At 42.1% G+C, this 72089-nt stretch overlaps 1 protein-coding gene and 2 pseudogenes across 1 annotated transcript; 2 read left to right on the top strand and 1 right to left on the bottom strand.

The window, feature by feature from the left end:
- The first annotated feature begins 10728 nt into the window (after positions 1 to 10728).
- LOC128591121 (40S ribosomal protein S2-like) lies at positions 10729 to 11544 on the top strand (annotated as a pseudogene).
- Positions 11545 to 15563: 4019 nt separating this feature from the next.
- Positions 15564 to 20178, top strand: LOC128591134 (single-stranded DNA-binding protein, mitochondrial-like; annotated as a pseudogene).
- A 15032-nt stretch (positions 20179 to 35210) lies between these two features.
- SPZ1 (spermatogenic leucine zipper 1) lies at positions 35211 to 36362 on the bottom strand. The gene has a single exon (XM_053582191.1). It carries the CDS (start codon positions 36360 to 36362, stop codon positions 35211 to 35213), a length of 1152 nt encoding a protein of 383 aa, XP_053438166.1.
- Between the last annotated feature and the right edge of the window lie 35727 nt (positions 36363 to 72089).

Here is a 72089-nt window from a genome sequence, read left to right on the forward strand (position 1 = left end):
CGCCTGTGGCTCAGTGAGTAGGGCGCCGGCCTCATATGCTGAGGGTGGTGGGTTCAAACCCGGCCCCGGCCAAACTGCAACCAAAAAATAGCTGGGCGTTGTGACGGGCACCTGTAGTCCCAGCTACTCGGGAGGCTGAGGCAAGAGAATCACGTAAGCCCAAGAGCTGGAGGTTGCTGTGAGCTGTGTGACGCCACGGCACTCTACTGGAGGCAGTAAAGTGAGACTCTGTCTCTACAAAAAAAAAAAAAAAAAAAGAATATGATTTATTTTGCTTAAATTTGCAAGACTTCTCCAATTGTAACTTCATTCTCCCATGCTGTTTTATATTTTACTTAAGAAATACAATGCAAAAAATTTCAAACTGCCATAAAATTTTGGTGGGCTTATGAAGCTAAAAGTATGCAAAATGGGCTATTTCATTAAATATATTTTTTAAAAATGAATAGACTATGTTTTAAAGCAGTTTTATAGTATCTTTGTAGAAGAATTGAGCAAAGAGTACATAGAGTTCCCGTATACTCCTTCTCTCCTAGGCACAGTAATGTTTCGTTTTTAATGGGAATAGTTTGTTAAATTTTTAAAGCCAAGATTACTTTATCTTACCCTTAAATGTTCCCTCCAGAATTATACACGTTCAACATTGCCTAAGAAAATTAGATCCATAATTTTAACAATGATTCATCAACACCATCAATATTATTTCTTTCTGGGGAGTTCTCCTTTAATCGTCTACAGCTCTTATTACCTTTCCCTGCCTACCCCACCCTAAGCTGATATTGTTTATATGAGACAGTAGAGTATAAAGAAGTGATTCTGTCCTTATCTGAAAAGATGATTTCATTATTACAATAGACCATTGGCAGCTGTGACCTCCGATGACCTCTTTTGTTAATTCTATTCAAAGATGCTAAATGGTTTAATGGATCACAATTCTAAGTGAAACATAGATTTAATGCTTAAACAGAGCATGACTGAAATAAATATACTTTTGTTTAATGACAAAAACATAAAAATTGTACTTAATTATTGTTATTAGGGTAATAATAACAATTAACCTTGCCTGTAAGATGCCCCTAATGTATCTGTTCTGATGTTCTTTATGTCACTTTTAGTGTCTGGTTCTTTTCTTTGTTACTTGTGCTCAAAGGCAATCTGGAGAACATCCCGAATTACATCAACTCCTTCTTTACTCTTCTGCAGCAATCCCAACTGTTTGGGGGAGAACATTTACCTAGTATCAGAGACAAACCTAGAACAATTCCTGACCAGATTCTGAGGATGATGAGTGGATGGGGCTCCTGGCTTCTAGCCTCTCCAAGGGCTAAACACTGAGCCTACACTAAGTCTGATTTTTTTGCCTCCCGGATCGTATGTAGTGTGTGGAATAAGAAGTATGATTGGAAGTGTGCCCGTGCAGAACTTGTGCATTTGTGGGGAATTACTTTTCGGTGATTTTGGACTCAAATATTGCTGCGAGAAATCTCTAGTTACTGGTATCTATAGAAATTTTCTCTCAAATGAATCAGTTTCCCCAAAGAGGGCATGTACATCAATCTCTCATGGTTGGGTCAAGGGTTGGGGTGCAAGAAATGAGCAAGTCTTGGCTGTTGACTTTGTCAGAATCAAAGGAAGGAAGAAAGATGGGGTTAAAAGATTGAATGTGTAGACTTTCACTTAATTATTTCACTGGTTTTACCACTATGCCTTCTGAATTATGTAAAAAGTAAAAAAAAATGGCAGTTTTGGCCAGGCACAGTGGCTCATGCCTGTAATCCTAGTGTAAGCAGGTGGATTACCTGAGCTCAGGAGTTTGAGACCAGCCTGAGCAAGAATGAGACCCTATCTCTACTAAAAATAGAAAAACTAGCCTGGTGTTGAGGTGGGCACCTGTCATCCCAACTACTTGGGAGGCTGAGGCAAGAAGATCAAGAGTTTGAGGTTGCTGTGAGACACAATCACACCACGACACTCTACCCAGAGTGACAGAGTGAGACTCTGTCTCAAAAAATAAATAAATAAAAATTATAAATTTTATTTATTTATTCATTCATTCATTCCTGGACCCTGAAGATACTGCTACCTTTCAAATTATAAATGTGATAATAACTAGACTTTTCCCTCTAATGCCCTGCTAATATTTGCTTGCTTTCATATCTACTCTGAAGGTTTGAAATACAATTCTCCATCTTCTATAAAAATGAAATACTTGTAGAATCCTAGTCTAAGTATTTATTTCTCTAGACCAGAAATAGCAGCTTCCATTTGCTTTATCTCAGTGAAGTATTGGCTACAGAACGAGATCCTTCAAATATATTTTCTGGAATCCTCACTATAACCTATACATAGTTACTACTCCCCGTTGATGAGAAGAGAAAACTAAGGCAGCAGCATGCTAAGTAACTAGTAAGTGGAGGTGGGGGACTGCACCCTTGCATCTGTGCACTACAAGTGCTTTCCACTGCCTATTCCACTTTCCTACCACACTCAAAGCCTATCATTACATTAACCAATATTTGCCTATCCTTCGACTTTAATAAGCACATATAAGTTTTATTATATCTTTACATAACAATTTCAGGTCCACATAAAAGATACATGAGTTTACAAACTATTAACTATAAACATCTGGAACTAATTGTGTCTCAGGTCAGTGATTATGCCTGGCTTTAAATGTCATTCCAATTACTATTTGTACACTAGAACCACAGAAACAAAATCCATTTAATAAGCTAATGCTATATTCTAAAACTAATCATACATTGCAGTATCCTTTGAGCACCACAATGAAGTTAAGACAGAAGAGGTACTTCCATTTATTCTAATTAAAAAAATGGAGAACCAAAGCAGTTGTTGCTTTCTGTAATTACTGAACCTCTGTTTTGAATGGAGGAAGCTGCTTCCTGACAGAAGCTGTCACTTAATTTAGCAAAGGAATACATTATAATGGATATAGGTCCCAACAACTGCAAGCTTTAAATCCAAAAAAATCCTAATGCCTGATTTGTCCACAAACCACAAAGGCATGCACACGCAAGTTTGTACATTATTTTTAAGCACCATGTTCAAAGAAACTAGAAAGGAAAGTATAAACCAAAGAAGAGCTGAAGCCAGAATATCAAATGGGAATTAACAATAAATGAGGAGAGAATCAATTTCATGTGAAATAGAAAATAAAACATGAACCTACCTTCCTCTCTTGAACACTGGCATTTGCCTTCAATAGTTACAAATTCTTAGAAGGAATTTGGCCTAATTTCATAGATAACACTTGCATATATACACTTTGTCGATATTTTTGGTGACAAATTAACATTCCACAGTGGTTTCTCCCTGCTGCCTGGCATTTGCTGTTTTCAATACCCTCCAGTATTGGCTGCTATGTGTTAAGAAAAGACAAATAAATTATAGTATATTGTGAACTAAAAACACAAGTACCATGTAAACTCCAGGGTAAAAAAAAATCTGGAAAAAAATCCCACTGGAAAAAAAGTCTCACAGCCCACATTTTTTTTTTTTTTTTTTTGAGACAGACTCTCACGTGGTGCCCTTGATAGAGTGTGGTGGCATCACAGCTCACAGCAACCTCAAACTCTTGGGCTTAAGCAATTCTTTTGCCTCAGGCGCCCGCTGCAACACCCGGCTATTTTTTTGCTGTGGTTGTCATTGTTGTTTAGCAGGCCCAGGCCAGGTTCAAACCCGCCAGCCCCAGTGCATGTGGCTGGCACCCTAACCACTGAGCTACAGGAGCCAAGCCACAACCCACATTTTTAAGGCAAAGAGAAAAGATTTCATGGATAATCTACTGTTCAAAAAGTACCTGTGCCCCAACTCCTTATATTAACAAAGATAATCAGAAGTTACGATTACCCTAATTTGATCACTATACAATGTATACATGTATTGAAACATCACATGGTACCCCATAATATGTACAATTTTTATGTGTCAATTATCAATTAAAAAATTTATTGCTTTGGAGCGGCACCTGTGGCTCAGTCAGTAGGGCGCCGGCCCCATATGCCGAGGGTGGCGGGTTTGAACCCAGCCCCGGCCCGAACTGCAACAAAAAGATAGCCAGGTTTGTGGCGGGCATCTGTGGTCCCAGCTGCTCGGGAGGCTGAGGCAGGAGAATCGCTTGGGCCCAGGAGTTGGAGGTTGCTGTGAGCTGTGTGATGCCATGGCACTCTACCGAGGGCCATAAAGTGAAACTCTGTCCCTACAAAAAAAAAAAAAAAAATTTATTGCTTAAAATTTTTCTAAAAGTTAATTACATACTATTACTTATCCCACTGCAAAGTAAAGGTACATGAAGTTTGGTTCTGATTTACTCACCAAAAACATGTTAAAAATAAAAAATCCTTGATTTAATACTCATTTTAACAGCCAATAATAAATTTTTACTTTCCCAACAAGTTCTGATCTTTATCATTTAATGAGAACATTCTGTTCACCATATTAGGCCATGCCTTTTTAAAGTTTCAAATGCTTTCATGTGGAACTTATTATAACATTGTTTTCTAGACTTCTATGGGCTATAAAATATATTCATTATGAAACAGATGGGCTTATTTTTCTATTCCCTATTTTTAAATACTTCTAGGAAAGACTTTTTCGCAACCTCTCGTGATTAAATGCTGCTTCCAAGAAAATAGCTAATCCTATGTTATCTACCCCAGGACACTTTTTGCTGGCTATTGTGAATAATGCTACTTGAACTTGGGAGTACTGATTATTTTTTCCAGATAGTGGTTTCGATTCCTTTGGATGTATACCCAGTAGTGGAATTGCTAGATCATATGGTAGTTGTATTTTTAGTTTTTTGGAGAACTCTATACCATTTTACTTCTTTACTCTTTTGACAGTTATATAGTACTATATCTTATGACTTTATAACCCATATTTAACCAATTTTTCTGCTTTTCAGTAGTTGTATTTTCCCAGGATTCTTCTCCTAAAAGAATTTGCAATAAAAAACTTCATACTGCTTCATTTCTTATGTGTGATCTACTGTTATATTATACTTAATATAATAAATTCTCAGAAGTGGGATTACTAGATGATAAGGTAAAATGAATTGAAAGTTTTGCCCTCCACAAGGGTTACACTGATTTGAACTCCTGCCAGTAATTTCTGAGAGAACTCACAGACTTGCCAATAGAGTTTATTCACTATACATTTTGTAAATAGAAAATGATTGAATAAGAATATTTTATTTCCATCATTAGAACACAAAGTATAATTTTTCATATTTCAAAAAATTGTTAGAAAGAATAGGACACTATTTTTAAAATTTGAATGTTTAAATACACTCCTATACCATCACACTTATTTACTTTCTTTGAGAAAAAAAATTAGTATCAGAAATGGAGTAACATTTTGTTTATTCTCTTTATTTTGGTTTTTTATTTAATAATTATTAATATTTACTAGTCCAATCTAGAAAGCATGCATAAATACCCACATTTTAAAAATTTAGCTATCCTGTAAGTACCATTATTATTTTTTTTTTGAGACGGAGTCTCACTATGTCACCCTGGGTAGAGTGCTGTGGCATCACAGCTCATAGCCACCTCAAGGTCTTGGGCTTAAGCGATTCTCTTGCCTCAGCCTCCCAAGTAGCTGGGACTACAGGTGCCTGCCACAACACCCGGCTATTTTTTGGTTGCAGTTGTCACTGTTGTTTGGCAGGCTCAGGCTGGATTCGGACCCGCCAGCTCCAGTATATGTCCTAGCTGCTGAGCTACAGGCGTCGAGCCTAAGAACCACTATTTTGAATAAAAATTAATATAAATTTCTAAACTTCTCAAGTTGTTTAGTACCAGTGGCTTAAAAAAATACGTAAAAATAGAAACAGAAAAGAGAAAAGTAATCATTAGCTCACCACTTATGTATGCAACTTAAATTAGAAATGCCTAAGCAGGCGGCGCCTGTGACTCAGTGAGTAGGGCGCCGGCCCCATATGCCAAGGGTGGCGGGTTCAAACCCAGCCCCGGACAAACTGCAACAAAAAAAATAGCCGGGCGTTGTGATGGGCGCCGGTAGTCCCAGCTGCTCGGGAGGCTGAGGCAAGAGGATCACATAAGCCCAAGAGCTGGAGGTTGCTGTGAGCCGTGTGATGCCACGGCACTCTATGGAGGGCAGTAAAGTGAGACTGTCTCTACAAAAAAAAAAAAAAAAAAGAAATGCCTAAGCAATTCTATGGAGCATACTTGTGGAAAATGTTACATTCATCAGTTAAGATTGGCTCTTGATCATCAAAACAGTGGTTGTTACCATCATTTATTAGCTTGAGGCTGTTGGTTCAAGTTGCTATGTAAATTTAAGGCATTAATTGTCTACCAAAAATACATGACCATAAGTATTGGTATAAGACAGTTTGGGTTAAATTCTATTACTTTCTGGTTGTGTGACCTTGAGCAACATAATCTGTCCAAAACTCAGTATTTCTTTTTCTTTTTTTTTTTAATACCTCACCTTTTAATACTAGTTATACGGATTAGATGGTAAGTCCAAAAACAAAATTAAATGTATGGTATGTCACAAACTAGTTCTCAGATTAGATGAGAAGACTATTATTTCAGATTTAGAATTTGTTATTTTATTTATTTATTTATTTTTTGTAGAGACAGAGTCTCGCTTTATGGCCCTTGGTAGAGTGCCGTGGCATCACACAGCTCACAGCAACCTCCAACTCCTGGGCTTAAGCAATTTTCTTGCTTCAGCCTCCCGAGTAGCTGGGACTACAGGCGCCCGCCACAATGCCCAGCTATTTTTTGGTTGCAGTTCAGCAGGGGCCGGGTTTGAACCCACCACCCTCGGTATATGGGGCCGGCGCCTTACTGACTGAGCCACAGGCGCCGCCCAAGAATTTGTTATTTTTTTATTAAGTCATCATTTGTACATAGATCATAAATACATTTATGCCATTATGGGATTCAATGTGTTGATTATTTGTACACATTGGAGTGCTTACATCCTACAAATCAACATAGCTTTCGCCTCATTTACCCAATTACAGCATTAAGACATTTGTGTTCTACACCTGATAGATCCAACTTGTACTTGCAATATCCTCCACAAGTGTGGTCCCCCTTCTAACCCTCCCTCTATCAACCTACCCCCCTTCCCTCCCCTCTCCCTCCCCTTCCCTCCTTCATCCTAGGCCATAGTTGTGTTTCATTTTTCATATGCAAGTGTGAGTGATTTTAAATTGGTTTCACAGTAATACTGAGTACATTGGATTTTTTTTTCCATTCCTGAGATACTTTACTAAGAAGAATATTTTCCAGCTCCATTCATGTAAACATAAAAGAGGTTAAGTCTTCATTTTTTAATGCTGCATAGTATTCCATGGTATACATAAACAACAATTTATTAATCCATTCATGGGTCGATGGGCACTTGGGTTTCTTCCATGACTTGGCAATTATGAATTGAGCTACAATGAACAATCTGGTGCAGATATCTTTATTGCCAAATGATTTTTGGTCCTTTGGATATACACCTAGAGGAGGAATTGCAGGATCAAACGGCGGGTCTACATTTAGATCCCTGACTGTTCTCCAAACTTCCTTCCAAAAGGAACATACTACAAAACTCAGTATTTCTCCCTGTAAAATAGGGCTGCCAGGTATAATGGTTGAAGCCTGTAGTCCCAGCTACTTGGAAAGCTGAAGCAGGAGGGTCACTTTGAGAAGTTCAAAGCTATTGTGTACAATATTCTGCCTATGAATAGCCACTGTACTCCAGCCTAGGCGACACAGCAAAATCCTATTTCTAAAAAATAGATAGATAGATAGATAGATATCCCTGTAATGTTTGCTTCTTGAAAGGTCACATGGAACCTCTTAGCCTTCGCATCTGGAGCTTCAGAGAGGGAAAATTTCAAGTGAAATAGAATTATATGTATACCGTTTCATTGGAATCTTTAGTCCTCAGGATCCCAACATCACGACCTTAGTGTCAACACAATTGTTTTTACTGCTTTTCATGCTGCCTGTTGCTGAAGAAGTAGAAGCTGAAGTGCAATCACACTCTTTCTAGGGACGGTTCTCCGTGTTACAGACATCTGTGCTTGCTTGGGGGTGTATGGAGAGAAGAGAAAGTGACTTTGAAGAACCTCCTAAATCAAACCTTTCCCTGAAAACTTTATGCTATTGAAACTAAACTTGAGCTTTGGTGTCTGAAAGTTTGCAAGAAGCAATTGTTGGGGGCCTAACTCTGCCCCATAGGAACCCACACCCTCCTCCTCTACTCCTCCCCACTCCTCCTAGAACAAAAGGCCGACCTGGCCTCACTCCAAAAGTTCCTCTGGAAAGACCCTAGCCCACCAGAACCTTCCAGCAAGCTATGGAATCTTCTTCCCCCTATGCCCAGTATAAAAGGAGGCCTCCAATCATCCTCGGTACAGACGCCATCTTTATTCTGCCCTGAAAATCTCTGTCCCCTTCCATTAAACTTGATCTGAACCTCTCCTGGTCTCATTTCTAGGTACACCACTGAACCCCTTTCAACAATAAATAGGGGAGTTTCATATTCTGAGCTGTTTCCCTTAAAATGGGAAAAAAATGCTTTCTTCACAAGTAATACATGAGAAATGAAGCCTGTATTTGCTGGTTAGAAAGGGGGTCAAAGAAGTAAGATGCTTGAATTTAACATAAGTAATATTTTATGGTTTTAGAGTTGTCAAAATACATGAAATAGGACAAAGGAAATTCTTGCCTAGAATACTAGGAAATTGTCATTGTTCAGTTTAATCACTGCCTCCTGAATTGTTGAGGAGTCTTTTTTTCTATATTTTTATTAGATTTTTGTTTTATCTCCCAAGTTAATACTTTCTCTTTTCCTTCCTTCCTTCCTTCCCTCCCTCCCTCGCTCCCTTCTTTCTTTCCTTCCACCAGAGTCTCACTCTGTTGCTTTGAGTAGACTGGCATCACAGCTTACAGCAACCTCAAACTCTTGCAATCTTCTTGCCTCAGCCTCCTGAGTAGCTGGGACTATAGGCGCCTACCACTATACCCAGACAGTTTTTTCTATTTTTTAGTAGAGGCAGGGTGTTGCTCTTGCTCAGACTGGTCTCCAACTCCTGAGCTCAGGCAATCCACCAGCAACAGCCTCCCAGAGTGTTAGGATTTTAGTATGAACCATCTTGCCCAGCCAATACTGTATTTAGATATCAAATAATCAGCCAAAAATTAAAGCTTGTATCTCTGGAGAAAAAAACATTTAGAAAAATGTATTTGGAGTATCTAATATTAAAATGGATAAAAGATTTATTATGAAAAAGCTTTACGTTGACATTGAAATGGAAAAGAGATATAATGTTAAAAAGACCCACGTTATGTTAATTGAGTAACATCCTTATGGTGAAAAGTACTATATTAAGCATAAGCCCATTCTGTGGTAAGTTAAAAAAAGAAGAGACTAGGAGTAATTGCTATTCCATGGAGTAGCTCTTCATTGAGAAAATTAAATTAGATAATACTTTAAACCCTGATTAAAACAACCTCTTTGTTCTTGCTGATTGATCAGTTAAAAATAAATGCCATTATTTAATGTTACAAAATAAATTTACACTATAAAACAATTCATTGTAAGATTGTGTCTGGGAAAAAATAAACAATCTCATGGCGAAGAACATGGCTAAATGCTTCTCTTAGACAAATTGTAGAATTGTGTTTAGGACAGCAAAAAAAGAAAGAAAGAGAAAAAGGAAGGAAGGAAGGAAGGAAGGGAAGAAAGGAAGGAGAAAAGAAAGAAGAGAAAAAGAAAGGTAAGTTCAGTATTTCTCATTAAGGAAAAAAGCAAGAAAACAATACTAACAGGAAAATATGAGCTGATAAGATGGAAAATAAGAATTTAATAAAGCTTGCAGTTAGATCATATAGGACAAATGTACAGTCGAAGATCTATGTTAAACATTTACAAATAAAACATGTAGAATGTTAACATTCAGTTCTGTCATATATGAGGTATAAGACTCCTCTGTTTTTAAATTTATTCTGTTCAAATTCTATTTCTACCTGCTAGACATTCATTTACTGTAGGGAGAAATATAGCCTCATGGAAAATAACTGTTGATAAACCAACCCAACGTGTGTGACTAGCTGAGGAAAAAAATTTAATTACTAAAAAGAAATAATTCGGAGCAAAAATAATTATACTTGCTAATACACAGTTTTCTATCACTTTAGAGATAAAATATATGAAACATCTTTTGAAGCCTTAATAAAGACTTTTGTCAGTGTCTTTGATTTAATATCAGACTATCTCAGTTATAAATCTTACAGAATTAGATCAAGAAAATGTAACGTTATATACTCATTTCTCACTCCTACAATATCCTTTATAAAGGCTATGGACAGACAGAGTGCCTCACACCTGTAATACCTGAAATCTGGGAGGCCAAGGCAGGAGGATCACTCGAGCCCAGGAGTTCTAGATCAGCCAGAGCATCAGAGTGAGACCTCATCTCTACGGAAATAGAAAACCTAGCTGGGCGTGGTGGCATGCACCTGTAGTCTCAGCTACTTCAGAAGACTGAGGCAAAAGGGTGTTTGAGCCCAGGAGTTTGAGGTTGCTGTGAGCCATGATGCCTGCCACTGTCTTGTAGCTCAGGCAACAGAGCAAGATTTTGCTTTAAAAAAAAAAAAAAATACTTTTCTGAAGAAAACACCAAATGGCGTTTGGTGCCGCAGGAGGGCCCGGAGGCCCGGGGACCCTGGAATGGGAGACCCTGGCGGTTTCCGCGGAGGCTTTGGCAGCGGCATTCGGGACAGCGGTTGCCGCGGTGGTCTGGACCCGGGCCGAGACCGCGGAGCTCGCAGAGGGGAGGCCGAGGACAGAGCGGATGCCTGTCACCGAGCTGGGCCACTTGCTTAAAGACCTGAAGATCAAATCCCTGGAGGGAGCTATCTCTTCTCCCTGCCCATCCGGGAGTCTGAGATCACTGACTTTTTCCTGGGACCTCATGGATGAGGTTTTGAAGATTATGCCAGTGCAAAAGCGGACCCGCGCTGGCCAGCAGACCAGGTTCAAGGCGTTGGTTGGCACTGGGGACTACAGTGGCTATGTCCGTCTGGGTGGTAAGTGCTCCAAGGAAGCAGCCACCGCCATCCGAGGGCCCGTCACCCTGGCCAAGCTCTCTACTGCCCCAGTGCGGAGAGGCTACTGGGGGAACGAGATCACAGGCCCCACGCTGTTCCTTGCAAGGTGACAGGCCACCGTGGCTCTGTGCTGGTGCGTCTCGCCCCTGCTCCTGGAGGAACGGACGTCGTCTCAGCGCCCGAGCCTAAGAAGCTGCTACTAAAAAAAAAAAAGAAGCTGCTACTGACGGCTGGCATCGATGATTGCTCCGCCCCGGCGGGGCTGCACTGCCGCCCTGGGCAACTTCGCCAAGGCCACGTTTGATGCCATTTCCAAGACGTATAGCTATCTCACTCTTACCTCTGGAAAAGGACAGTGTTCACCAAGTCTCCTAACCAGGAATTCACTGACCATCTTCTCAAGACCCACAACAGAGTCTCTGTGCAGAGGACCTAGGCTCCAGCTGTGGTTACAACATAGGATTTTTATACAAGAATAATAAAGGGAATTAAGTCTGTTAAAAAAGAAAAAAGTCGGGTGGCGCCTGTGGCTCAGTCGGTAAGGCACCGGCCCCATATACCGAGGGCGGCGGGTTCAAACCCAGCCCCGGCTGAACTGCAACCAAAAAATAGCTGGGCGTTGTGGCGGGTGCCTGTAGTCCCAGCTACTCGGGAGGCTGAGGCAAGAGAATCGCTTAAGCCCAGGAGTTGGACGTTGCTGTGAGCTGTGTGATGCCATGGCACTCTACCGAGGGCCATAAAGTGAGACTCTGTCTCTACAAAAAAAATAATAATAATAAAATAAAAAAAGAAAAAAGTCTATGAACTAGGCAAATGATGTCCCTAGTGGGAAAGTAAAAGTTTAATATCATCCCTGACTACGTATTTTTGGTCATGATGAGGTACAAAGGCTTTTTACAAGTAAGTATTGTTCTTAAAAGCTAGATAAGCATGGCTCAGCGCTTGTGGCTCAAGCGGCTAAGGCACCAGCCACATACACCTTGAGCTGGTGGGTTCAAATCCAGCCTGGGCCTGCCAAACAACAATGACGGCTGCAACCAAAAAAATAGCCAGGCATTGTGGCAGGCGCCTGTAGTCCCAGCTACTTGGGAGGCAGAGGCAGGAGAATCGCTTGAGCCCAAGAGTTGGAGGTTGCTGTGAGCTGTGATGCCATATCACTCTACCCAGGGCAACAGCTTGAGGCTCTGTCTCAAAAAAAAAAAAAGCTAAATAAGCAGAAGGGGTAGGGAAATAAAAGGAACAGAATTCCTGGTCAATGAAGCAAAGCAGCTTTATTATGTGGTTTTAGCACACTAAGAATTGCCTGTGGTACTTATGCCAAGAATAGAAATGGACTGCACAGTCAGAACAGCAAAAGAGGAAGGACATAGCTTCAAATACGAATTGTATTTTCTTTCACTTATCTACAAAAAGGAATCTTGAGATTGATTTGGGCTCCAAGCCTTATGACTTAAAGTAAAACATTAAGTTTTTATTAAGCCATCAGAAAAACAGTCAGTAGGCACTGGCCCCATACACCGAGGGTGGCAGATTTGAACCTGGCCCTGGCCAAACTGCAACCAAAAAATAATGATAATAATAACTGGGCATTGTGGCAGGCGCCTGTAGTAACTTGGGAGGCTGAGGCAAGAGAATCGCCTAAGTCCAGGAGTTGGAGGTTGCTGTGATATGTGATGCCACAGCAAGCTACCGAGGGCGACAAAGTGAGACTCTGTCTCTAAAAAAAAAAAAGAAAAAGAGCACACTATCATTTTCTCCCCATGAATATAAAAATATCATGTTCTTTGAGAAAAATTCTACATTGGATTGGCAGCAATTTGTACACTACCAAACTACATATCTTGTAAATCGAAAGTCACTAGATACAAGCGATAAGCCCAGAAGCCAGGGATCATATTAAATTGAAAAGTTCCTAGGAGAAAGGCATGCGCAACAGAAAATCAGTACTAGAAAGGAAATTTTAGAAGAAGAAATATTTAATGCTTCTTAGTCACATTAAACAAGACAACATACAAAAAAATTGTCTTAAAATCTTTACTCATGGAGTTACTTATCTTGGACATATTCCTATAGCAGTGTATTGCCTATGATAAACGCAGGATACAAAATGGGTTGTTCATTTTTACAAACTATACAACAAAAATAATACCTAGACCTCAACTAACAACCTTCATTTGTTCCTGAAAATTCTTCCATTAAATGATAAAAGTACTTCCATTAATTTTAATGGAGAAGGTGGCGCCTGTGGCTCAAGGAGTAGGGCGCCAGTCCCATATGCCAGAGGTGGCAGGTTCAAACCCAGCCCCGGCCAAAAAACCACACACACAAAAAAAAAGATGTATAAAATTTTAATGGAGAAAAATGATACAATCCATTCCATCCCAAGGCACTCAAACAATTCTCACAAATAGAAAAATCTATCAGTAGAACAATAAAAACAAGATGACATAAGTAGTAAAGCGTTTGAAAACAAATAAATACAGTTTACGGGGCAGTGCCTGTGGCTCAGAGGAGTAGGCGCCAGCCCCATATGCCTGAGGTGGCGGGTTCAAACCCAGCCCCGGCCAAAAAAACTACAAAAAAAATAATAATAATAATAAATAAATACAGTTTATACACAAAGTGTAGTAATTGAAAGTGTATTGTATTCACCAAAGGAGGAGCATTACTGTTTTGACGGAAAAGAATGCGAGAGAGTTTTTCTTTGGAAGGTGATAGAAAACCAGACTTAATTTTCAGGCAGGCAACGCCTTGGTGACTAATGGTTATCTTGCGCTCAAACTGCTCACAACCATGAAGAGTTGTTGCCATTATTGCAGGAAGTAGCTTAAAAGTTGGAAAAATATTCAGTTACATAATAAACACAAAACTTACCAGACATGGTTAGTTGTTATTGTTGGACAGGAAACTATTGGCCGCCTTTACTTTCAAATACTGTGTAAGTCATAATATTTTAAATTTACGATGAGCATATATTTTTGTTCAAAGAAAATAAAAGCTGAAGAAAAAATTATTTATTGTAACATAAGACCAAAGATCAATATCTTTGTTATATGTACGAGGGCTGCCAATTAAGTACGAGAACTCATCCTAGAAAAAATGCTACATACCTGCGAGCTAAATGTCACTACAGTCACCTTCAAAATACTCCTCTTGGGAAGCTCTGCACTGGAGCCAGCACCTAGTTCACTCTTCAAAGCCATTTTGGAACTCTTCTCTGGAATGACCATCAGAGAGCTGTGTCATTGTATGAAGGCCTAACAATTAAGTTCGCAAACTTGCCGCTGTTCCCTTACAATTGGCAGCAGTGTACTAACTACCCTGTTTCCCCGAAAATAAGACATCCTCTGAAAATAAGACCTACTTACAGGAAAGATAAGACGTCCCCTGAAAATAAGACCTAGCACATCTTTGGGAGCACACCTTAAAATAAGACACTGTCTTATTTTGGGGAAAACAGGGTACTCGGTAAGGTTTCATTACCTTAGTATAACAATGTCTCACAGCTGTGTCTGTGTCAATGTGTCTTGCTGAGTAGCATTTGTTATTGTTGTTGCATGTTTTTATGTGCCGTACAATGATAGCACACAAAAAGAGTTCCAAAATTGCCTTGAAGGGTGGACCCAAGGGAAGTACTTTGAAAGTGACCATAGTGATATTCAGCAATGCGGTATGTAGCACTTTTTTTAAGATGAGTCCGTGAACGTAATTGTCAGGCCTCACATATAAAGCTAATATATATAAACTGATAGGGATGGCTATGTAATTTGTGTAGCTCCATAATTTGTGGAACCCAGAGCAAAGTGAAATGTGTAGCCTTTTGTCAAAAATCGTTAGCAATTTCAAGATGGTAACAGATGGGCAGTAAATGAAATGTAAGGCCCTTCTAAGATGCAGGCCCCTTGAAGCTGGTTCTGCAAATTGATAAGGAAAACACTAAGGCTGTAGTATAAAATGGACAAAGGATATGAAAACATAATTTACAAAGTGTGAAGTTCAAATAATTAGCAAATCTATAAAATGTTCGATGTCACTAGTTATAGAAATGCAAATTAAAATAACATGACATTTTCCCCTACAAATCAGAAACAATATATTTTAAAAATGAAATGGGTATTTCATACATTTCTGCAGGGTTTGAAACTGAAATAATCCTTCTGGAGAATAATTTGATGCTGTGTTTCAGGAGATCTGAAAATTTTTTATACCCTTTGAATGAGTTCCCCTTTTAGAAGTTTAAGGAAATAACATAATATAAACACAAAAATATATAAAGATATATCAACACATTTGAAGAGTAACATTAAAAACACACAATAGATTTTTAATTCGAGTATTAAAAATGTCTATTATAAGAAAGGAAGGGTACAAGTGCTGTGTATGGGTCTGCCTGGGGTCGATAGGCGGTGGTCTGAAGAGTCTGAAGATTAGATTGTAAGCAAAGAAATAGAAGCCATGTTTCAAGGACCGGTAGTTGAGGTACTTCATCAGTTTGTAAGACATGAGTCTGAAATAGCTACCCTGTTTCCCCGAAAATAAGACATCCTCCGAAAATAAGACCTACTTACAGGAAAGATAAGACGTCCCCTGAAAATAAGACCTAGCGCATCTTTGGGAGCACACCTTAAAATAAGATACTGTCTTATTTTCGGGGAAACAGGGTAGCAGTTTGGTTCTTGAAAGATCCCTGATGTGTGTGCAGTTACTAGGGTAAGTGGGTCAGGACCTGTCACCCTGTCAGGTGGACAGAAAAAATCCAGTCATGATATTCTCTGTAGCAACAAAGGAGATGTGGTGATCAGGGGACAGTGAATGGGTGATGTCACCAAATGGGTGGTGTCAGTCAAAAGAATATGGCACAGAATATCAGTATTCAGGCCAGGCCTCAGAGATGTGGTGTATCAGTATGTGAAAAAGGAGGTCTCAAAGTCATGTGGAAGGGGAAGTAGACTATGAAGAATGCATGGGCGGAAATAACGTGAGGCAATAAGCAACAACAATCACAGCTGATAACGTAAAGAGAAGGAATAGGCTCAGCACCTGTGGCTTAAATGGCTAAGGTGCCAGCCACATACACCTGAGCTGGAGGGTTTAAATCCAGCCCGGGCCCACCAAACAATAATGACGGCTGCAACAAAAAAATAGCCCGGCATTGTGGTGGACGCCTGTGGTCCCAGATACTCGGGAGGCTGAGGCAAGAGAATTGCTTAAGCCCAGGAGTTGGAGGTTGCTGTGAGCAGTGATGCCACAGTACTCTACCCAGGGCGACAGCTTGAGGCTCTGTCTCAAAAAGAAAAAGAGAAGGGACAGAATGGACAATTCACCTTTGGCCATTGTTTAGTACTCTTATTTCCAAATCATGCATAGTCTTTGCAGTTTCTAAAGAGAAGAATTAAAATACTCTTTTATATTTAAAAAGTGTCTATGATGACCAATCTTATAAACCAGAAATACCATTTCTACTTACCTTGAAACATATATTAAAGAATGATTGAAGGTGGCGCCTGTGGCTCAAAGGGGTAGAGCGCCGGTCCTATATGCCAGAGGTGGTGGGTTCAAACCCAGCCCCAGCCAAAAGCTGTGCAAAAAAATAAAAAAATTGTAAGTAAGGTGCCTTTCCAGGCAAAGCTGAATGTGCTCACGTTCTCTTCCTACGTAATACACGTTACATCTGTCAAAGAATGATTGAATGGAAAACAGTGGAAATAACTCAGGCCAATGACTAAACAGTAGTTTTTTCATACTGAGGAATCTTTAAAGTAGGAGGGTGTTCAAAATTTAGTTGATTTATATCCTTACGCCTAAATATTTTAGTATTTGAAAAGAGATATCTTGGCTTGGCACCTGTAGCTCAAGCGTCTAGGCACCAGGTATATACACCAGAGCTGCGGGTTCAAACCCAGCCCGGGCCTGCCAAACAACAATAACAGCTACACCCAAAAAAATAGCTGGGCGTTATGGTGGGCACCTATAGTCCCAGCTACTGGGGAGGCTGAGGCAAGAGAATTGCTTAAGCCCAGGAGTTGGAGGTTGCTGTGAGCTGTGATGCCACAACACTCTACCTAGGGCGGAAGCTTGAGGCTCTGTCTCAAAAAAAAAAAGAAAAGAAATCTTATTCATATATTATGTGCATAATTAAGTCATGTGTTTACATTTTTTTTAAATGGAGAAAGTGTGTATAATATGATGTGTGAGAAAAAAAAAAAAAAAAGGGAACTTAATTATGTGTACATTATGGCTCTGCGCCTGTGACTTAAGCAGCTAAGGCGCCAGCCACCTACACCTGCCCTGGCGGGTTCGAATCCAACCCAGGCCCGCCAAACAACAATGATGGCTGCAACCAAAAAATATCCAGGCATTGTGGTGGGCACCTGTAGTCCCAGCTGCTTGGGAGGCGGAGGCAGGAGAATCGCTTGAGCCCAGGAGTTGGAGGTTGCTGTGAGCTGTAATGCCACGGCTCTATACCCAGGGCTACAGCTTGAGGCTCTGTCTCAAAAAAAAAAAAAAAAGGAAAATTATGTGTACATTATAATGACAGATATGTGCAGAGACACCTGGAAGGACACCACTCAGCACGTTACCAGTAAGGCGTTGTCTCTAGACGGGGGGATTATGGCTTAGTTTCCTTCTGTATACTTTGTTTATTTTGTGCTTTCTAATTTTTTTTTTTTTTTTTTTTTACCATAAGCATGTATTGTAACTGAAGAAACATCTTTTCCTACCCTCCACTCCTCTTCCCCAAATACTGGGCTAAAACATATAGGAATCTTCTGGGTCAAGTCATTAAACCTGACCTTGAGGCATTAGAGATGCACAACTGAGCAAATAGAAGATAAAACAGACGAAGCTAATGCATGTCATTTTTTAATAAAAAAAGGATTGCCATAGGATTATTATATTTGTGAGCCTAGTTTCAAGTGAGACTAACATAAAAATCAACACATTTAATATCTCATCTGTAATAACTGTAAAATTTGTGATTATATAAACAAAAATAAGTAATATAACATTCTGGACATCTTTTACATTTTTTTTTTTTTGCAGTTTTTGGCGGGGCTGGGTTTGAACCCACCACCTCCGGCATATGGGGCTGGCGCTCTATCCCTTTGAGCCACAGGCGTCGCCCCATCTTTTACATTTTTTCCAAAGGGAAGTGGAAAAGAACCTCTCAGGTTTTAACACTAGCACATTAGGTTGGTCTAATGATGAGAAAATACACTGGTGAGCAAATGGGTATTTCAAGGTCATAGAGAGTGATAGCAGCAGAGGCAACAACTCTTAGGAAGGAGGGAGAGAGAGGCCGGGCGCAGTGGCTCATGCCTGTATTCCTAGCACTCTAGGCGTTCAAGGCGGGTGGATTGCTTGAGCTCAGGAGTTCCAGCCTGAGCAAGAACAAGACCCTGTCTGTACTAAAAATAAAGAAACTGAGGCAAGAGGATCACTTGAACCCAGGAGTTGGAGGTTGCTATGAGCTATGACGCCACGGCACTCTACCCAGGGCGACAGCTTGAGATTCTGTCTGAAAAAAAAAGGAATGAGAGAGAAAGAAAGAGACAGATTAGGAGAGTTGAGAGGCTTCTGGAGGAAGGGAAAGTCCAGAAAGAGGTTGTCTAGTTCAGTGTTTTCCAAATGACACAGTGACTATGATAGATCAACATTTTGTACAATGAGGAATAAAAATAAGTAATATAACATTGTAATATATTATAGAATATAATAGTAATATAATATAGAAAATATGAAACATATACTCCCTGATTCTTAAATTTAGTGTCAAAGAACTTCATGATAAGGATTTAATTCTGAAGATAAGCAAATTAGTATAGTTTAGGAGACCTTTAGAAATGCAGTGATGTCTGTTTTATATTTTAAGTGTTATATTTGAATTTTATAAAACATGTAGAATACTGGAAGCAGTGTTTGAAATCAATGGTTATTACCGTAGCCAATTAATGAACTAGTGCTTGAGGAAGAGAAAAGCAGCTGTTGACATCAGGAGCCGGGCTGGCCCTCACAGCTAGGTGTTTTCTTGTTGAACACAAGCAATTTCACAGAACACCAGCATCATGCAAGGGCACTCTGCAACCATGGTGGGTGAAGACAAAAATAAGATGTCCCCAGAATCATGTCTGAACATAGACAAAACATGAGTGTCGTCCAAGTCTCATAACACTCCTGGCTAATGTGCCTGCTGCTTCTTAACCAATTATAGTTTGTTTTTTTTGTTGTTGTGTGTTTTTTGTTTGTTTGTTTGTTTGTTTTGTAGAGACAGGGTCTCACTTTACTGCCCTTGGTAGAATACAGCTCACAGCAACCTCCACTCCTGGGCTTAGGTGATTCTCTTGCCTCAGCCTCCCAAGTAGCTGGGACCACAGGCACCCACCACAATGCCCGGCTAGTTCTTTGTTGCAATTTGGCCAGGACCTGGTTCAAACCCACCACCCTCAGTATTTGGGGCCCGCACCCTACCCACTGAGCCACAGGCACCACCCACCAATTATAGCTTTAGTGTGGGTTTGGTCTTCTCTTATCTTGGATAAGATGTGGAAAGATAATCTAATTTCCTAGAATTCCCCCTACTGACTGAAAGTTTCCAACCCAGCGCAAATTCCACCTTCCTCAAACCCCTCTAACTCACCTAACATAAGCCCGAATCCTAGAAACATTTTTTTTCTAACACCCCTTAACTGCAACATCCTACAGTTCTCTGTGGTATCTGTTCTCTGTCACTGCAGTGAGTAATAAATGCAACTTGTTCAACTGTGAATGTTCCTGGTGGCTTCTGGCTAAAGGCCATTGACATAGTCATATTTGAAACATATTTCTACTAAGCGCTTTGCCTTGGCTTTGACAAAGCAGGCATAAAAAGGTACATTCAGATTTCAGTTTTTAATCCCTGCATAGAAGTAAAAGGATAATCCTATACCAATTCAAATAAGCCTTTCTTCCATTTTAGTTCACTTGAACTTTAACCACAAACTCTGATGGCAAGGTTCCAAAAATGAGTGCTACGGTCTGAATGTTTTTGTCCCCACAGAGTCATATGTTGAAACCTAATCCCTTGTGTTAAGAGTATTATGAAGTAGGGCCTGTGGGAGGTGATTAGGTCATGAGGGCAGAGTACGCAGGAATGGGGTTGGTGCCTTTATAAACTCAGTCCTAAAGGCTAAGCCTGGTGGCTCAAGTGTATAATCCTAACACTTTGGGAACCCGAGGTGGGAATCAGTAGAGGCCAAGAGTTCAAGAGGACCCTGGGCAAAATACTGAGACCCTGTTTCTATGAAAAATAAGGAAAATTAGCTGGGCATTGGTGGCACATGCCTGTAGTACCACCTACTCTGGAGGCCGAGGCAAGAGGATCAGTTGCATTCAGTAAATTGAGGTATGGTCACACCACTGCACACCAGCCTGGGCAACAAAACAATACCCTGCCTCTTGAAAACATTTTTTCAATATGAATTCAATTGTTGCAGAAACACAATTTTATCACACAAATGAACATTTAAAGCCATTGCCAAATCTGGAGGCTCTGAATTTTAGGTATTTCCAGATGTTGGCTGATGTGTAGGAGAAATTGCCTACTTTATTAGAAACTTAATTGAATAATAATAGTTTCTTAGTAATTATTTTTGGGTATTGAAGCATACATCTTATAAAGTATATAACTGAAAAACTTTGTAGTATTTTAAATAGAATTGTTTTTAAATAGAATAATATAGTTATGTCTGGATTTAGCAGGAGATGAATAGAAAAAGACATGTGATTTTTTTTTTTTGAGATAGAGTCCCACTAATCTGATTTCTAGTGGGTGAGAGTGCCTTGGAATCAGCCTAGCTGACAGCAACCTCAAACTCCTGGGTTCAAGTGGTCCTCTTCCTGGTTAGGAATTACTTGGGACAGAGAGTGGAAAAAGTTTGCTGGGAAGAAACACAAGGGAACTTTGTGTGGTAATGAAAATGTTCTATATCTTAAACTATGGTGCTGCTGATTATACAATATCATACATTTTAGATGGGTGTGTCTTACTTTATGTAAATTATAACTCAATAAGGTTGATAAAAATAAACACACAAGTGGCTTGGTGCCCGTAGCTCAGTGGTTAGGGCGCCAGCCACATACATTGGGGCTAGTGGGTTCAAACCTGGCCCGGGGCCTGCTAAACAACAATGACAACTGCAACCAAAAAATAGCTGGGCATTCTGGCGGGTGTAGTCCCAGCTACTTGGGAGGCTGAGGCAAAGAGAATTGCTTAAGCCCAAGAGTTTGAGGTTGCTGTGAACTGTGATGCCACTGCACTCTACTGAGGATAACATAGTAAGACTCTGTCTCAAAAATAAATAAATAAATAAACACACAAGAAATCTCACAAGGGACTATGGGCCTTTATAATATTTGAAAAGTTCAAATAATGGACCTGAAATATTTGAAATTAAGTGGGAAAAAGTATTGAAATCACTAATAAGTAATATCATTTGTTAATTAGAGCTAATACCCGAATTCAGCTTCCAAAATACAACCACCCAGTAGAAACTTTCAAAGAGAAGCCAAACCTCACTTGGCAACAAAAGAAGGGTATAAAAAAAGTGCCTATCACAAGGTAAAGCTGCTATGCTGATAACAAATTGATAACAAATGCATGAACTCAGAAGATTTTCTTTTTTTATTTTTTGAGACAGAATCTCACTTTGTCACCCTTGGTAGAGTGCATGGTATCATAGTTCACAGCAACCTCAAACTCTTGGGCTCAAGTGATTCTCTTGCCTCAGCCTCCCAAGTAGCTGGGACTATAGGCCCCTACCACAACACCCAGCTATTTTTAGAGACGGAGTCTCGTTCTTGCTCAGGCTGGTCTAGAACTCCTGGGCTCAGGCAATCCACCCAATTTGGCCTCCCAGAATGCTAGGATTATAGGCGAGAGCTACCGTACCCAGCAAACTCAAAAGATTTTAAAGCAGATTATAGATCTACTGACTGGAGGTTAGCCAAGAAAAGTAGATTTTTGAATAGTTGCTTTTCATAAATTAAAATTGTACTAGGTAAACAGAAAATATCAAAAAGAAAAGAAAACTAAAGAAAAGAAAAGACCAGTATATCTGTAATGCATCCTAATTTTTATATTAGGAAAATACCCTCATCCTAATATAAAAAAGTCATAGGCACATTTGAGTATATTCTACATTACAGGTACCAATGTATCTTTTTAAAAATTAATTTTCGGGCAGTGCCTGTGGCTCAGTGAGTAGGGTGCCGGCCCCATATGCCGAGGGTGGCGGGTTCAAACCCAGCCCCGGCCAAACTGCAACAAGAAAAATAGCTGGGCGTTGTGGCGGGCACCTGTAGTCCCAGCTGCTCGGGAGGCTGAGGCAAGAGAATCACGTAGGCCCAAGAGTTGGAGGTTGCTGTGAGCCATGTGACGCCCCGGCACTCTACCGAGGGCCATAAAGTGAGACTCTGTCTCTACAAAAAATAAATAATTTTCGGGTGGCATCTGTGGCTTAGTCGGTAAGGCGCCGCCCCCATATACCGAGGGTGGCGGGTTCAAACCCGACCCCGGCTGAACTGTAACCAAAAAAAAAAAAAAAAAATTAATTTTCACCATACACAATTCTTCAAAAGATATTTAAAAAATCACAAGTGTATGAAAATATTGTGACTATCACTAATCATAAGAGAAATAGAGATTAAAACCGTAGTGACACGTCATGTTAATACCTATTAGGATGGCTACTATCAGAAAAACAGAAAATAGTAAGCGTAGGCCAAAGAAGCACTGTTTATGAGAACATAAAAAATTGCAGCTATTATGGAAAGCTGTGTGGAGGATCCTCAAAAAACTTAAATAGAATTACCCATATTATCCAACAATCTTACCTCTGGGTATATATCCAAAATAATTCACAGCAAATTCCTTGGAGCATTATCCATAATAGCCAAAAGGTGGCAGCAACCCAAATGTCCCTTGATGGATGAATTTATAAAGGAAATGTGATATATACATACAGTGGAATATTATTCAGCCTTAAAAGGAAAGGAAATTCTGACACATGCTATGACATGGATGAGCCTAGAGGACACTGTGCCAAGTGAACTAAGCCAGTCACAACAGGACAAATACTGTATGTTTCCACTCACATGAAATATCTAAAGTAGTCAGAATCACAGAAACAGAGTAAAGATGATTCCAAAGAGCTAGGAAGAGGAATTAGTGTCTAATGGGCATAAAGTATGAATTTTGCAAGACAAAAGCATTCCAGAGATCCCTTGCACAGCAGTATGAATAAACTTAACACTGCTGAATTGTACACCTAAACTAATTAAGATTGGCTGGGTATGGTGGCTTATGCCTATAATCCTAGCACTTTGGGAGGCCAAAGTGGGAGGATTTCTTGAGGCCAGGAGTTCAAGACCAGCCTGAGCAATATAGTAAAAAAAATCTTTTTAATGTTATAATTTAAAAAATGTTAAAGTTAAGGAATTTAGCCGGCCATGGCAAAGCAACACTTGAAGTCCTAGCTACATGGGAGGCTAATGCAGGAGGATCACTTAAGCCCAAGAGTTGACATTGCAGGGAGCTATGATTATACCACTGCACACCAGCCTGGATGACCTAAGGAGTCTCTCTCTCTCTTTTTCTTTCTTTTTTTTTTTTGAGACGCAGTCTCACTCCGTTGCCCAGGCTAGAGGGCCTTGGCACCAACCTAGCTCACAGCAATCTCAAAGTTCTGGGTTCAAGTGATTCTCCTGCCTCTGCCTCCAGAGTAGCTGGAGTTACAGGCACTGGCCACCATGCCTGCTAGTTTTTCTATTTTTTGTACAGATCGGGTATCACTCCTGCTCAGGTTGGTCTTGAACTCCTGAGCTCAAGCAATCCCCACACATTGGCCTCCCAGAGTGCCACAATTACAGGTGTGAGCCCTGAGCCCTGAGCCAGGCCGGGAATCCCTGTTGCAAAAAAAAAAAAAGGTTAAGATGGAAAATTTAATGTTGTGTATTTTTTTAGCACACACACACAAAAAAACCTGCAACAAAATTTTTTTTAAAAGGAAATCAAAATAAGAACATTAATCACTGAAATGGAATGCTAAGAATAATAAGGAGGATTAACAAAGCCAACATCCAGGGTTTGGAATAGATTAATAGGATAGATCAAAATAAAGTGAGAAGACACAAATAAACAAAATGGGCTCTTTCCCCAGAAAAGTCTGAGAACCATTAAACAGTACTTTCTGTTAAATTAAAAAGAACCCAAAGCATTTAATCCTTAAAATCAAAACAGAATACATATATTATCTAGTTCCTCATAAACTAAAGTTTCATAGCAGACCATGCAAACCAAAATGATGTATGCTTTCCTATGAGAGAAGATTGAATTAAATATGGATTAGTGGTTAGACGTTTCTCTGTGTAATTGTCAAAAAAGAAAAACACTCAACCGACTATGATACTCATCGATCTTTGCCTGAGACCTTTACTTCTTAAGGTAAGAAATATATTTAAATTATTTTCTACATCAATCAGGTTTGTAGAAGAATGTTATAAAAATAATAAAAATACTGATAATGTGAAATTTGATCTAGGATATCCATCTCGTTTATATAATACTTACTTTTCTTTTTACTTGCAACATATTATATCAATGATCCCAATTTATGGATATCTTGTGTGTCTGGATTATTTCCTAATTGTCCTCTTGCTTTTTGGTCATGCTTGTTTCTGATTAGTTTCTATTTCTCTCTCTCTCTTTTTTTTTTTTTTTTTTTTTGTGGTTTTTTGGCCGGGGCTGGGTTTGAACCCGCCACCTCCGGCATGTGGGACTGGCGCCCTACTCCTTGAGCCACAGGCGCCACCCCTATTTCTCTCTTTTAATCTGTTCTGCTTTCCAGAGAGCACTAGGACCTTGGCTGAGAGAGCAAGAGAGTCTTTGAACCATTTGTCCTTGGTGGAAAAGAAAGTTATTATCTCCACCTTTTCAATGAAACAATTAGGATCAAGACAAGTTAGGGCTTAGCTCTTCTCTCCATTTGTGCAATGCTCCTTCCATTATTCCATCCTTAGTTTAAAATATAAAGTATCTCATACTTCTCTTACTGGAAAGGTTAAAAAGGGCTCAAAGCATAGTAATGCTAAAAGAACTTGAAAACATCCTTATTGCAGAACCGTTGGACTAAATGCAGTTTCTGGATCAATTCAATATAAATTAAATAAATAAATTCAATATAAATTAAAGAAATAACTGTGAAAGACGAGAGATTAAAAGAATTTTAGCAGACTTATATCCATGATGTAGGGAAGAAGTTCTTAAATAAACATAAAAAACATAATTAAAAGGGAAAAGTTTGGCTTGGTGCCTGTAGCACAGTGGTATGTGGCCCCAGCCACATGCACCAAGGTTGGTGGGTTCGAATCCAGCTGGGACCAGCAAAACAACAATGATAACTGCAACCAAAAAAAAGCCGGGTGTTGTGGCAGGCACCTGTGGTCCCAGGTACTCAGGAGGCTGAGGCAAGAGAATTGCTTCAGCCCAAGAGTTTGAGTTTACTGTGAGCTGTGACAGTACAGCACTCTACCGAGGGCAACATAATGAGACTTGGTCTCAAAAAAAGAAAAAAAAAGGAAAAGGTTAATAAATTGGGTTACATTACAATTAAAAACTTCTTGGCCAGGAATGATGGCTTATGTCTGTAATCCTAGCTCTCTGGGGATTCAAGGGTTGGGGATGGTGGTGGATTACTTGAGCTCAGGAGTTTGAGACCAGCCTGAGCAAGAGTGAGACACCACACACACACATACACACACACACACACACCCATCTCTGCTAAAAACAGAAAAACTAGCTGAGCATTGTGGCAGGTGCCTGTAGTCCCAACTACTTGGGAGGTTGAAGCATGGAGATCTCTTAAGCCCAAGAATTTGAGGTTGCTGGGAGCTAGGCTGAGGCCATGGGAATGTAGCCTGAGGCACCAGAGTGAGACTGTCTCAAAAAAAGTTAAATTAAATTAAATTAAAAACTTCTTTACATTATAAGACACCACAAAGAAAATAAAAAATAAAAACTAGCCACAGAGTGGGAGACAAGCTCTTAACCATCATAGAAGTCATGTTGAGCCTATGGCCGATAAACATAAAAAGGTGGTTGAAGGGGCTGGGCATGGTGGCTCACTCCTGTAATCCTAGCACTCTGGGAGGCCGAGGAGGGTGGATTGTCTGTGCTCATGGGTTTAAGACCAGCCTTAGCAAAACTCTCTAGCTACTTGGGAGGCTGAGGCAAGAGCCCAAGAGTTTGAGGTTGCTGTGAGTTATGACCCACAGCACTCTACTGGGGGCGACAAAGTGAGACTTTGTCTCAAAAAAAAAAAACAAGTTGGTTGAACTCAGTAATCAAAGAAATGCAAATTAAAGAGGGACTTTACCTAACAATTGCAATCAGTGTAACTGGCTTATTGTACCCTCAATGAATCCCCAACAATAAAAAAAAAAAAAAAAACATAAAAAAAAAGAAATGCAAATTAAAGCCATCGTGAGGTACTATTATACAACCATCAAATTAAAAAGTCTGACAATACCAAATTTTAGAGAGACTATAGAGCAATATGCTGTAAGAGTATAAAATACTCTTACATTGATGGGTGGCATGTAAATTGGTACAAAATACTGTAGAAAACATCTTAACACGGGCGGTGCCTGTGGCTCAAGGGGTAGGGTGCCGGTCCCATATGCCGGAGGTGGTGGGTTCAAACCCAGCCCTGGCCAAAAACCAAAAAAAAAAAGAAAACATCTTAACATGACCCGAGGAGTAGTTAAAGGGGATTTCAAATTTTTAATTATTTACTTAGCTGTATATATAAAGTGTATGCATTTCCTGTGTATTTATTATATTTCATAATTATTTTAAATTTAAACTAGGCACAGTGGCTCATGCCTGTAGTCCCAGCTACACAGGAGGCTGAAGCAGCAGGATCATTTAAGCCCAGGAGTCCAAAGCCAACCTGAGCAATATAGAGACCTGCTCTCTTAAAAAGAAAAATTAATTCTCTTTTTCTTTCTTTTTTTTTTTTTTGAGACAGAATCTCATTATGTCTCCCTCGGTAGAGTACTGTGGCATCACAGCTCACAGCAACCTCAAACTCTTGGGCTGAAGCGATTCTCTTGCCTCAACCTCTCAAGTAGCTGGGACTACAGGTGCCTGTCCACAACGCCTGGCTATTTGTTGTTGTTGTTTTTGTTGTCATTGTTGTTTTTAGCAGGCCCGAGCCAGATTCGAACCCACCAGCCCCAGTGCATGTGGTCAGCACCCTAACCACTGAGCTACGGGCACTGAGCCTTAATTAATTATCCTAAAGTAAAAAGGTACTAAATATACCTTACTTTGACCTAGCTAGAACCCAAAGTTTTTTGTTGTTGTTTTTTTAAATAACTTTTCTGACTTTTATTTATTTATTTATTTGCAGTTTTTGGCCAGGGCTAGGTTTGAACCCACCACCTCTGGCATATGGGACAGGCGCCCTACTCCTTTGAGCCACAGGTGCCACCATGGAAACCAAAGTTTTAAAAAATACTTTGTTGGAATATATTGTAAAGGAGAAATGAGATGTTTGTTCTTTCTAAAATATTAATAGTATTGAGAACTTATTTTAAATCTGTGGAACTAGAAGGGCTTGATGAGAAAAGTGATCCAAATACTTTGAAATCAAGAATTTCTAGTTTATCTCTATGAAGAATTTACTGGGAAAAATTCATTTGACAAAGAAGTTTGTATGCATTTTCCCTTTTTCCTGGCAGGATTCTCTCTTAAAAATGGCTTTTAATTACTATTATAGGACATGGTGGTGTGTGCCTATAGTCCCAGCTACCTGGGAGGCTGAGGTGGCAAGATTACTCGAGCCTAGGAATTCACGTCCAGCCTGGACAACATAGCAAGACTGTGTCTCAAAAAAGCAAAACGAACAGATAAGCAAATTACTGTTGCTGTTGGACAATAGTGCACTGATGATGGGAATGGACAGCTAAAACCTCCGAAAGTGTAGCTGGGTTTTTCTTGGAATTTGACTCTCAAGTATGAGAAAATACAGTGTTAAAGAATACTGGACTAGGCGGCGCCTGTGGCTCAAAGGAGTAGAGCGCTGGCCCCATATGCTGGAGGTGGTGGGTTCAAACCCAGCCCTGGCCAAAAACTGCAAAAAAAAAAAAGAACACTGGACTAGTATTTGGTCAGTACTGATTCTTATTCCAGGTTTTCAGTGATATGTTCCAAATTTTTACTGATTTTATGCCTTAGCTTTTATTTCACTGCCAACAGTGATGACCTCAAGCTCCTTCCATACCTAAAAAGCTTTTTCCAGTAGCTATACTATTCCAAATTTTACAATAATTGAAAGAATACAATGGATTGTTATCCACTGAAACTCACATGAAACACCTTTAAAAATACTTTGGTTTGTTTGTTTGTTTTGAGACAGAGTTTCACTCTGTTGCCCCAGGTTAGAGTGCCCTGGCAGAGCTCACAGCAACATCAAACTCTTGGGCTGAAAAGATTCCCCTGCCTCAGCCTCCACGTGGCTGGGACTACGGGCATCTGCCACAATGTCTGGCTAATTTTTCTTTTTTCTTTCTCTCTCTCTCTCTCTCTTTTTTTTTTTTTTAGTAGAGATGGGGGTCTCACTCTTGCTCAGGCTGGTCTTGAACTCTTTTTTTTTTTTTTTTTGAGACAGAGTCTCACTTTGTCACCCTTGGTAGATTGCCATGGCGTCACAGCTCACAGCAACCTCCAACTCTTGGGCTTAAGTGACTTTCTTGCCTCAGCCTCTCAAGTAGCTGGGACTACAGGCGCCCACCACAATGCCCAGCTATTTTTTTGTTGCAGTTGTCACTGTAGCTTAGCTGGCCTGGGCAGGGTTCGAACATGCCAGCCTCCATGTATGTGGCTGGCTCCGGAACCACTGTGCTACGGGTGCCAACTCTGGTCTCGAACTCTTTTTTTTTTTTTTTTTTTTTGTGGTTTTTGGCCAGGGCTGGGTTTGAACCTGCCACCTCTGGCATATGGGACCGGCGCCCTACTCCTTGAGCCACAGGCGCCACCCTGGTCTCGAACTCTTAAGCTCAAAAGATCCTCTGGCCTTACCCTCCCAGAGTGCTAAGATTATAGGTGTGACCCACTGTGCCTGGCCAATACTTTGCTTTTAAAAATTCTGTTTGTTGGCGCCTGTAGTTCAAAGGGGTAGGGCGCCAGCCCCATATGCTGGAGGTAGTGGGTTCAAACCCAGCCCTGGCCAGAAACTGAAAAAAAATAAAAATAAATAAAAATAAAAATTCTGTTCTACATGTTTTAGAATTGGATAAAATTACAACTATGACTTTTGGTAGGAAAGAATTTATTACACATTACAGTCAACACCAAATTTAGAGGGTCTGATATAGCAGGGATTGCTTCCTGTTTTAAAGTTTAATTAAAAATAATCTTTAGCATAATTTTGGTAACATGAACTAGATATTCAGTGAAGTGTAAATGAACAACATAATACTTTATTAGTCAAGATGGTTCGAGTGATAGTGTTTCCATTTGAGGGAAAGACAGATGGAAAGAAACCCCCAATACTATTTTAGTGTGGAAATCTCTTTTTCTTTTACTAATGGGTGTTCTAGGAAAATCTCAGCTATTAAATTATTTATAAAGTGATACACATTCCCAACATGGGAAAGAAGTATCAGTTTATGGAGTAAGAGAACTATTTCAGGTTGAATTGTCAGTCCTTCCAACACAGGAAAATTTTATATGTCTTGTACTACATCTATAATAGAACCCATGATGAAGATTGTAATGGTCTTTGTTGGGTTTTCAGTGTTCATCTCTATTTTGTTCTAAAGCGCACAGGAGGTTTTTGTATCAGAGACAGATTATTATGACATCATAATTATTATACTGAATCTTTTTGTCCCAGTTCTAACCCCCAATGAGAAGCATATGTCACCCCATCTTAAATAGTCTTCTTCACTGTAAGAGAGGAATTCTGAGACAATGTTTATATAGAAGAGAAAAGCAGCTGTCCACCTTCCCTTATAAAAAGAGGGAGGAAAAAAATATTCTCTGCTCCTGAAAGGCAAGATGGAAAGGATTCTGGGATCTCACTTCCAGCTCTCACTCACTCCAGTCCTTATAGAATGTAAGTAAATCTCTCCAGGTGCCAGAAAAGCCACGGTTCCCCAGCTTTACAACGCAGAGCTTTCTCCAGGCTTTACTCTAAGTGGAAATGTACATACATCTCTGAAGTTAGGTGCATCTCTTAGTTCCTTCTATCTACACAGACGTAAATTAGTTTCTAGAGCTTGCACTTAGTCCAGGTTCTCGGGTTTTCATAAAATGTCTTCATAAAGCTTTATTTATTTATTTACTTACTTACTTATTTAAGTCAGAGTGTCGGGTGGCCCCTGTGACTCAGTTGGTAAGGCGCCGGCCCCATATACCGAGGGTGGTGGGTTCAAACCCGGCCCCGGCCAAACTGCAACCAAAAAATATCCGGGCGTTGTGGCGGGCGCCTGTAGTCCCAGCTACTCGGGAGGCTGAGGCAAGAGAATCGCTTAAGCCCAGGAGTTGGAGGTTGCTGTGAGCTGTGTGAGGCCACAGCACTCTACCCTGGGCCATAAAGTGAGACTCTGTCTCTACAAAAAAAATTATTAAAAAAAAAAAAAAAAGACAGAGTGTCCCTGTGTTGCCCCTGGGAGAGTGCCGTGTAGTAAAACTTTAAACATACAGAAATACAAAAATATTTTCTGTACTTCCTCACAGTCTTCCAAAGTTAATTCTTCCTTCTGCACAAGCACGTGGTTGTCCAGCAAAAGCCCGATTTCCCAATCATTTTCAGATGCAACCGTAAGACTGAGTTCTCACCAATGGAAAATTTTACTTTTGGTATGGTGCTGTGTGCAATCTAATGTTGAAACCACGAACTACCTCGAGTTTCTATGGCATGTAACTGATGTTGCCCACTGTTGGGCTTCTCCCCAAACTTTATTTATTTATTTTGGTGGGGGGGGGGGCGGAATGCAACAACTTTATTGAAAGAAAAGTGCAATGAAATTTGTTGAAAGCTTAGAACGGGAAACTTAGACACCTCCCCTCAAGCGCAGGACCAAGTGCAGGGTGGACTCCTTCTGGATGTTGCAGTCAAGACAGGGTGCGCCCATCTTCCAGCTGCTTCCCAGCAAAGATCAGCCTCTGCTGGTCAGGAGGGATGCCTTCTTTATCTTGGATCTTTGCCTTGACATTCTCAATGGTGTTGCTGGGCTCAGCCTGGAGGGTGATGGTCTTGCCAATCAGGGTCTTCACAAAGATCTGCATTGTCAAATAGCGATGTCAGCAGCTGACACTGAGAAACAGCAACTCAGCTCCCGGCCTCGGCAGAACTCCACTCTCCCCAAACCTTAAACATCCTTCAGTTCCCTTGGGAGTTTGCGATGGCACAGGGCGGGGGAAGTGCCTCTGTTTAAGAATTGGAAAATTATAACCACTTAGCATTTGACAGGTAAGAGATACTGACAGAATTTGTTCAGGGAATGCATATGAACAAGCTAAAGAAGTGATTGTTTAGGTAAGCACATTGCAGTTTCTCATTTCACCTCCTATGTGAAATTTCTGTTGGGAAATGGAACAGAACAAAGTCTGAAGCTAAAGAGATCTCTCATTTTATTTATTTATATATATATATATTTTTTTTTTTTTTTTGAGACAGAGTCTCACTGTGTCACAGCTCACAGCAACCTCTAACTCTTCGGCTCAAGTGATTCTCTGGCCTCAGCTTCTCAAGTAGCTGGGACTACAGGAATCCACCACAATGCCTTGGCTATTTTGTTGTTGCAGTTGTCATTGTTGTTTAGCAGGCCCTGGTGGGGTTCAAACCCACCAGCCCCAGTGTATGTGGCCGGCACCCTAACCACTGAGCTATGGGCACCATGCCAGATCACTCATTTTAATGAGAAAAAGTTAGCTATGTGGCTAAATGGGCTTTTCCAGCAGATGGTGACAAATTATTTTGACTTTCTCCCATTAATTTCACTTTTGTTTCTGAGTGATAGTCTCGCTGGATAAAATAATTCTGGGTTGACATTTCTTCAGTTTTTTTTTTTTTTTTTAAGAGACATAGTCTCACTTTATCACCCATGGTAGAGTGCTGTTGCATCACAGCTCACAGTAACCTCCAACTCCTGGGCTTAGGTGATTCTCTTGCCTCAGCCTCCCGAGTAGCTTGAACTACAGATGCCCGCCAGAACGCCTGGCTATTTTTTTGTTGCAGTTTGGCCGGGGCCAGGTTTGAACCCGCCACCCTTGGTATATGGAGCCGGTGCCCTACCCACAGGCACCGACTTAGTTCTTGAAAAATATTTACTTCCTTCTGGCTTTCATGGTTTATAATGAAAAATTCACTGCTAGTCGGAATATTGTTCCTTATCTCTGCTAAGTCTTTTCTCCTTAGCTGCTTTCAAGAATTTTTACTGTGTGCTGGGCATGGTGGCTCACGTGTGTCATCCTAACACTCTTGAAGGCCCAGGCAGATTTATCACTTGAGCTCAGTAGTTCAACATCAGCCTGAGCAAGAACAAGACCCACTCCCCATCTCCACTAAAAAGAAGAAAAAAGAAAAACTAGCTGGATGTTGTGGCAGGCACCTATAGTCCCAGCTACTTGGGAAGCTGAGGCAGGAGGATTGCTCAAGCCTAAGGGCTTGAAGTTGCTGTGAGCTATCCATGGCACTCTACCCAAGGCAACAGAGAGACACTGTGTCTCACAAAAAAAAAGAATTTTTTTTACTTTGTCTTTACTTTTCAGAAATTTGATTATGAGTGTCTTGAACTTCTTTGAGTATATACTATTTGAAGCTCACTCAGCTTCTTGAATCTCTAGGTTTATGCCTTTCATTAAATTCAGGATATTTTCAGCCATTATTTCTTTGAATACTCCCACACTCTATTCCTTTTATTTTGGGGACTCTGATGACATCAATGTTTTTGTTACAAGAATCCTTGAGACTTTTATCCAGCCTATTTTCCCTGTTGTTCAGAATGGGTAATTTCCATGGTTCTATCTTTCCTCTGACATCAACATTCTGCTATTGAGCCCATCCAGCTGGTTTATATAATTTTTTTTTTCAGTTTTATACTTTCCTTTTATATCTTCTGTTTCTTTGCGAATACTTTTAAATTCTTTCCAAATTTCAAGTGTTTGTAATTGCTCATTGAAGTGTTTTTATAGTGACTGCTTTTCAATCCTTGTCAGGTAATTCCAGTGTCCGTGTCATCCCATTGGTGGCATCTATTAATTATCTTTTCTCATCTAAGTTTAGATATTTATTGTTCTTGATACAATGAGTGATTTTTCTGTTGTATCCTGGACATTTATGGCATTGTTTTGAGACCCTAGATCCTATCAAATCTTCTTTTTTATTATAGTAGGCCTCTGTTGATCCTGCCAACAGAAGAAAGGGACAAAAATCCAGGCTTTTTTTGAAAAGACATTCCACTGTACTGGGAGTGGAAGACAGGGAAGAGTAGCCTGTTACTCTCAGGTGGAAGATGCAATTTCAGGCTCCCCACTGCCTCCTCTGTACCATCCCAGAAGAATAAGGGAGAAGGGCCTCTTTACCACCAGTCAAGAATGAATGTCTGGTCTCTCAAACTCAGTATTTACTGATGGAGAACTGTATGGGGTGGGGGGAGATGTGAGGTTTTCTACACAGTTTGGCTGTATTAGAACCAGTTTTTATCAAAATGTTTCTGTCTTGCCAGTCTGTCCCTTCCCTAAATTTTTGGCAAAAGAAATCAGGCTTTATGAGAAGCATGTTTGTCTACATGCATGGACACTTCTGGGTATGGGCTTCTCCAGGATATGTGAGAGGCAGAAAGAAGACCCAGGGAGCTCAATGCCATGTTTCTTAAGTTTCAGGGTCCCTGGCCAGTGCCCCTACTTCTCTCTACCTTGCGGAATCTTCTTATATGTGTTTTATACATAATCTCTAGGGTTTTTGGCTTACTTAATGGGAATAAAAAGAAATGCACCTGCTCCATTTTTTCTGGAACCAGAAGTTCCGCTCCCTTAATGAAACATATTGCTTTTTCCCTTGGTAACTCAACTGCCCCCACCTGGAGGAATGGGAGGAATTTTTTCAGCAAAGAACAAAATCTAGATATATCTCTATTCTTCTGAACAAGGTACTTCCCAAGGTCCCCCTAATATGCCCACAGTTCGCTAGTTGGAAAAGCAAGAGAGGAACATTAGGAAAAGTAGAGCCAGTGGGTGGGGAGATTTATAAAAGGAAAAACTATTTATTCTAGGGTGGTTTATTAGCATTTTTTCTTACCCCATCATATCCTATACCTTGATATATAATAGGGGAAAAAACACACACACTTAGAAAGTGAGCTTTTTCTTTTTTGAGACAGAGTCTCACTTTGTCACCCTCAGTAGAGTGCCATGGCATCATAACTCACAGTAACCTCAAACTCCTGGGATCAAGCAATTCTTTTGCCCCAGCCTCCCACAAGCAGCTGAGACTACAGGTGAACTGCCACAAAGCCCGACTATATATTTTTGTTTGTTTGTTTAGCAGGCCCAGGCTGGGTTTGAACCCACCAGCCCTGAAGCATGAGGCCAGCGCCCTAACCACTGACCTACAGGCGCTCAGAAAGTGAGCTTTAAAAGGTCAAAATTAAAGCATTACATACTTCCCCCCCCAGAAATTCCCCCTCCCCAGCAATGATTAAAGAAAGAAAAAAATGCTCTCTTTGTATTCTGGTTTTTATTTAGATCTTTATTTAATTCTCACTTTTGGTCATAGGCTCTCTAAAAATTACCAAGGGAAAAAAATTAAAAAGCACACACACACAAAAGAGACACAGCAGTTTGCAAAGGTGAAAAGTTATAAACTTGGCACGGCACAGAATGGTTGTTAAAAACCAAACTTACATAATTACTGAGGTAATGAGTCAAATGTTGATCTTCTTATTCTATAGTTCTTTCTTGGTTGAACCAAGTTGGATGATCAATCACGCCTAAAGTTGGCTGTATTAGATGTAGTTTTTTGAAGATTCACTTTTCCCCCCTGCGTTAGATATTTTCTATCTTAGGCTGCTGGATGGCCTCTTTATTCCCAGAAAACATCTTGCGATTTGAGTATTGAACCGGTTGTTGGAAGCTTTCTTACTACGACAAACATCCAGTCTTCTATGGGATCTGCCTTTTCTCAGAAATTCGTGCTCCGTTTTTTGCATACTCTGCTTATACATTTCTATTTTCTCTGCTTCTGATGGGTTCTGATATTTCTTGCGCTGTTCATAGTTGATCTGAATTGGCTCCTCTTGCAGAATTCCCTCTTGCTGCTGCTGCTGCAGCCACTTGAGGATCTCTATTCTCTGCTGTAAGATTTGGCACTCATTCTCCAGCAAGGCTGCGAGCATGTGCACCGAGTGGGAGTCGTGGTTCAGCTGCCTCACGTGCTCCTCCAGCCTACGCTGAGCAGCAGCGTCATTATCTGGCTGGGCATGGGAACGGACTCCACCTTTCTCAAGAGTTTCTTTTATATCTTCCTGCGATTTCTGATAGGATCTTATCAATTCACTGAGCTCAGTGTGTTGTTGACTCCAATGTTCTGTTTCCTGTAGCAATTGCTCCATGTTGTTCCTAAATTTCTGATTTTCTTCTTGCATATTAAGGAATCCGCATTCTGCTTTGCTGTTACTTTGTTGAGTTCCCTTGAAGGCTTTTTCTCCTTCTGAATGATTTATTGAATCCCTTGCAAAAGCTTGTGCCATGTGGTTGGAGTTCAGGTTTTCCAGTATCATCTCCTCTTTCTTTGCATTGTGTTCTTTCTCTGGGTCTAAACTAACGAGCAGTTTTCTCAATAGCATTTTATTCCTTTGGCCAAGTCCTCTGACTTTGTATTCAAGTTCTGAGACATCCTCGGAGATGCTGCTTTCCTCACAAGATTCTTTTGCTTCTGTGCTACTCTCTTCAGAACTTGCCACATTTTTAAGAATATCTTTAACTCCTTTTAAGAGATTTTGAACCTTCTGTTCAGTCTGGTGGTCTGTTACTTCATGGCTACTATTATTTGAGGAAGGGAGGGAGCCCCAGAAGGAAGGGGGAAATGATCCAATTCCAAATAAGGCAATGATAATCCTAGCGTCCAAAGATTCTCGAGGAAGATCAGTAGAGGGGTTAAGGGTTTCAGAGGGGGTAGGCATCTTGTCTGACTTGTCAGAGGTGGCCATCAGGGCACAAGGAACGCAGAAACCCTTAGAGATTCCAGGAGGGACAGGTGATGGTCCTCTGTGCAAATGGATGGAAAATGTGAGACCAAGCAGAAGTCAGAGGCCAGAGAAAGAACAAAAACTGGGGAGATGATGTTTAGGTTAAAGGTGACATCTTAGATAGCCTTGGGGGAGGGAGGGGAGGGAGAAGGGACCAGGAGCTGGGGCTCCATCTCTCTTCCTCTAGGCTCCTGGTGTTTATTCCCTGACCCTAGCAACCAGGTCTTTATTTTGTCACTGCACCACTGTGGCCTGTCTCCAGCTTCTGTCTCCTTTGTGTCACAATGGAAACCTCTTAAACTCCTGCCCGGTGACTCATGCATCAAAATCAACCTTGAGCCGTCCCTACTCTTCAGCCCAGAAGGACACACAACACACCTCTTCCTTCTCCAGGTTGCTTTTCATCTCACTCTAACTGCATCTTGATTTTCCTGCCTCACCTGTCAGCCCCACAACCTCAACCTCACAGCACTGTATTTCTGTATACTCTAAGTGCACGGCCCGCACAGCCTTCCCTGGTGAGGTCCCCATTCTTCCATAGCACCTGGAAACCATATGGCTGCCGCTCTAGAAGAGATGCTACTGTAAAAGAAAGCTATCCATAAGAAATAGAATCCAAAGAGGGCAGCACCTTCTGTGATTTTAGGAACATAATGTTAGGAATCCCTCCATCAAAAATACTCTACAGCAAGGCTGGGGCTGGTGGCTCACTCCTATAATCCTAGCACTGTGGCAGGCTGAGGGGTAAGGATTGCTCAAGCTCAGGAGTTCAAGACCAACCTAAGCAAGAGTGAGACACCACCTTTATTTAAAAATAATTTAGCCAGGCATTGTGGCAGGTGCTTGTAGTCCTAGATACTTGGGAGACTGAGGCAGAAGGAATCTGCTTTCCTCACCAGATTCTTTTGCTGAGGAAAGAATTTTTCTTTTGCTGAGAAAGATTTTTCTTGGCTTTGAACACAGGCATCCTTTAAGACAGGCTTAGCAGTCTGAGTACGTTGTAGCTTATGCCTATAATCCTAACACTTTGGGAGGCCTAGCTGGGAGGATTTCTTGAGCAGAAATTCCAGACCAGCTTGAGCAAGAGACCCTGTCTGTACTGAAAATAGAAAAATGAGCCAGGTGTGCTGGGTGCCTGTAGTCCCAGTGATATGGGAGGCAGAGGCAGGAGCATCACTTGAGCCCAGGAGTTTGAATTTGCTGTGAGTTAGGCTGACACCAGGACATTGTAGCCTAGGCAACAAAGGGAGAGTCTGTCTCAAAAAAAAAAAAAACAAAAACCAAACACAAACAGAAACAAAATAAAAATACACAGGCTTAGCAAAGTTTCTCCTGGGTCACATCAGATGACAGGAAACTTCAATCATGGCTCAGCACCCATAGCTCAGTGGTTAGGGCACTGGCCCCATGAACCAGGACTGGTGGGTTCCAACCCTACCAGGGCCTGCTAAACAACAATGACAACAATAACAAAAAAATAGCCAGGCGTTGTTGTGGGCACCTGTAGTCCCAGCTACTTGGGAGGCTGAGGCAAGAGAATTGTGTAAGCCCAAGAGTTTGAGGTTGCTGTGAGCTGTGACGCCACAGCACTCTACCAAGGGAGACACAGTGAGACTATGTCTCAAAAACAAAAAAAGAAAGAAAGAAAAGAAAAGAAAACTTTAATCATTACTTTTCACAGTAACTTCTTAAAATGATAATTTATCTAAAGCATTGAAACAGCTATAGTGGTAATAGAAAAGTAACTGAATTTTATTCAATCCAGTACACTCTTTTTTGTCCTTAAGAGTCAGGTCCTTGAGAATATAAAATTCAAAGAAATCATTCTTTGTATGTGACTTTTTCTTGGTTTTCAAAATCTTAATAGTGAAAACTTTACTACAGGTTTCCTTTGAATCTTAAGAGAAAACTTCATTTTTCCCCCATAGGGAAGAGAAACCTATGTGTTTTTTTCTTCCACACCTACCAACTTACTTTGGCTGTAATTTCCTTGAGCCTCATGCTCATCTTTCAGCCGCTGGGCTCAGGGCCATGGTCCCTGACTGCCCACAGGTATGGCAGTGTTGGTCTTTCATATTACTTAAAAGAGGAGCACCTTTTCTAATTCACACAAAGATGCCGTAGGCACTAACAAATTGCCTTTATGCTTTAATTCTATGTCATAAGATTAAAGTTTTGGTTGATATTTCCCCTTTAATTCAAACATCATTTAAGATAAATTTTTAATCTCCAGGACAAGGGAGTTTTTCCTGCTAATTTCTAGCTTTATTGCATTGTACTCAGAAAATATTTGTAGGGCGGTGCCTGTGGCTCAGTGAGCAGGGCGCCGGCCCCATATACGGAGGGTGGCGGGTTCAAACCCAGCCCCGGCCAAACTGCAATAAAAAAATAGCCAGGCATTATGGCGGGTGCCTGTAGTCCCAGCTACTCAGGAGGCTGAGGCAGGAGAATCGCCTAAGCCGAGGAGTTGGAGGTTGCTGTGAGCTGTGTGTGGCCACGGCACTCTACCAAGGGCCATAAAGTGAGACTCTGTCTCTACAAAAAAAAAAAAAAAAAGAAAATATTTGTAATATTTCTACCTTTTGAAGTTGATTGATATTTTCTTCATGGCTTTATAGATTATCAATCTTCATGTATATTCCATTGATACTTAAAGAGAAAATATATACTGTTCATTTTTCATATGCTTGCAAATTTTTGATACTGTTGAACAGAAATCTAATAATACCCATGTCTTGATTTTTTTAATGAAAGAGTGAGACCCTGTCTTTACCAAAAAGAGAAAAACTAGCCAGGGCTCAGCGCCTGTAGCACAGTGGTTATGGTGCCAGCCACATGCACCGAGGGTGGCAGGTTTGAACCTGGCCCGGGCCAGCTAAACAACAATGGCAACTTCAAGAAAAGAATAGCTGGGCGTTGTGGTGGGCACCTCTAGTCCCAGCTACTTGGGAGGCTGAGGCAAGAGAATTGTTTAAGCCCAGGAGTTTGAGGTTGCTGTGAGGTGTGAAGCCATGGCACTCTACCGAAGACAACAAAGTGAGACTGTCTCAAAAAAAAATAAAAAATAAAAGTCATGCATGGTGACACACACCAATGAGTCCCAGCTACTTGGGAGGCTGAGGCAGGAGAATCACTTAAGCCCAGGAGTTGGAGGTTGCTGTGAGCTGTGATGCCATAGCACTCTACCGAGCTTGAGGCTCTGTCTCAAAAAAAAAAAAATGTATATATATATATATATTTGCATACAATAAAAATATTTTTACTATGACAAAAATCTTCCATCACATTAAAATTATTCATACATATTTTTGAGCAAGAAAATAAATTATAGTGTTTGATTATAACCTAAAGAATAGGGCAGCGCCTGTGGCTCAGTGAGCAGGGCGCCAGCCCCATATGCCGAGGGTGGCAGGTTCAAACCCAGCCCCGGCCAAACTGCAACCAAAAAATAGCTGGGCGTTGTGGCGGGCGCCTGTAGTCCAGCTACTTGGGAGGCTGAGGCAGGAGAATCACCTAAGCCCAGGAGTTGGAGGTTGCCGTGAGCTGTGTGACGCCACAGCACTCTACCGAGGGCAATAAAGTGAAACTCTGTCTCTACAAAAAAAAAAAAAAGAATAAAATAAATTTCTATGAACCCATGCTTTTATAAACACATAGTGAATAAATAAATTAAGGAAAAGAGACCTTCTTTACCAAATAATTTCAATTAGTAAATATAAAAGGAATGAGGAAAACAGAATACCACCACTAGAACAACATGTAACAACTATTACAGGCAAGATCCACCTATGGGTACTAAAATTAGAGAACTAACAGGATATTTGTATAGTCTCAAAGTATCTCCCCAAGATATTTCTTAATTACAAAGGGAAAGATAGTAACTTTATAGGGGATATATCCAGTAGATAACCTATTAATGGAGTGATCAAGGTTAACATCACCAGAAATAAGACCTATGGACATCACGTGTACCCTTTGATACCCTGAGAAAGACATATTACTTACTTCTATTGGCATTCTTGCCCCAAATAGATAACCTCAACCTAACAATAATTAGAAATTAGCTAAACACAGGTCTGGGCACAGTCATACATGTAATCCTAGCACTTGGGAGGATTGCTTGAGCAAGAAAGAGATCCCATCTCTACTAAAAATAGAAAAATTAGCTGGGGGTGGGCGCCGTGGCTCATGCCTATAATCCCAGCAGTCTAGGAGGCCCAGGCGGGTGGATTGCCTGAGCTCACAAGTTTGAGACCAGCTTGAGCAAGAGCGAGACTCCATCTCTAAAAATAGCCAGGTGTTGTGGCAGGTGCCTATAGTCCCAGCTACTTGGGAGGCTGAAGCAAAAGAATCACTTGAGCCCAAGAGTTTGAGGTTGCTGTGAGCTATAAGACAATGATGCCACTGCGCTCTACCCAGGAAGACTGTGTCTCAATAGAAAAAAAAAAAAAAAAGATTGGGCGGCACCTGTGGCTCAAAGGAGTAGGGCACCAGCCCCATATACTGGAGGTGGTGGGTTCAAACCCGGCCCCGGCCAAAAAGAAAAAAAACTGAAAAAAATAAATTTAAAAATAGATAAACACAAACTGAGACAACTTCTACCATTCTGTTTTAGGCACAATGTAGGAAGCATCTATTGGTTTTGCCTGACATACACTGACTCCACAAATGAATAATTTTAATATGATGGAAACTTTTGGTATAATAAAACATTTTTATTTTATGTAATTATTTAATACTTTTTTAACCAAAGAATAATAGCTGAAGGCATGTATTCACAAAGAATTCTACAAAACATGTGATTTTAAAAACTGTTATCTGTATGTTGCTTTTAGATATAGTAGTGCCCTTATATGTAGCCAGTTTAAAGTGGAAATGGGCGGCACCTGTGGCTCAGTGAGTAGGGCGCTGACCCCATATGCCGAGGGTGGTGGGTTCGAACCCAGCCCCCGCCAAACTGCAACAAAAAAATAGCCGGGCGTTGTGGCGGGCGCCTGTAGTCCCAGCTACTCGGGAGGCTGAGGCAAGAGAATCACGTAAGCCCAAGAGTTAGAGGTTGCTGTGAGCCATGTGATGCCACGGCACTCTACTGAGGGCAGTAAAGTGAGACTCTGTCTCTACAAAAAAATAAATAAATAAAAATAAAGTGGAAATGGTCTGAAAATTGTTATTTGTATTCAAAGAATCAAAACATAGAATCTTTTTCTCAGTTGTGCTCTTCTCTTTGACCACCAGGTGGTGGTATGAGCTTTAAAAATCTCTATGCAAATGTTCACATTTGCGTGAGCGGAACCCGAGAGATACTCTCATCCACAGTCTTATTTATTTTTTTTTTTTTTCCAGAGTTTGGGAGTATGGATTCTAAGAGACTTGCCCAAAGTTACATCTAGTTATAGGATGAGAGCTGGGATTAGAGCTCAAGTTAAAAGTTGAAGGAGACGCAGGTTCTGCAGATCAGGAGGCAGTGGAAGAATTGTTAAACACACCTGCTAAGTGTTACAAGAAAAGGAGTACGTGGAAGAGCAGATTTTCAACATTAATGGAACTGGCATGTTTTACAAGCACATTGACAAACTTGTATGTAGTATAATACAAATGGCATTTCAACTGACAAAAATGTTGAGATTGGAGGCTCACAATAACCCAACCCTGAATTCTCCCTAGAAACAACAGTTCAGTATTCAAGGTGACTTTATAGAATACACCTACTGCAAATGATGAGAATCAACTATATAGGAAGGGAATAAATTTAACAGAAGAAGTGGCCAGGAGTGGTGACTCACACCAGTAATGCTAGCACTCTGGGTGTTCAAGGCAGGTGGATTGCTTGAGCTCACAGAGTTCAAGACCAGCATGAGCAAGAGTGAGACCCTGACTCTAAAAAATAGACAGGCCTTGTGGCAGGGGCCTGTAGTCCCAGTTACTCAGGAGGTTGAAACAAGAGGATCCCTTGGCCCCGGAGTTTGAGGTTGCTGTGAGATATGATGCCACATCACTCTACTGAGGGTGACAAGACTCTGCCTCCAAAAGAAAGAAAGAAGGAAAAAAGATATTGAAGTTTTAACTGAATGTGGAACATCTTATGTTCATGGGTTTGAAGACTTAAAATTGCTAAGATGGCAATATTCCCATTGATTTACAGATTCTATACAGTCCTTGTTAAAAATCCCAGCTGCCAGGGGCAGCGCCTGTGGCTCCAAGGGGTAGGGCACCGGCCTCATATGCTGGAGGTGGGGGGTTCAAACCTAGCCCTGGCCAAAAACTGCAAAAAAAAAAAAAAAAAATCCCAGCTGCCTCTTGCAGAAATTAACAAGCTGATCCTAAATTTCAGATGGAAATTTAAGGAATACAGGGTAATCAAAACAATCTTAGAAAAGAAGAATAAAGTAGAAAGACTCATATTACCTGATTTCCAGACTTATTATAAAGCCACAGTAATCAAGACAGTATGGTATTAGTAAAAGGATAGATATATAAATTAATGGAACAAAATAGAGAGATCAGAAATAGACCCCACAAATAAAGTCAACTGATTTTTATCAAGGAAACTGTTGCGTGACCAGAGACGCAAACGAACAGCAGCTTTGCTATGAGTGTAAACTCGCTCCTGTAATTAATTATTAAGTCAAGAAACAGACTGCATGGGATGGGATGGCGTGTAGCGAAATTCTTTATTCAGGGTTTTGATTTTATACCTTTCTAGTCACGTACACACTTAATCTATTATCTGTTAGTTTCACCATTACCTCATTTTACCTATCTGAAATTAACTTGAAAGGAAATATACTGTTACCATATCAACACTATCACTTTTGCAGTAAACATCTTCTTCTAGACAGTGACTAATCTCTGGGCAGGTATCTAAATAAAGATCACAAAGAAGAAAGTAGCCACAGGGGAACAGAGTTAATGGAAGAGTATCTTCAAGAGTTCACTCAGTTTACTCAGTATGAAGTAACAACTATGTCTTTTCCTCAGGGCAGAGCACCTATAGACCTCTGACAATATGTTGTTAACATACGTCAACCCTCTGGCCCTCTGGCCCGTATCTCTGAGGAAGGGAAGCACGCCCTTTGATTTCAGGCTTCACAGGGCGCACAGCTTCAGAGAATGGGCTTGTGGAATTTTTAACTCCAGGCAAGTCAACTCTATGTGTGTCCCAGGGGGTCCCAGGTCCCTTAAGCCTCTGGAAAAAAAGCAAGCCATTTTAAACTCACACTGAGTTCACTTTGTGTGCTTGATGTAGGATATGTTTATTTCTAAATATTATCCAATGGAAAAGATAGTCTTTTCAACAAATGTTGCTAAACAAATTGGACATCTACATGCAAAAACAATTAACTGTGTTACATAAGTAGATCATAAATAGATCATAGACTTAAATGTAAAATACAAAACTATAGGCAGGCGTGGTGGCTCATGCCTATAATCCTAGCACTCTGGGAGGCCAAGGCAGGTGGATTGCTTTGAGCCCATGAGTTTAAGACCAGCTTGAGCAAAAGCAAGACTCCATCTCTACTAAAAATAGAGAAACTGAGGCAAGAGAATCACTTGAGCCTGAGTTGGAGATTGCTGTGAGTGATGACACCACAGTACTCTACCGAGGGTGAAAGTTGCAACTCTGTCTCAAAAATAAAAAGAAAACATATACAAAACTATAAAATTTCTAGAAAAGTCCAGGTGTGGTGGCTTACATCCATTAATTTCAGTACTTTTGGAGGCCAAGGCAAGAGGATCACTTGAAGCCAGGAGTTTGAGAACAGCCTGCACAACATAGAGAGATTCTGTATCTATCTTTTTTTAATTTCAGATCAATATAGGGTTACTTATGATTTGGTTGCATAGCTTGCTTTTGTAAGGTTAAAGTCTAGGTTGTAGGTGTGCCTTCACCCAGGAAGTGTGGATGAGAATTTACCCAACCCCTTCCTCTTGTCCCTTACTTGAAATTAATTAAGGCGGTGCCCATGGCTCAGTGGGTTGGGTGCTGGCCACATACACAGAGGCTGGCTGTTCAACCCCAGGCCAGCTAAAACAACAATGACAACTGCAACAACAACAAAAATAGCTGGGCATTGTGGTGGGCACCTGTAGTCCCAGCTACTTGGGAGACTGAGGCAAGAGAGTTGCTTAAGCCCAAGAGTCTGAGGTTGATGTGAGCTATGATGGCACAGCACCCTACCCAGGATGATGGCTTAAGACTCTGTCTCAAAAAAAAAAAAAAAAGAAAAGAAATTGAGTTTTTCTCTCACGTGAGCATGTATGTAGTTGTTTATCTACTGGTTTTAATTAAGTATGGAGTCTACTGTATCTTCTTAAAGTTTCTAGAAGAAAACATAGGAGAAAGTGTATGTTACCCTGAACTTGGCAATAAGTTTTTTATTTTTTTATAGACAGAGTCTCACTTTGTCGCCCTCAGTAGAGTACCATAGCATCACAGCTCACAGCAACCTCTAGCTCTTGGGCTTAGGCGATTCTCTTGCCTCAGCCTCCTGAGTAGCTGGGACCACAAGCGCCCGCCACAAACGCCCAGCTAGCAATAAGTTTTTATTCTAGATTTAATACCAAAAGCATAATGAAGACAAAATTTTGGTAAATTGGATTTTTCCAAAATTAAAAACTTTTACTTGTGAAAGATACTGTGAAGTGAACAAAATGACAAGCCACAGATTGGGAGAAAACATTTGCAAATCACACATGTGATAAAAGACATATTTAAAATACATAAAGTGGCAGGGCATGGTGGCTCACGCCTGTATTCCTAGCACTTGGGAGGCTGAGGTGGGTGGATTGCCTGAGCTCACAATTTCAAGACTAGCCTGAGCCAGAGTGAGACCTTGTCTCGAAAAATAGCCGGGTAATGTAGCATGTGCCTGTAGTACCAGCTATTTGGGAGGCTGAGGCTTAAGCCCAAGAGTTTGAGGTTGCTTGTGAGCTGTGACGCCACTACACTCTACCCAGGGCGACAAAGTGAGACTCTGTCCCAAAAAAAACAAAAGACATTGCTGTAGTAATCAAAATTTGAACACAGTGTATAGATCGAAACCCAGGCATGAGGCTTTGAAAGGTACTCACCCATCCCACTAGTAGCCAGGCAGGAGTACCCTTTAAAGCTCTCAGTCGATTTCATGTGCAGCCTGGGGTCAGAACCATAGAGCTCCTCCCCTGGTCTTCACTATTGGCCCAATGAGACCAGGCAGCTTCTAACTCCCACAATAAAGTGTCTCAGGATCGTTAGGAAGCTCTGAAGACAGATTATGAAGATACCATGCTATGTAAACCTAATATTGGTGACTTGTAGTCCCAGCTACTTGGGAGGCTGAGCTGGAAAGACCCTTCAGATCTTCAGTATTGAGATGACAAATAAGATGAAGGCTCACACCATGGCAGAAGAGGTGGTTTTCTGGAAATGGGTTTCTGTGCACACAGTTGCCTTAGTGACTGAGACCACAGTCTACCACTGAAGCATGGAGGGCGACACCCAGCCTGTGAAGATGTTTGCCAGCCTGGCCGGGTGCCAGGTAATCAACTACTGGACTGAAGAGAGGCACAAGTGGCTGCTGCTCATGGGCCTCTCCGCGCAGGGTCTTGCCTTGTTGCCCCAACTAGAGTACAGTGGCATCATAATAGCTCACAACAACCTCAAACTCCTAAATTCAAGTGATCTTCCTGCCTGAGCCTCCCTACTAGCTAGGATTACAGGCATGCACCACCATGCCCGGCTAATTTTTTCTGTTTTTTGGTAGAGAAGGGTCTCAGGCTGTTCTCAAACTTCTGATCTTAAGTAGTCCTCACACCTCAGCCTCCTAAGTACTAGAATTACAGTTGTGAGTCAGCACCAGGCCCAAGGTTACATTTAAAGACTTTAAATCAGCTGTTTAAAGTATGTTCAAAGAACTAATGGAAACCACGTCTAACGAAGAGAAATATGAGTGGTATCTCTCAACAAACAGGTAATATCAATAAATATATAGGAAATATTAGAAGAATAGCAGCCTCAGAGATGTATGGGACACTGTGTACAACAAGCTCAAACAGGGGGAAGGCACAGAAAGAACAGTTGAAGAAATAATGGCCCCAATTTCCAAATTTGATGAAAAATATTAATCTGCACAACCGAGAATCTCAAAGAGATCCACACCTAGACAGTACTATGACCAAACTATCAAAGGACAATCCTGAAAGCAGTGACAAGCGACTCAATATGTAAAAGAGACCCTAAGTAAGCTCCCTGATGTCTCCTCAGAAGGCAGTGAGATGCATGTTCACACTGAGAAGCAACTGATGATGTGAGAGACCCTCAGTAAGCTCCCTGATGTCTCCTCAGAAGGCAGTGAGATGCATATTCACAGTGAGAAGCAACTGATGACGTGAGAGACCCTCAGTAAGCTCCCTGAAGTCTCCTCAGAAGGCAGTGAGATGCATATTCACAGTGAGAAGAAACTGATGACGTGAGAGACCCTCAGTAAGCTCCCTGATGTCTCCTCAGAAGGCACTGAGATGCATATTCACAGTGAGAAGCAACTGATGACGTGAGAGACCCTCAGTAAGCTCCCTGAAGTCTCCTCAGAAGGCAGTGAGATGCATATTCACAGTGAGAAGCAACTGATGACGTGAGAGACCCTCAGTAAGCTCCCTGATGTCTCCTCAGAAGGCACTGAGATGCATATTCACAGTGAGAAGCAACTGATGACGTGAGAGACCCTCAGTAAGCTCCCTGAAGTCTCCTCTGAAGGCAGTGAGATGCATATTCACAGTGAGAAGCAACTGATGACGTGAGAGACCCTCAGTAAGCTCCCTGATGTCTCCTCAGAAGGCAGTGAGATGCATATTCACACTGAGAAGCAACTGATGACATGAGAGACCCTCAGTAAGCTCCCTGAAGTCTCCTCTGAAGGCAGTGAGATGCATATTCACACTGAGAAGCAACTGATGACGTGAGAGACCCTCAGTAAGCTCCCTGATGTCTCCTCAGAAGGCAGTGAGATGCATATTCACACTGAGAAGCAACTGATGACGTGAGAGACCCTCAGTAAGCTCCCTGAAGTCTCCTCAGAAGGCAGTGAGATGCATATTCACACTGAGAAGCAACTGATGACGTGAGAGACCCTCAGTAAGCTCCCTGATGTCTCCTCAGAAGGCAGTGAGATGCATATTCATAGTGACAAGTAACTGATGATGTGAGAGACCCTCAGTAAGCTCCCTGAAGTCTCCTCAGAAGGCAGTGAGATGCATATTCACAGTGACAAGCAACTATGATGTGAGAGACCCTCAGTAAGCTCCCTGAAGTCTCCTCAGAAGGCAGTGAGATGCATATTCACAGTGAGAAGCAACTGATGATGTGAGAGACCCTCAGTAAGCTCCCTGAAGTCTCCTCAGAAGGCAGTGAGATGCATATTCATAGTGACAAGCAACTGATGATGTGAGAGACCCTCAGTAAGCTCCCTGAAGTCTCCTCAGAAGGCAGTGAGATGCATATTCATAGTGACAAGCAACTGATGATGTGAGAGACCCTCAGTAAGCTCCCTGAAGTCTCCTCAGAAGGCAGTGAGATGCATATTCATAGTGACAAGCAACTGATGATGTGAGAGACCCTCAGTAAGCTCCCTGAAGTCTCCTCAGAAGGCAGTGAGATGCATATTCATAGTGACAAGCAACTGATGATGTGAGAGACCCTCAGTAAGCTCCCTGAAGTCTCCTCAGAAGGCAGTGAGATGCATATTCACAGTGAGAAGCAACTGATGATGTGAGAGACCCTCAGTAAGCTCCCTGAAGTCTCCTCAGAAGGCAGTGAGATGCATATTCATAGTGACAAGCAACTGATGATGTGAGAGACCCTCAGTAAGCTCCCTGAAGTCTCCTCAGAAGGCAGTGAGATGCATATTCACAGTGACAAGCAACTGATGATGTGAGAGACCCTCAGTAAGCTCCCTGATGTCTCCTCAGAAGGCAGTGAGATGCATATTCACAGTGACAAGCAACTGATGACGTGAGAGACCCTCAGTAAGCTCCCTGATGTCTCCTCAGAAGGCAGTGAGATGCATATTCACAGTGACAAGCAACTGATGACGTGAGAGACCCTCCAGTAAGCTCCCTGAAGTCTCCTCAGAAGGCAGTGAGATGCATATTCATAGTGAGAAGCAACTGATGACGTGAGAGACCCTCAGTAAGCTCCCTGAAGTCTCCTCAGAAGGCAGTGAGATGCATATTCACAGTGACAAGCAACTGATGATGTGAGAGACCCTCAGTAAGCTCCCTGATGTCTCCTCAGAAGGCAGTGAGATGCATATTCACAGTGACAAGCAACTGATGACATGAGAGACCCTCAGTAAGCTCCCTGATGTCTCCTCGGAAGGCAGTGAGATGCATATTCACAGTGAGAAGCAACTGATGATGTGAGAGACCCTCAGTAAGCTCCCTGATGTCTCCTCAGAAGGCAGTGAGATGCATATTCACAGTGACAAGCAACTGATGACGTGAGAGACCCTCCAGTAAGCTCCCTGAAGTCTCCTCAGAAGACAGTGAGATGCTTCACAGTGCTGAATGAAAAATAATTAGGAACTTTACCCTAAAACCACCAAAAGAATCCTTCAAAAAATACCGTTTTTCATTAAAGCATTCCAAAAAAAAAAAAACCTAGTATTGGCATGCTTTTATGGTAATTGATAAGACTAATGATAATGTAACTACATGAAAACGACTGCAGAGGACTTGAATGAAGTAATCTTCCTTCCTAATGACAATGATGTTTCTTGTTCATCAATTGTGCCTTGTTTCTCAATTTCTAAAGACAAGCTTTAATGCTAAAGTAAAAAGGGCACACAATGAAATCAATACAATAATAAGGTTAAGAACCAAAGTAGTTTGTCTCTAGGTATCAGATTTCAGTTCTCTTGACTGTCAGGCCTTGGAGCCCTTTCATCCTTTATCTCCTCTGGGCCCAGGAGGTGGACCTTTTCACCTCCTCAAAGATGTTTCACTGTTTACAAAGGCTGAAACACCTAAGAAATAAAAACCAAACGCAGTGGCTCTTTTTGCTCAGAACTTCACAAAATTCCTACTAAAGACTTCCTTGCTGGTAAATCCAAAGGACAATAGTCCATCTTTATTGACTGTCCTCAGCAGTGTTTCACACTCCTGACCATTCCAGATAAGCACACCCAGAACAAGTTTTGAAGTCAGATAGCCTGAGTTCAAATCCTTTACCTGATCTCACGGAGCTTCAGTTTCCTTAAGTGTTGCATGGGGATTATGACAATAAGTACTTTATGAGACTATTTAAGTGCTAAGCACAGTGTCTGACATTTAATAAGCACTCAATGAATTATGACTTTAAAAAAATTTTTTCTCAGGCGGTGCCTGTGGCTCAAAGGAATTGGGTGCCAGCCCCATATACCAGAGGTGGTGGGTTCAAACCTGGCCCCGGCCAAAAACTGCAAAAAAAAAAAATTTTTTTTTCTCGGGCTGGGTGTGGTGGGTCATGCCTGTAATTCTTGCACTAAGGGAGGGTGAAGCCGGAGGATCACTTCAGCTCAGGAGTTGAAGATCAGCCTGAGCAAGAACGAGACCCCATCTCTACTAAAAATGAAAAACTGAGGCAAGAGGATCACTTGAGCCCTGAAGTTTGAGGTTGCTGTGAGCTGTGATGCTATGGCACTCTACCCAGGGTGACAGAGTGAGATTCTGTCTCTCAAAAAAAAAAAAAAAGCGTTTATCATTTTAGTTCTTATATATTTAGGTCTTCAGTCTACTGTAAGTTAATTTTTGTACATGGTATGAAGGGAAAGTCCAAATTCATTCTTTTGCGTGTGCATGATCAGTTGTCCTAGTACCTTTTGTTTAAGGTTTAAGTACCTTTTGTTTGTTGTTCATCCATTGAATGGTCTTAGCACTCTTTTTTTTTTTTTTTTTTTTTTTTTTTTGTAGAGACAGAGTCTCACTTTATGGCCCTCTGTAGAGTGCCGTGGCCTCACACAGCTCACAGCAACCTCCAACTCCTGGGCTTAAGCAACTCTCTTGCCTCAGCCTCCCGAGCAGCTGGGACCACAGGCGCCTGCCACAATGCCCAGCTATTTTGTTGTTGTTGTTGTTGCAGTTTGGCTGGGGCTGGGTTTGAACCCGCCACCCTCGGCATATGGGGCCGGCACCCTACTCACTGAGCCACAGGCGCCGCCCAGGTCTTAGCACTCTTATAGGTATCAACTGACCACAGACCTGGGGTCTATTTTATTCTCTTCCTTTGGTCTATATGGCATTCCTTACATCCTTAACACACTGTCTTTTTTTTTTTTCTTTGAGACAGAATCTTAAGCTGTCGCCCTGGGTAGAGTGCTGTGGTGTCACAGCTCACAGCAACCTCAAACTCCTGGGTTCAAGAAATCCTGCCTCTGCCTCCCAAGTAGGTGGGACCACAGGCACCCACCACAGCACTCAGCTAATTTTTCTATTTTTAGTATAGACAGGATCTCATTCTTGCTCAGGCTTATCTCAAACTCAGCTCCTCAGAGTGCTGGGATTACAGGTGTGAGCCACCACATGGGGCCAGTATTACATGGTTTGTTTTTTTTTTGAGACAGTCTCAAACTGTCACTGGGGGTAGAGTGCAATGGTGTCACAGCTCACAGCAACCTCAAACTCTTGGGCTTAAGCGAGTCTCTTGCCTCAGCCTCCCAAGTAGCTGGGACTACAGGCACCGGCCACAATGCACAGCTATTTTTTTTTTTTTTTTGGTTGTGGTTGTCATTGTTGTTTGGTGGGCCCAGGCTGAATTCAAACCGGACAGCTCTGGTATATGTGGCTGGCGCCCTAGCCGCTTGAGCCACAGGTGCTGAGCCAGCAGTACATGGTTTTTTGATGAGAAGTTAACTGTTAATCTTATTGAGGATCCTATATGTTCAGTCATTTTTATGTTGTGGCTTTCAAGATTCTGTCTTTGTTTTTGTCTTTCAGCAGTTTGATTATGATGAGTCTAGATATGGATCTCTTTATCCTACATGAAGTATATTGAGCTTCTTGGACATGTAGATTAATATTTTTCATCACATTTGGGAAGTTTTGACCCTAAGTTCTTCGAATATTCTTTGTACCCCCTTTTCTCTGTCCTCTATTCAGGGCTTTTATTATGTATATTTTAGTATGAAGATAATGTCTCACAGGCGTCTTAGTTTCTGCTCATTTTCCTTCATTCCTTTTTTTGTTCTGTTCCTTGAATTAGATCAGTGATTTTCTTTTCTCTCTCTCTCTCTTTTTTTTTTTTGAGACAGTCTCACTTTGTTGTCCTCTGTAGAGTGCTGTAGCATCACAGCTCACAGCAACCTCCAACTCTTGGGTTTAGGAGATTCTCTTGCCCCAGCCTCCCGAGTAGCTGAGACTACAGGCACCTGCCACAAGGCCCAGCTATTTTTTGCTGCAGTTGTCACTGCTGTTTTAGCTGGCCGGGGCCGAGTTTGAACCTGCTACCTTTGGGGTATATTAGGCCAGCGCCCTACCTACTGAGCCACAGGCACTGCCCTCGATCAGTGATTTTCTTTTCTTTTTTTTTTTTTTTGTAGAGACAGAGTCTCACTGTACCGCCCTCGGTAGAGTGCCGTGGCGTCACACGGCTCACAGCAACCTCTAACTCTTGGGCTTACGCAATTCTCCTGCCTCAGCCTCCCGAGCAGCTGGGACTACAGGCGCCCGCCACAACGCCCGGCTATTTTTCTGTTGCAGTTTGGCTGGGGCCAGGTTTGAACCCGCCACCCTCGGTATATGGGGCTGGTGCCCTACTCACTGAGCCACAGGCGTCGCCCTTTTTTTTTTTTTTTTTTTAATTTATTTTTTTTTTATAGTTTTTTTTTGTAGAGACAGAGTTTCACTTTATCTCCCTCGGTAGAGTGCCGTGGCGTCACACAGCTCACAGCAACCTCCAACTCCTGGACCTAGGCGATTCTCCTGCCTCAGCCTCCCGAGTAGCTGGGACTACAGGCACTCGATCAGTGATTTTCAACCAGTGTGCTGCTGCATACTGGTGTGTTATGAGAGGATCTTAGGTATGCATGAAATTTTTTTTTTTTTTTTTTTTTTTTTTTTTGTAGAGACAGAGTCTCACTTTATGGCTCTCGGTAGAGTGCCATGGCATCACACAGCTCACAGAAACCTCCAACTCCTGGGCTTAAGCGATTCTCTTGCCTCAGCCTCTCGAGCAGCTGGGACTACAGGTGCCCGCCACAACGCCCAGCTATTTTTTGGTTGCAGTTCAGCCGGGGCCGGGTTTGAACCCGCCACCCTCAGTATATGGGGCGGGCGCCTTACCGACTGAGCCACAGGTGCCGCCCATGCATGAAAATTTTTAAAGATTAGTAATTAAATTATTTTCAAAAGAAGTTCAAAGCACAGTAAGTATTTTTTTATTCTTTTTTTGATCAACATAATTTAAGTGTGCCATGGAAGTTTAACTATAGGGCCAAGTGTCCCATGAGATAAATAAGGTTGAAATACACTGGATTAGATACTCTCAATTATCTTCAAATTCTCTGATCCTTTTTTCTGCCTTTCTCTATTACTTGTCTGTTTCCCCTATTAGAATGTAAGTTCTAAAAAGACAAGAGTTCTGTCTTTTTTGTTTCCTGTTATATCTCTGACACTTAACAAAACCCACAAGTCATGAAGGATACTTCATAACTTTTTGGGGAATAAATGAATATAAAAAAGAAGTTGTGACTTTCCCTGATAAGGTTTACTGATGAAGCTATCCCAAGATAGCAAATAGGGGCAGCACCTGTGGCTCAAAGGAGTAGGGTGCCAGCCCCATATGCCGGAGGTGGTGGGTTCAAACCCAGCCCTAGCCAAAAACTGCAAAAAAAAAAAACCAAGATGCAAATAAAAGATTGATACAGTTTTAGATAGTTGCAGTGACCACTTAGGACTGGTAATAGGACCATCTACAGACACAAATTCACTTCAACACATCAATTCCATCAAGACATCAGATGGGGATGGCACCTGTGGCTCAAAGGGGTAGGGCGCCGGCCCCATATGCCGGAGATAGTGGGTTCAAACCCAGCCCCAGCCAGAAACTGCAAAAAAAAAAAAAAAAAGACATCAGGTGGGTAGAAAATCAGTAACAGTAAAGGCTTTCACCAGTGGGAAATGTTGGGCCCAAAGCAATCTGAGACTACTAAACCTTTCTCTGAAAGGTTTTGTCATTTTGGTCTTTCTGGAGTTTGTTGGAATTTCCTGTTTTTGTTTTTTTTAATTATTTCATATTATCTTTTGAGCAGCAGCTTGCGTCATCTCACCCATTACAGCATATGCTGGAGTATGGCAAACAGCTAGTTGAGTTGTGACCTTCCTCATCCTGAAGAGAAATCTAGGTGAGAACATTGTTTCTATACTTCATTCTCTACTCCTTGAATTCTCTACTTTAAGAATTTTACCTACTCTACAGTGAGTATTTAGTTTTTCTTTTCTTTCCTTTGTTGTTGTTGTTGTTGTTGTTTTGAGACAGAGTCCCACTCTGTCACCCTAGGTCTAACTCTTGGGCTTAAGAAATCCTCTGGACTTATCCTCCCAAGTAGCTGGGACTACAGGTATATGCCACCACACCTGGCTAGTTCTTCTATTTGTTTAGTAGAGATGGGGGTCTCACTCTTGCTCCAGTTGTTCTCCAACTCCTGAGCTCAAGCAATCTACTCTCCTTGGCTTCCCAGAGTGCTAGGATTACAGACTTGAGCCACCACGCCTGGCCTTTGCTAGCTAGTATTTCTTTCTATTCCCAATCTTACTCTTCCTGAAACAGCTTCATTGGAATAACACTAGTTTTCTGCTGTAGAGGTTATTAAAGGTATCAACTTTCTTTCTTTTTTTCTTTCTTGAGACAGTCTCACTATGTCGCCCTGGGCAGAGTGCCATGGCGTCACAGCTCACAGAAACCTCAAACTCTGGGCTCAAGTGGTTCTCTTGCCTCAGCCTCCCAAGTGGCTGGGACCACAGGCACTCACCACAATGTCCGGCTATTTCTTGGTTGGAGTTGTCATTGTTGTCCAGCAGGCCTAGGCCAGGCTCTAAACTGCCAGCTCCAGTGTATGTGGCTGGCGCCCTAGCCTCCAAGCTACAGGCGCTGAGCCAGGTATCAGCTTTCTGATGTAAAGTTTATATTCATTTTCCAGTACAGCTATGCCTCAGTGCTGTGAGCAAGAATTGTGACCCAGTTTCTCTGCCAAGCTATAACTCAGCACTAAGTTTGAATCAAAAATGGCCTTTATCTTTTTCAACTATTGTTAAAAAGGTTTCTTTTGTGAGACATCCATCGATCAAGTACGTTTCATCCCAGGGATGCAAGGGAGGTTTAACATATGCAAGTCCATAACATAATTCATCATATCAGAAGCAAAAACAAAGACCATATGATCCTCTCAATAGATGCAGAAAAAGCATTCAATAAAATCCAGCATCCTTTTCTAATTAGAACACTGAAGAATATAGGCATAGGTGGTACATTTCTGAATCTGATTGAATCCATCTATGACAAACCCAGAGCTAATATTATACTAATTGGAGTAAAACTAAAAGTTTTCCACTTAGAACTGGAACCAGACAAGGTTTTTCTCTATCGCCACTACTGTTCAATATAGTGCTGGAAGTTCTAGCCAATACAATCAGGCAAAAGAAGGAAATAAAGGGCATTGAAATGCGGGCAGAGGAGGTTGAGCTCTCACTCGTAACCAATGATATGATCTTATACTTAGAGAACCCCCAACACTCCTGGAAGTGATCAAAAAATACAGTAATGTCTCAGGATATAAAATCCTATTATAAGGATTACTATAGTAAGACTACTACGAGACTACTATAAGACTACTACAAATCAGTAGTCTTCATATATGCCAATAACAGCCAAGTTAAGAAGCTAATCAAGGACACAATCCCCTTCACAGTGGCTTCAAATAAATGAAATATCTAGGAATATACATAACAAAAGAGATGAAGGCATTCTACAAAGAAAATCATGAAACCCTAAGAAAAGAAATAGCAGAAGATATTAACAAATGGAAGAACATATCATGCTCAGGGCTGGGAAGAATCAACATTGTTAAAATGTCTGCACTACCCAAAGCAATCTACAGATTCAATGCCATCCCCATTAAAATACCATCATCATGGCTCGGCGCCTACGGCTCAAGCGGCTAAAGTGCCAGCCACATACACCTGAGCTGGCAGGTTCGAATCTAGCCCGGGCCTGCCAAACAACAATGACGGCTGCAACCAAAAAATAGCCAGGCATTGTGGTAGGCACCTGTAGTCTCAGCTACTTGGGAGGCAGAGGCAGGAGAATTGCTTGAGCCCAGGAGCTGGAGGTTGCTGTGAGCTGTGATTTCACAGCACTCTACCCAGGGCAACAGCTTGAGGCTCTGTCTCAAAAAAAACAAAAAACAAAAAACCATCATCATACTTCTTTTTGTTTTGTTTTGTTTTGTTTTCTTTTGTTCGAACAAGGCCTGGGCCATGTTCGAACCTACCAGCCCTGGAGCATGTGGCCAGTGCCCTAACCACTGAGCTATGGGCACCCCTGGCTATTTTTAGAGATAGGGACTCCCTCTAGCTCAGGCTGGTCTGGAACTCATGAGCTCAAGCAATCCATCCACCTTCCCTCCCAGAGTGCTAGGATTACAGGCATGAGCCACCATGCCTGGCCCCACTGAGTTCTTGTTTGGTTTATCACAGATCAGTTGGCTTGAAGATGTTAGTTTCATCTGATGGTTTTCTATTCAGTTCAGAATGTCAATGTCTCTATTTTTGTGTCAATACCGTGCTGTTTTGATCACTATGGGCTTGTAGTATAGCCTAAAGTCTGGTAGGGTGATGCCCCTGGCTTTGTTTTTATTACTAAGAATTGCATTAGCTATATGAGTTTTTTTCTGGTTCTATACAAAATGAAGAATTGTTTTTTCCAAATCTTAAAAATTATGTTGATGATGGCTCGGTACCCATAGCACAGTGGTTACTGTGCCAGCCACATTCACTGTGGCTGGAGGGTTCAAACCCAGCCCGGGCCAGCTAAACAATGACAATTGCAACAGAAAAATAGCCAGGTGTTATGGCAGGCGCCTGTAGTCCCAGCTACTTGGGAGGCTGAGGCAAGAGAATTGCTTAATCCCAAGAGTTTGGGGTTGCTGTGAGCTGTGATGCCATGGCACCCTACCCAGGGCTACATAGTGAGACTCTGCTTCAATAAAAATAAATAAATAAATAAATAAAAATAGCCAGGCGTTGTGGCCGGCGCCTGTAGTCTCAGCTACTCAGGAGGCTAAGTCAAGAGAATAAGTTGAACCCAAGAGTTTGAGGAGGTTTCTGTGAGCTATGACACCATAGCACTCTACTCGGAGTGACAAAGTGAGACTCTGTTTCAAAAAAAAAAAAAAAAAAAAAAGGGGGAAGGGCAGCGCCTGTGGCTCAAGGAGTAGGGCGCAGGTCCCATATGCCGGAGGTGGCGAGTTCAAACCCAGCCCCGGCCAAAAAAAAAAAAATGGGGGAAAAGAATCCCTATTCAGGGGGTGGCGCCTGTGGCTCAGTTGGTAGGGCGCCGGCCCCATGTACCGAGGGTGGCGGGTTCAAACCCAGCCCCGGCTGAACTGCAAACCAAAAAAAAAAAAAATAGCTGGGCGTTGTGGCTGGCGCCTGTAGTCCCAGCTACTCAGGAGGCTGAGGCAAGAGAATCGCTTAAGCCCAGGAGTTGGAGGTTGCTGTGAGCTGTGTGAGGCCACGGCACTCTACCGAGGGCCATAAAGTGAGACTCTGTCTCTACAAAAAAAAAAAAAAAAAGAATCCCTATTCAACAAATGATGTTGGGAGAAGTAGATAACCTCATCCAAAAGACTGAAACTGGACCCCCACTTCTCACCACTTACGAAAACTGATTCAAGATGGATAAGAGATTTAAATATAAGGCATGAAACAATAAAAATCCTTGAAGAAAGGGCAGGATCTGTGGCTCAAAGGAGTAGGGCACAGGCCCCATATGCCGGAGGTGGTGGGTTCAAACCCAGCCCTGGCCAAAAACTGCAAAAATAAATAAATAAAATCCTTGAAGAAAGTCGGGGGAAAACTTGAGGTTGCTGTGAACTGTGACGCCTGGGGAGAGATTTTATGGAGAAGACTTCCGTGGCAATTGCAACAACAACAACAAAAAATAAACAAATGGGACTTAATTAAACTGAAATGCTCTGTACAGCTAAGGAAGCAATAATCAAAGCAAATAGCCTTCAAAATGGAAAAAGATATTTGCATATTATGAATGGAACAAAAGCTTGATAACTAGGGTCTATAAAGAACTCAAATTAATCAACAAAAAAAGACCCAACAATCCCATTTATCACTGAGCAAGAGACATGAATAGAACCTTCTCTAAAGAAGACAGAGGAATGGCTAAGAAACATAAGAAAAAATGCTCATTGTCCCTAATTATCAGAGAAATACAAATCAAAACCACTTTGAGATATTACCTAACCCCAGTGAGAATGGCCCACATCACAAAGTCTCAAAGCTGCAGATGCTGGCGTGGATGTGGAGAGAAGGGAACACTTTTACACTGCTGGTGGGACTGCAAACTAGTACAACCTTTTTGGAAGGAAGTATGAACTCAAAGAACTCAAATTAGACCTCCCATTTGATCCTGTGATCCCATTACTGGACATCTACTCAGAAGAAAAAAAATTATTTTATCATAAGGACATTTGTGCTAGACTGTTTATCGCAGCTCAGTTTATAGTCTAAATGCCCACCAACCCAGGAATGGATTAACAAGGTGTAGTATATGTATACCACAGAATACTATTCAGCCACTAAAAAAGATGGAGACTTTCCATCTTTTGTATTAGCCAGGATGGAGGTGGAACATATTCTTCTTAGTAAAGCATCACAAGAAGCATCAAGAAGCCAATGTATTCAATTCTAATATGAAGGCAGTAGATGAGCTAACACAGGCTAGGGAGGTAGGGTATGAGCAAGTGGGGAGAGGGGAGGAGAGAGGGGAATGGGGTCATTTGTATGGCACACATCTGGGAGGCGGGACACAATTATAAGAGGGACTTTATCTAACAAATGCAACCAGAGTAACCTAATTCTTTGTACCCTCAATGAATCCCAAAGAATAAAAAAAGTAAAAAATTAAAAATTTATATTTAATTAATCATATACAAGGTATACAATGTGATGATATACATTTTGTGATGATTATCACAATCAAATCAAGGTAATTATTGCCACCCTTACTATACATGAGGTCCTCAGAAATTGTTCATTTTATAATTGAGAGTTTGCATCCTGTGATGAACATCTCTCCATTCCCCCCAACCCCTACACTTTGGCAACCACCATTCTACTCTCTGTTTCTATGAGTTTAACTCATAAAAACATGTGAGAACATGTAGTATTTGTCTTTCTGTGTCTGGATTATTTCACTTAGCATAATGCTGCCCAGATTCATCAATGTTGTTGCATATTGCAAAATTTCCTTGTTTTTATAACTGAATAATATGTGTGTTGTTCCTTCAAGCCCTTTGTTCACATACTTAAGCCTACTTCCTTAAAAAAATTCTTATGATTCTGGGCGGCGCCTGTGGCTCAGTGAGCAGGGCACCGGCCCCATATGCCGAGGGTGGCGAGTTCAAACCCGGCCCCGGCCAAACTGCAACAACAAAAAAATAGCCGGGCGTTGTGGCGGGCGCCTGTAGTCCCAGCTACTCGGGAGGCTGAGGCAAGAGAATCGCCTAAGCCCAGGAGTTGGAGGTTGCTGTGAGATGTGTGATGCCACAGCACTCTACAGAGGGCGATAAAGTGAAACTCTGTCTCTACAAAAAAAAAAAAAAAAAAATTCTTATGATTCTTATTTGTATCTTGGGTTCCACAAAAAGATTTCTTCATAGCTTTGATGATCTGTGAAAATCTGACAAGTTTCCAACAATTTCTTTTTATCTTCAAGAGGTTTTTTAATTTCTGCACAGTGTGCTACCAGTCACTGCCTTTCTTTTCTCTCTCTCTTTCTCTGTCTTTCTTTTTGCAACAGTCACTCTGTTGCCCTAGGCTAGAGTGCCTTGGCACCACAGCTCATAGCAATGTCCAACTCCTGGGCTCAAGCAATCCTCTTGCCTCAGCTTCCCAAGTAGCTGGGACTACAGGCATGGGCCACCACACTTGGCTAATTTTTTCTATTTTTAGTAGAGACGGGGTCTCACTCTTGCTCAATCTTGTCTCAAACTCAAGAGCTCAGGGATCCACCAGCCTGGGCCTCCCAAAGTGCTGGGATTACAGGCATGAGCCACTCCCCACTCCCCCCCAACTTTTTTTAATGGAGAGAAGCATTCTCCACAAAGAAAATGGAACAGTAATTTCTATTAAGGCAGTTACAGTTAGCATTCCTAAGGCTCTTATTACAAATCAGTCAATGGACACCGGAGTGAGGGATGGGGTGAGGCAGAGAAGAGAGAGAAGACTGAGGCCACAGGCCCCGGAGGTAAGAGCCTGAGCCCAGGAGCACCAGCTGAAGCAGACTCCCAGCAAAGCTGAAGTGAAAAGAAGAGCGCAGGAAAAGGACACAGAGCTCCGAATCTATTTCTCTCTCCAAAAATCCCTGCTGTGTAGTGTCTGGCCCTGGCACCCAGGTCTTATTTCCAGAACCAGGCAAGGCAGGCCCATCCCCGGTCTTATTTCAGCCCCCAAACAGTCAGACCCTCTCCTTGGCAGTACAGCTGGTGCCAGTGGTACCTTCTCAGGATGTTTGTTTTCCGGGATGCTTTGCTGTCAACAATGCTTTTTGCCCAGCGCGGTGGTTCAGGCCTAGTAATCCTAGCATTCTGAGAGGCCGAGGTGGGTAGATAGCTTGAGTTCACAAGTTTGAGACCAGCCTGAGGAAGAGCGAGACCCTGATTCTAAAAAAGTAGCCATGCGTTGTGGCAGGCACCTATAGTCTCAGGTACTTGGGAGGATGAGGCAAGAGGATCGCTTGAGTCCAAGACTTTGAGATTAGGGCGGCGCCTCTGGCTCAGTTGGTAAGGCCCCAGCCCCATATACCAAGGGTGGCGGGTTCAAAACCCGGCCCCGGCTGAACTGCAACCAAAAAATAGCTGGGCGTTGTGGCGGGCGCCTGTAGTCCCAGCTGCTCGGGAGGCTGAGGCAAGAGAATCGCTTCAGCCCAGGAGTTGGAGGTTGCTGTGAGCTGTGTGAGGCCACGGCACTCTACCGAGGGCGATAAAGTGAGACTCTGTCTCTACAAAAAAAAAAAAAAAATAGACTTTGAGATTACTGTGAGCTATGATGCCATAGCACTCTACTGGGGGCGAGAAAGTGAGACTCTGTCTCAAAAACAAACACACACACCCCAATGCTTTTGGCCCCAGGACTACTGTAGTGAATGTACAAGCCTATGAGTATAATGTTACTGGCGTCCCTTGAAGTTTGCCATCCACAACCCACATGATTGTACACAATGGCTTGTCCTTCCTACCTCCTGTGACCAGCCCCCTTCACCTAAAACCTCCCTGGGCTTCCCTAGCTTCCTACCCTAAATTGATTCTAAAAATATGCATTCTCACTTCTGAGAAAGTCTGCAACTCTGGTTCACTTCATCCCACCTGCCTTCTCTCTCCCTTGCCCCTCTCCTGGTACTGCCCCTCAAGACAGAGGGGACCCCCTGAGGTTATGAGCATTTATAGAAGCCCAGGGCGTTGAAAGGAGATAGTAAAGCTGCATGAGAAATTGAGAAGAATTTGGCTTTGCTCATGAGAAGGAAATGTAAAAAGCAGGGACTGGTGTCAGGAGGCCCAGATCCCAATCCCAGGTCAGGTGCTCCATTAGCTGAATTGGGTATTTTACTTGGGATGTTTTATACTGGGCTTCAGGAATGTCACCTATAAGATAAGTGGTTTGAGCTGGATCATCATAATAGCTGCTTCTATGTGTGTCCAGTGGTCAGAGGTGAGTGATCAGACTTTGAAGGAACAGTGACAAACCTCGTAATAAGTAACCCGCTCTTCTGGGAAGAGCTGACTTGTGGAAATTGCTTGTTAAGGAGAAATGTATCATGAAACATTACCTAGACCTACAGCAGCAAGCTGATACTTTCCTTTTGCTGTTTCCTCATCAAATTCAGGGCCACTTCTAGCTTTTAATTATGGAGATGTTGATCACAGTGTGAAGGAGTGTTGAAGGTCTAAGCAGGAGTCCATTTACTGGGTTACGGCAGTTTCCCTCTAATTTGTCGCAAATGAAGTTTGACTTCTATCAAGTATGTTTTCTGTGTCTGTTAGTAGGTTGTCTCATCTACTGAATGGATCAACTGACTTTTTTCTTTTCTTTTTTTTTTTTTTTTTTTGTAGAGACAGAGTCTCACTTTATGGCCCTCGGTAGAGTGCTGTGGCCTCACACAGATCACAGCAACCTCCAACTCCTGGGCTTAAGCGATTCTCTTGCCTCAGCCTCCCGAGCAGCTGGGACTACAGGCGCCTGCCACAACGCCCGGCTATTTTTTGGTTGCAGTTCGGCCGGGGCTGGGTTTGAACCCACCACCCTCGGTATATGGGGCCGGCGCCCTACCGACTGAGCCACAGGCGCCGCCCGACTTTTTTCTTAAATTAAATCTGTTAATCTGATAAATTACATTGATAGATTTTGTGATGTTAAACCATCATTGGGAGGGGGAGCTATGGGTCAAAAGATGTAAAATAGCAGATGGACAAACAAATCCAGAGATCTAAAGTACAACAAGAATACTACAGTTAATAATATCGTATTATGGGCGGCGCCTGTGGCTCAGTGAGTAGGGCACCGGCCCCATATGCCGAGGGTGGCGGGTTCAAACCCAGCCCCGGCCAAATTGCAACCAAAAAATAGCCGGGCGTTGTGGCAGGCGCCTGTAGTCCCAGCTGCTCGGGAGGCTGAGGCAAGAGAATCGCGTAAACCCAAGAGTTAGAGGTTGCTGTGAGCTGTGTGATGCCACGGCACTCTACCTGAGGGTGGTATGTGAGGCTCTGTCTCTACAAAAAAAAAAAAATAATAATATCGTATTATGTTACAGATTTTGGTCAAATAAATAGATTTTAGCTGTACACACAAAAAAGTAACTGTATGATATGACAGACATGTTAATTTGTTTCACTATGGTAATCATTTTAGTATCTACTTTTATCCAATAATATGTCATAAATGTCAAATATACACAATAAAATGTATTCGGAAAAAAAAAAATCAAACCAAAAATCTCATCATGGAATTATTTAGGAATCATGCTCTTTTAAAAATGTACGATAGAATTAGATTTGCTTGCATGTTATTTAAGACTTTTTTTTTGTTGTTGTTGTTGCAGTTTGGCCGGGGCTGGGTTTGAACCCACCACCCTCGGCATATGGGGCCAGCGCCCTACTCACTGAGCCACAGGCACCACCCCATTATTTAAGACTTTTACTCTATGCTTATGAGCAATGCTTTTGCTTTCACAAAAGAGTTTGTTGTCTCATTTAACCAGAGAATCCATTTATATTTTCATCTATGTTGTAAATGAGAATGATTTAATTTTCTTTTTTGTGTTGACTTTGTCTGATTTTGAGTGTCAGTGTTAAACAAGTCTTGCAAAGTGACTTATGCAATGTTCCTTCTTTTTATTCTCAGAAATAATGTAAAAGGAAGATTAGCTGTTCTTTGAAATTTTTTTTTTTTTGTAGAGACAGAGTTTCACTTTATGGCCCTCGGTAGAGTGCCATGGCATCATACAGCTCACAGCAACCTCCAACTCCTGGGCTTAAGCAATTCTCTTGCCTCAGCCTCCCGAGCAGCTGGGACTACAGGCACCTGCCACAACACCCGGCTATTTTTTTGTTGCAGTTCAGCCAGGCCCAGGTTTGAACCTGCCACCCTCGGTATATGGGGCCGGCGCCTTACCGACTGAGCCACAGGTGCCGCCCCTTTGAAATTTTTTTACAACATCTAAAAATATGGATGAACTTCTAGTTGGGCAGGATGGTGTCCAGATACCATGGGCAATCTTCTCAGTAAAACTACTATGTGTGCCAGAGTGAATATTTTAAAAAAGTAATGGGATTGCTGAGCTAGCCAAAAAAAAGGCAGGAATTCAGAGAAAGCAAGAAATAAGATTCTTCCACCAGGGCATCTTCAAATCCTTGTGACCTTGAATTATGGTTTTGATGGCTGAGTCTAATACAGAAGAGTGGGTGACAAAATCTATCTCAGAGTCTTATAGTGTTAAGCCCAGGAGTTTCACAAAGACCACAATGCTAAACAAGCTGAATTCACAGGAGTCCCTTTATTGAAGAACCGGCTGGCGACTGCCTCACACCCAACACTGGGGTTCGGAGAGAAGCCCCAAGTGCTTAAGGGGTTGGGTTTTTAAGGCTTGGTCTGCATCCTGGTTGGCACACGGGCTGCCCAGGTGCATCCAGGTGGGTTAGCAAGTATTATACAGAAGCAGAATTTTGCAGTTAGTTAGTCATACATGTTTGTTTTGGTACTTTCCCCACCTGCTATTTCTTAAGGTCAGTCTGGGGACAGTTGGTACCTCCCGGTCTGTTTCTCAGGGAGTTAGCCAAGTAAGAAATTGGGAGTGAAGTAAAAGCAAGAAATCAATTAGTACTTTACCATCTATCTTGGGAGTGAACTAGACCTACTCCATTTTGCTAAAAGCTTGCAGCCTGGACATTTGTCAGGAGTTAACTGGTATTTTTCCACCTTAGCCTAGGCCTAACAATAGAAGATTCCCCTATAAAGCTGGGTCTGCAAAAGGGTAAACTAAAAATGAATGCACACACAAGGGAAGGGGAGAATAAGGAAATTTGTTTATCTCAACCTTGTTGCTGAGTGTACAGAGGGGGAAATGACTTCCATGAAAATTTAAAACCAGTTGTTATTTGCTTTCAAGGTTGTTTAAAGTAATTTTCCAGTTGTCTTTGCCACTAGATGTAGTCTTGACTGCATGTTCTGCCCAATGGAATGTAAGGGAAAGTGATTTTTGTATTTCATTTAGGATTTTTCCATGTATATTCAAAATGAGATTTTTAATGTTCTTTCCTTGTGCTGACCTTGTCCAGTTTGAGAATTCTTAGAAAGGAAGAAAGGTATGGAGCTAGAGAGCTGGTAGTCTCTACCACAGTGTTGCAAAAGGTGAATGACCCTGCCTGCTTAACAACAACAACAAAAATCCTGTTGCCAGGCGGTGCCTGTGGCTCAGTCGGTAAGGCGCCGGCCCCATATACCGAGGGTGGTGGGTTCAAACCCAGCCCCGGCCAAACTGCAACCAAAAAATAGCCGGGCAGGGTGGCGCCTGTGGCTCAAGGGGTAGGGCGCCAGTCCCATATGCCGGAGGTGGCGGGTTCAAACCCAGCCCCGGCCAAAAAAAAAAAAAAATAGCCGGGCGTTGTGGCAGGCGCCTGTAGTCCCAGCTGCTCGGGAGGCTGAGGCAAGAGAATCACTTAAGCCCAGGAGTTGGAGGTTGCTTTTAGCTGTGTGAGGCCACAGCACTCTACAGAGGGCCATAAAGTGAGACTCTGTCTCTACAAAAAAAAAAAAAAATCCTGTTGCTAGCCAGCCGGTCACAGTGGCTCACACCTGTAATCCTAGCACCCTGGGAGGTTGAGGCAAGTGGATCCCTTGAGCTGAGGAGTTTGAGACCAGCCTGAGCAAGGGTGAGACCCCCGTCACTACTAAAAATGAAAAATTGCAGCTAAAAGATTGATTGAGCCCAAGAGTTTGAGGTTGCTGTGAGCTATGATGCCACAGCACTCTACCAAGAGCAACAAAGTGAGACTCTGTCTCACAAAACAAAACACAACTGGCTTGGCACTGTAGCTCAGTGGTTATGGTGCCAGCCACATACACGGGGCTGACGGGTTTGAGCCCAGCCCAGGCCTGCTAAACAACAATGACAACAATAACAACAAAATAGTTGGGCATTGTGGTGGGTGTCTGTAGTCCCAGCTACTTGGGAGGCTGAGGCAAGAGAATCACTTGAGCTCAAGAGTTTGAGGTTGCTGTGAGCTGTGACACAACAGCACTCTACTGAGGGCGATATAGTAAGACTCTGTCTCAAAAAACAAACAAAGGTGAATGAAACACAGAAAGCAGTGTCAAAGGAGTGTCTCAGAAATAGAATTTTCACATGAGCAAGAGCAATTCTAATTTCCGCCTTTTTTTTAGAGAGATTGGATCTTCCTCTGTCACCCAAACTACTGGAGAAATTCCTGGGCTCAAGTGATCCTCAGGCTTCCACCTCCTGGGTAGGCAGGATTATAGCCATGTGTCACCATACCCGACTATTTTCTTTCTTTCTTTCTTTTAAAGATTTGTTTGGGTAGAAATGGGGTCTTGCTATGTTGTCTGGGTTGAATTCAAACTCCTAGGCTCAAGCCATCCTCCTGCCAGGATTATAGGCATGAGCCATCATGCTTGGCCTGATTCTAATTCCTAAAAGAAGATCCCACTCCTAAGTTTGTGCCAAGATAACTGTTTTACAAAAGAAGTCATAATTAGTGATGGAATGTAGAGGAAGGCGAAGTGAATTATTTTTGTCTGTGTTCCAAAGTAATCTAGAGCAATCTGTAGGCTAGAAATGGGGGAGAGTTTGGGTTTAAATTACTCAGAAAGGGAGGGGAGGAAATTTTGTGTGGTGTGTGTGTGTCTAAATTCATCAGAGAGTATTTATCTAATGGAATTTAAATATTTCTTGAATGATCCCTTTCCTGGATTGCTTGAGCGAGCTCCATGGTTTTCTGCGTTCCTCAGCTCCTCCTCTTCTCTGCTCCAACCTACCTTCCTCTGCTCCCCAAAGGAATCTCATCTTACCTTCAAACAAGGCTTGGCCTTGAGCTGTCCTCCCCTATTCCTACCAGTTGGTGGGAGTTTGGGCTCCAAGCCACTGTGCCTGTGTCTGAGCCAGAGATAGAAGAGCTGGTTAAGCAGTTGATTTGGGATGTAACTGCTGATGTAAGAACCTTATTCCAGTCACAGTAAAAAGCAAAAGATACAATATCTGTAAAGTCCTTCCAGTCCCACTTTATTGCACAGATCCGGCTATGTCCCCTTTTTTCCTGTCCGGGGCTGAATCCTACATGCACCTGTATGCTGTCAACATTTTCTACTAGTGGGCTTCATAGCTTTCTGTTAATATACTCCATCTAAAAGTTTTGAAAAACTGTATACCCCTTCACCCCTTTTTGCTTTGATGTCTAGTATTTCTCATCACATTTCTTTCTTTCTTTCTTTTTTTTTTTTAGAGACAGAGTCTCACTTTGTCGCCCTTGGTAGAGTGCTGTGGTCTTACAGCTCACAGCAACCTCCAGCTCTTGGGCTTAGGTGATTCTCTTGTCTCAGCCTCCTGAGTAGCTGGGACTACAGGCGCTCGCCACAATGTCCGGCTATTTTTTTTTGTTGCAATTTGGCCAAGCCTGCGTTCAAACCTGCCACCCTCAGTATATAGGGCTAGCACCCTACTTGCGGAGCCACAGGCCCCACCCCTCATTACCTTTCTTTTTGGTACATAATTCCCATGTTAACATTTTTTTTTTTTAAAACTACAGGCATCCGCCACAATGCCCGGCTATTTTTTTGGTGCAGTTTGGCTGGGGCCAGGTTTGAACCCACCACCCTTGGTATATGGGGCTGGCGCCCTACTCACTGAGCCACAGGCACCACCCCATGTTAACATTTTGACAAAAATGTAATTATTCATCTTTCTTTTACAGTATCCCATGGAATAAAAATGCTTTAGTGATTTAATACCCACCACCATTCATTTAAAAATGTATGAATGGGGCAGTGCCCATAGCTCAGTGGGTAGGGCGCCGGCGATATATACCCAGGCTGGTGGGTTCAAACCCAGCCCAGGCCAGCTAAACAACAGCAGCAACTGCAACAAAAAATAGCTGGGCATTGTTGTGGGTGCCTGTAGTCCCAGCTACTTGGGAGGCTGAGGCAAGAGAATTGCTTCAGCCCAAGAGTTTGAGGTTCTGTGAGCTGTGACTCCATAGCACTCTACTGACTCTGTCTGAAAAACATAAATAAATAAAATAAAAAATAAAAACGCATGAATGAGTTCTTCTTTAACAGTGAGAAATGTCTCTCTCTCTTTTTTTTTTTTGGAGACTGTTACCCTTAGTAGAGTCCCAAGGAGTCATCATAGCTCACAGCAACTTCAAACTCTTAACTCAAGAGATCTTGTCTCAGCCTCCTGAGTAGCTGTAACTACATGTGTGCACCATGATGACTGGCTAGTTTTTCTTTCTTTCTTTCTTTCTTTCTTTCTTTCTTTCTTTCTTTCTTTCTTTCTTTCTTTCTTTCTTTCTTTCTTTCTTTCTTTCTTTCTTTCTTTCTTTCTTTCTTTCTTTCTTTCTTTTTAGTAGAGACTGGGTCTCACTCTTGTTTAGGCTGGAGAAACTTCTCCTTCAATTTATACTTCCATTTCACTTCCCTCCCTCCCAAGATTTCTCTTTCTTTTTTATGGGGCCGGTGCCCTACTCACTGAACCACAGGCGCCGCCCTTCATTTTTTTTTTTTTTTTTTGCAGTTTTGGGCCAGGGCCGGGTTTGAACCCACCACCTCTGGTATATGAGTCCGGCGCCCTATTCCTTGAGCCACAGGTGCCGCCCCCCACCCAGGATTTCATCCTAATGTAATATCTATTTATGCTTGAAAGTCTTTTTTATATCACCTTCCAGAATTCTCTAGACAAAATGTGTTAACTAACATTTTAAATTTTGTTTAACCGCCTGAGACCATAACATTTGGTCTTATAAATTGTAATTATTGGGCGGTGCCTGTGGCTCAGTGAGTAGGGCACTGGCCCCATATACCGAGGGTGGCACGTTCAAACCCGGCCCCAGCCAAACTGCAACAAAAACAACAAAATTGTGGTGGGCGTTGTGGTGGGCGCCTGTAGTCTCAGCTACTTGGGAGGCTGAGGCAAGAGAATCGCCTAAGTCCAGGAACTGGAGGTTGCTGTGAGCTGTGTGATGACCTGGTACTCCACCAAGGGTGATAAAGTGAGACTCTGTCTCTACAAAAACAAAAACAAAAATTGTAATTACTAGTAATATCAAGTTGATAAAAAATGTAAAGGGGGGGCAGCGCCTGTGGCTCAGCGGGTAGGGCGCCGGCCCCATATGCCGAGGGTGGCAGGTTCAAACCCAGCCCCGGCCAAACTGCAACAAAAAAATAGCCGGGCGTTGTGGCAGGCGCCTGTAGTCCCAGCTACTCGGGAGGCTGAGGCAAGAGAATCGCGTAAGCCCAAGGATTTGGAGGTTGCTGTGAGCTGTGTGAGGCCACGGCACTCTACCAAGGGCGATAAGGTGAGACTCTGTCTCTACAAAAAAAAAAAAAAAATGTAAAGGGATCCCTGGTTGGGTAGTGCCTGTGGCTCAGTCGGTAAGGCGCCGGCCCCATATACCGAGGGTGGTGGGTTCAAACCCGGGGGGCTGAACTGCAACCAAAAAATAGCTGGGTGTTGTGGCGGGCGCCTGTAGTCCCAGCTACTCGGGAGGCTGAGGCAAGAGAATCGCTTAAGCCCAGGAGTTGGAGGTTGCTGTGAGCTGTGTGAGGCCACAGCACTCTACCAAGGGCCATAAAGTAAAACTCTGTCTCTACAAAAAAAAAAAGTGAGACTCTGTCTCTACAAAAAAAAAAAAAAGATTAGCCTTAAAAAAAAAAAAAAAGGGATCCCTGGTAGTCTAGAGGTTGGGGGAAAAAAAGAAAAGAAAGAAAAAAATGTAATGCAAATACATTATAAATTTTGTTAAGTAACTATTAAACCAAAAACTTTTTCTTTTTTCTAAAAGATGCATAGCTCCTTTTTTTTTTTTTTTTTTTTTAGACAGAGTCTCAAGCTGTCACCCTGAGTAGAGTGCCATAGTGTCATAACTCACAGCAACCTCCACCTCTTGGGCTCAAACAATCCTCTTGCCTCAGTTTTTCTTTTCTTTCTTTCTTTTCTTTTTTTTTTTGCAGTTTTGGCCAGGGCCAGGGTTAAACCCGCCACCCCCTGGTATATGGGGCCAGCACCTTACTCCTTGAGCCACAGGTGCTGCCCAGTTTTTCTATTTTTAGTGGAGACGGGGTCTCACCTTTGCTCAGGCTGGTCTTGAACTCATGAGCTCAAGCGATCCACCCACCTCAGCCTCCCAGAGTGCTAGGATTATAGGCATGAGCTACTGCGCCCAACCAAAAATTTTTTCATCAGAAACCATCTTCATAAAAATGAATGGGGCTGATTTTTTCAATTAATTCAGAAATCTACAGGTATAAAAAAAAAAGAAGAAGAAATCTGCAGGTGAGTATTTATCAGAGGGTTCAGCATTGCTGGTCGTTATGCAGGGTTCTCACAGAAAGGAGATGGGAATAGCACTTCCTTTTTAAAATTCCTTTTATTGGGGATTCATTGAGGGTACAAGAAACCAGGTTACACTGATTTCATTTGTTAGGTAAAGTCCCTCTTATAATTGTGTCTTGCCCCCAAAAGGTGCGTCACACACCAAGACCCCCCCCCCCTTCCCTCTCTCTGCTCATCCCTTCTGTTAGGTAATTGCCCCAGAGAAAGTCCCTCCCCCAGAAAGCCCCTTCCTGCTTTTCTCCTGCTTTCTACAAAGTTACAGCTCCATTACCCACTGAAAATTTCAAACTTATGGCCTCCCCCTACCAGCTTTATCCCACCAGAGCAGTAACTCCTTATTAGCTATTCAACGATATCGTCACCATTCTAAGACTTCCCCTAACCGAACTTATATAAGGGTGCACTTTTCTTTGCTCTCTCTCTCTTCCCCACTCCTCCGTGGTGTTGTCCTGCAACATCCCCCCCTCACCTTTCGTGCAAGCCTTTGTGGTCTATGAGATCTCTGCCGGTCGAATGTGTTGCGTTCCCCCATTTCACCTTCTCCCGCTCCCCACTGTGTACTAGGTCAGTAACTGTCCCCATATCAAAATTGAGTACATAGGATTCATGCTTCTCCATTCTTGTGATGCTTTACTGAGAATAATGCATTCTACTTCCATCCAGGTTAACACAAGGATGTAGAGTCTCCATCCTTTTTAATGGCTGAATAGTATTCCATGCTATACATATAACACAGCTTGTTAATCCATTCCTGGGTTGGTGGGTATTTAGTCTATTTCCACTTGTTTTTTTTTGTTTTGTTTTGTTTTGGAGACAGAGCCTCAAGCTGTCACCCTGGGTAGAATGCCATGGCATTACAGCTCACAGCAACCGCCAACTCCTTGGCTTAAGCAATTCTCTTGCCTCAGCCTCCCCAGGAGCTGGGACTACGGATGCCTGCCACAACGCCAGGCTATTTTTTGGTTGCAGCCGTCATTGTTGTCTGGGGGGGGTCTGGGCTGGATTCGAACCCTCCAGCTCAGGTGTATGTGGAGGCGCTGAGCCTCCACATTTTGATGATTTTAATTGAGCTGCGATAAACAGTCTAGTGCAAGTGTCCTTATTGAAAAAGGACATTTTTCCTTCTGGGTAGATGCCTGGTAATGGGATTGCAGGATCAAATGGGAGATCTAGCTTGAGTTCTTTGAGGGTTCTCCATATTTCCTTCCAAAAAGGTTGTACTAGTTTGCAGTCCCACCAGCAGTGTAAAAGTGTTCCTTTCTCTCCACATCCACGCCAGCATCTTGCAGTTTTGAGATTGTGATGTGGGCCAATCTCGCTGGCACTGGATGCTATCTCAGGGTGGTTTTGATTTGCATTTGTCTAATAATAGGGAGGATGAGCATTTTTATATGTTTGTTAGCCCTTTTTTTTTTTTTAGAGTCTCATTATGTCACCTGGGTAGAGTGCCATGGTGCCACAACTCACAGCAACCTCCAACTCTTGGCCTTAAGCAATTCTCTTGCCTCAGCCTCCCAAGTAGCTGGGACTACAGACACTCACCACAATGCCCAGCTATATTTTTGGTTGTAGTTGTCATTGTCATTTAGCAGGCCCGGGCTGGATTCAAACCCGCTAGATCTGGTGTATGTGGCTGGCACCCTGCCTGTCTTCTTAGAGAAGGTTGTATTCATCTCTCTTTCCTATTGATATATGGGATTGTTGGCTTTTTTCACGTGGATTAATTTGAATTCTCCATAGATCCTAGTTATCAAGCTTTTGTCTGATTCAAAATGTGCAAATATCCTTTCCCATTGTGTAGGTTGTCTGTTTGCTTTGGTTGTTGTCTCCTTAGCTGTACAGAAGCTTTTCAGTTTCATTAAGTCCCATTTGTTTATTTTTGTTGTTGTTGCAATTGCCACAGCAGTCTTCTTCAGGAAGTCTTTCCCAGGCTGATAGGGCCGAATGTGGGGACTCCCCAGACCCATGATAAGTAATCACTGAATAGCATTAGTTTTACTTTTTATTTTGAAATAATTTGAGACTTTAAGAAAAGTCTCAAGAATAGTAAAAAGAATTTTCATGCACGTTCTCCCAGGTTCTGCTCAAATGTTAACATTTTACCACTCTTACCGTTGCAGGAAGACCCAATGGAAAGAATGAACACCCAAACACTGTGTTTAAAAGAGGAAGGGGGAGCCGGGCGAGCGGTAATGGCTGAGCAGGGGCTACAGGGACTGCAGGGCCGAGGGAGTGCACACTGAAAAAATGCAGATCACGGGAGCACTGCTCATTTTGCCGGATCTGATCTGCTGCTGTACCAGGAGTCTAATCAGACGTGAGTCTGCCTC

This window comes from Nycticebus coucang, chromosome 1, assembly GCF_027406575.1.
Source record: "Nycticebus coucang isolate mNycCou1 chromosome 1, mNycCou1.pri, whole genome shotgun sequence".
Classification (NCBI taxonomy): Eukaryota; Metazoa; Chordata; class Mammalia; order Primates; family Lorisidae; genus Nycticebus; species Nycticebus coucang.

Bases quoted from the DNA above. Each gene is read 5' to 3' on its own strand.
- SPZ1 (XM_053582191.1), bottom strand. From the start codon at position 36,362: ATGGCCACCTCTGACAAGTCAGACAAGATGCCTACCCCCTCTGAAACC.